Consider the following 72,089-nt stretch of genomic DNA (forward strand, 5'->3'; position numbering starts at 1 on the left):
TAAAAAGTATTAAAATGCTTAGTAGGTTCATTGATACATAGTCCAGAAGATTTGACATACAAGCAAAGTTCACTAACTGGCCAGTGAGACCTTAAATATTTCTCTGTTGCTTCCAGAGGCCTTCAAATTGTTATCATATCTCACATGCTATACTCTCTATCAAGAAAAAGTGATTTCATATACTCATTCCGTTTCATATTAAGAGTCTTAGTTTGACTGGGCACGAAGTTTAAAAAAGTAAAGAAGACTTTTGATCTTGTCTTAAACTAAGGATATGTATAATGTACCAGAATGCCCTTTAATCTTGTGGTATTAAACTTGCCATGTGGGATGTTGGAATTAAAGAATTGTCAAATTAGGAAAGAGGCTTTCTCTTTGAAACAGATCAAAAAGGAAAGTAATACAAACAAATTGAAATGGAGGGAGTATTAGCTTGGTATATTGGTCTTTTCAGTGATTTGAGTATTTTCCTTGTAGCAAGAAAGTCCATTTAGTTGATTTGCTGCTTCATTTGACATACATTAGACCTTAGAATGTCTAGCATCAGTCTGTTGGTGCTACTCTAAAATGCCAAGCTGTGCTGTGCTCTAGGCACTGCTTGTAGCCATTTTGCTCTATTTGAAACTAGTATTACTTACCTAATTCTTTCCTTAGAGATCTTACCCTTTTCCTCTTCATTCATTTTATATAGATAAGGGGCATTGTGGAACTTCTTGAAGGTCTTATTCCTTATACTCAGAGGCATTTTAATAGACTAGATAGGTTAGAAAGAAGCACATTCATGTTGGACTATACTTTAACTAGAATGTTGGTTATTGAGCCAGAAGGTAATGAGGGAAAATTGGAGGACAAGGATCCCAAACTATCTAACGCTGCAGATAGCGAGCAGTTAAGTGATATTGCTTCAACGGAGCAAGAGCAGCACCATAAAGAACTGAAAGAAAAGAGAGCTTCAAAAAAGCGGAAAAACAAATCGAAAGACATCTCTAGTAAGAAGGTGAAGGGGGTGTAACTTACACGTTTGATTCGGTTGTAGCTTGAGTGGCGTAAGATGTTGCAGTTCCTATCAATTGAGTGAGCTTGGTGTTGCTGATCTTCATTGGAATTGCACCAAAAAATTTTGTTTAATAGCCGTGGAATACATCAGTAAACTTTAACTACTGTAAAGATTTTGGGTTGCAAAGGAAATTTTGGAGGGGGAAAAGTGCGCCCCCCCCCCCCCCCCCCCCCACACACACACACACACACAACCCCCCAATCCCTCAGCTTTTCTGTATTACAAGGTGTAATTTTTATTGATATTTCAATTTTAATCAAGTTTCCAATTTTTAATATTATCTTAAGAGTACCTTCTCAAAAAAATATTATCTTAAGAGTGTACTCTGTTCTATTAACATTGAATTTGTTACTCTAAATGAGCCTCATTAGGCCCATCAGTTTTATTCCATTCTGATGGGCACAATATCTGCATAATTGTGATTGCTGGTAGATTCTTCCATGCACACTGACTGAAATTATGTCCTGAATGTGGATCTCAATAGTTAAAAGTCAAACATCCATTTGCTAAAAAGGTAGGATCTGAATTTTCTTACTGCATGTGATAATTTTAATGTCTCATGTAGTTCCTTTACGTTGTGTCAAATAGAATCTTCTTAAGTTTCTGCTCTAATTATCAACGTGAACGCTGAAAAAAAAAGAGATTTTATCTGTAGTTTGAAGGGACCTCCAAAGGTTTGAATTGTTGATTTCGATGGTTGAGCGCTAAATGTGGATCTCATCATATGCTTATATTATCTGCAGTTGCTCTTTACGAAAAATTGCGGAGTTAAAAGGTTACAGAAAGATCCTAAACTGGATATATTTTCCTCTTAGCGCAAATCCCAGATCTATAAAACGACTAAAGGCATTTAGCTGACGATGTAATTGATTTTACCTTATTAGTGGACACTAATTTGTTATAGCAGGTTAGTTTCTTTAATATCAACTAAGATTTATTATTGGGATTTTGATTACAGAGTAAAAAATTTATTACACTGTTAGTGGCTAATAGTTAAAACGGAAAAGGGCCAAAATTACCCCTGAACTTTGAAAAATAGTTTATCCATACCCTTCGTTATACTTTAGGGCCAATTATACCCTTACAGTTATACTATGGGGTCAATTATACCCTTCTGTCTAACTGTTGCCACGTGGCATCATCCTAACCCTTCAAAATTATTTTACCCTCAAATAATTTTTTACTCACTAAAATAACTCAATCCGATCCGAATTTTTTTTTTTCAGCAAAAATAATACGGATAATTTTTATATTTTTTTCTGGAAAAATTATCCGTATTATTTTTGCTGAAAAAAAAAAATCGGGTCGGATTGAGTTATTTTAGTGAGTAAAAAATTATTTGAGGGTAAAATAATTTTGAAGGGCTGAGATGATGCCACGTGACAACAGTTAGACAGAAGGGTATAATTGACCCCATAGTATAACTGTAAGGGTATAATTGGCCCTAAAGTATAACGAAGGGTATGGATAAACTATTTTTCAAAGTTCAGGGGTAATTTTGACCCTTTTCCGTAGTTAAAATATAGTGAGACCTAATCTTTGAGGGTAGTGAGACCTAATCTTTGAGGGTATTCAAATTGACCTGTTAAAAATAGTTTATAAGCTAAACGCTAAAAGTCATAAGTTGGGAATAAAAATAATTTGTTTTTAGCTTATTTTTCTAAAATTTTTTGCCTAAAAATAAATGTTTAAAAATAATTTTTATCTTTCTCAAATACCATAAAAAAGCAAAAACCTTTTAAGTCAATCCAAACACCCTTTTATCTTTTTTCTCCGTTCCCTTTTCTTTGGCTTTCCCGACTGTGAAAAGCCGTAAAGTCTCTTTGCGTGAGGCATGTTCTCAGCTTTATTATACTTTGGAGAGTCGTGCACATTCTCTACCTGAATATGGACTATTAAAAAAAAGGTGGAAAGATCAAATACATGTATGTTATGAGTATTATTTTAGGAGCAAAAATACCATTTCTTTACGGGTGTGTTTGGTAGGCAAGGAAAGGAAAGGAATGAAAAAATGAGAGACTTTCTTACTTATTTTTTGATGTTTGGTAAGTTAAAGAAACTGATAGGCTTATCTAGTACGAAATTGATCACTTTAAATAGGTACATTGCTCCGGCCCAGAAAACGAGTCATTCGCACAAATGCCTTATTTTGGGGGTGGTCTTTCATTTTTGCCCCTCAAATTGCTGGTCTTTAATTTTTGCTCTTCGGCACTTTAAGTGTCCGAAAATACCACTGAGATTCTGGGTTCGAATACCAGCATAGTGTAAAAACAAAAAATCACAATGCAGAATTTCATAGCAAATTATGCTTACTCGGGCAGAAATCTAGTATAGTAAAAAAAGAAAAATTCGTAAGGCAAGATTTCATATCAAACTATGTCTATTTGGGGTAAAGTTATGTCTTAAGGTATAGTTCTCTAGAAATTAAGTCTTTTTTTTTTGCGCGGATTGTCCTTCATTTGGGGTGGTCTTTAATTTTTGCCCTTCAAATTGGTGGTCTTTAAGTTTTGCCCTTCGCCTAATATCCCGTGGTTGTGGGTTGGAACCCCACCTCAGTAAAAAAAAATAAAAATTGCAAGGCAGAATTTTGTAAATCTAGCCATGCAAGACAGAATTTGCATGGGCTGAAATTCTGCCTGTGCCCATGCAAATTCTGCCTCAAGGATAAAATTTAAAGACCACCATTTTGAGGGGTAAAAATTAAAGACCACCCCCAGCGAAGGACATTCCTGCAAATTGCTTACGGCCCAAATTCTGCCTTGAAATTTTATTTTATTTTTAGTGAGCTGGGGTTCGAACCTACAACGTCGGGTATTAGGCGAAGGGCAAAACTTAAAGACCACCAATTTGAAGGGGAAAAATTAAAAACCACGCCAAATGAAGAGCAATCCGTGCAAAAAAATAATAATAAAAAAAAATTAAGTTATCCTACAGAACTATGCCTTGAGGCATAGTTTCTATATAAAAGTTATGCCTTGAGGCATAGTTTCTATATAGAAGTTATGTCTTGAAGCATAACTTTACCCGTTGTCCGACATAGTTCTGTAGGATTCCACAGAAGTTAGGCCTTAAGACATAACTTTTGCCCGAATAGACGCTACGAAATTATGCCTTGCGAAATTATTATTTTCTTGCCTCTGCGGAGTTCGAACCCGAATATTTGGTTTCATAGACCAGTGAATAAGGATACTTTGACCCACAAATTTTGTTAAATGAGAAGTAGGGACAGAAATTAAAGACCAGTACATATGAAGGCAGTCCGTACAATTTTTTTGCCAGAAAACAATTATTCCAGTAGGGGCTACATGAGCCCCTAGTAGTTTACCGGATAAAATGATAAGCCAGGCATTCTCGGCCCAACAATTGGTTTGCCAGGGGCGAATAAAAGCTCGGCGAACAATCATTCTTTACTTCCAAGATCAATCAATCGGTAGTCCTCCAATTTCTTCTCGAATGTTTGTAAGAAATAGTTTATTGTGCCAAGAACATTTATATAATCTAGGTAAATATTATGGGATGAGGATGAAGGTGGCGGGGATCAGGGTTATGGGCGTTTGGATGGTGGAGATGAGACAATGATCTTGGAATGTTGCTTATGAAATTTGTTTTTCTTACTCTAGGGAAGTCATTTTTCCTTTTTCCCTGATAAAATGTACTAATCAAATATTGAAAAATTCTACAATGTTTTCCACAAAATATTTTCCTCCGTGCCAAACACCTCATATGTCATAATTTTATGTTGGGAGACTAGAAAAAACTCTCATATAAATGACGTTTCTATTCACCACAATAAAGTTTGGGACCAGTGTTGAGAATCTCAGAAAACACAATTTACACGAGTGATGAACAAGAATAAGTCTCTGTGTAGTTGCCAAGGGTGGCCAGCATTAATCCACAACCATATCCTAGTTCAAATTTTAATAACTATTTACAACTTTGACATATTTAAAACAGGCTTTTTGACTAAATTTATATTTTTATCCCAAGTTTATGCCAGCTCGCATAGTCCTTGAGATCATTCAATAGTGCCACAAAATTAAAGAGGCCGGACAACAACACTCAATTAATTTTTTGAGAAATCCACAAGTTGTAATGTTCGTTTTGACTAAAATGCCAACCGCATTTAAAGTTTTGCGTATGAACAGCAAAGACTTCAAAATTCTGAATTCTGAATTTAGCATTGAGGAATTCTGATCCACATGATAAAAAAAGGACCCCAGCTTATTTCCCATTTCTCAGTGTGTCTTTCTGTCTTCTGCTCATTGACAGTTAGCTAGGTTCTTGAAGAACCCACAAAAAGTGAAAGAATTTAATACAGATTTATAACCGCTCTGGCCGAACTTTCAAAAAATGTTTATTTTGAATAGCGTTTATCAAAAAAAAAAAAAAAAATTTAAATAGTAACAATTTGTGTGTGACTAATCAATTTGAAAAACGCTTCTGCCAATATTATAAACAGTAATTTGTGATTGACTAAGATTTCAAAAGTGCTTCTAGAAAAAAGCTAGTATTATTTCTTAGCTTGTGCTACTATTAAAAAACACTTATTTTCCTCCAAAAACTTAGCCAAATACCTGAATTTTCTAAAATAAACACTTTTGGCTCTCCTCAATCTTGGCCTTACAGTATTTATTAAAGAACCTTTTATTTCTCTAAGTGGTTTGGTATAGGCTGTAGCTAACTACTTGTATTTGTTTGCCAACCATCTACTTAACCACACACTCTTTTAATGTTCTTCTCCTTTTCTTCTTTAAATAGCATCACTTTTTCTTATCCTACTTGCATAACTTGTGCTTCTTGTTTTTGCCCAGCTGAACTAGTCCTCTTCATTAGTTAGCATTTTAAAGGAGCAAAGTGGTAGCTCAAATTCTCATTCTCAGTTGATTCTCTCTGTTAGTCATGACTATTGCACAGGACTTATATGATGAGCAGGATTCAGTGTTTTGTTCAAAGAGAGTTTGTGTAATGGATGCTGCTGGCCACGTTGGATCCGCACTTGTCCATCGTCTCTTGCTCAGAGGTTACACTGTACACGCCGCTTTTCAAAACCATGGTTCGTTTTTCTTGTCTTAATACTAATAAGATATAGCAGCTTTGAAGTTGTATGCACTAACAGTTTAAAGAATGTTTATACTGCCTGTGTGATTTAATCGGCTATAGCAGGTCATTACTCTATTTTTTAATGTTATTGTATCTGACTCGTTATGAAGAATTATCTAGTTTTATAGATAAATTTAACCTCACGCTGTACATTGGGAAATTGAGCAATGAGGTTCACTTAAAATAAACCCAGGACCTATGTTGTCCGGACCTCCAAAAATGTTGATGCCCCGTGTTGGATCCTCCTAAAATGCATAGCTTTTGGAGAATTCACTACATAGCCTATGACTATTGAATCAGTAGAAACAACTGTGGTTTTTGCTCATACTTGGTCTTAATTAGTAGGCCTTTATTTCGTAGCTTAAGGTCTACCACAGTACGACCCTGTATATTTAAAATTTTTGAAAAGGTTATAAATTATATTGAAGTAGAATAGGACACCACACAAAATAGGTGTAGGCGTTTTCAATTTAAGTTGAGACCCTTATTTTATTTTCTTGGATGGGATGAGCTGTGTGATTGGAGAGAGAAAGGTAAACAAAGAAAAAAGCTGTCAATGGTAGTTGAGGGTGGAGAGCAAACTATTAGGCAAACTATTTTCCTTGTCAATTTTTGTACCATCATTGTTGTCAATTCTTGATTGCATACTTTATGATGTTATTGGTGGTAATATTTGTGATCTTTCTTCTTTTTCTAAACCTGTCCAAGACAATCTGACCTGTTGAAAGTTTATAAGCTGAATCTTTAAGTTGAAAAAATAATCCTAAAATTTTGATGGTACAGATGAAATGCAACGTTTTAAGAGAAAATATGGTTGTGGCAATGTGGATGATAGCAAAAGCAAGAAGTTGATATGTTTCCATGCTGATCCCTTGGATTATCACAGCATAGTTGATGCTCTAAAAGACTGCTGTGGTTTGTTTTACTCATTCGAGACCCCCTCTGACTATCCTACCTATGACGTGAGTAATTCAACCACCTGCTTGATTTTTTTATGTTTTATTTTTGGTTTTCCACCCAGTGTTCATACCTGCTTTGTGGCCCGACTAATCTAGGCCGGGAAGTACCATTTTTGGGGGTAAAACACTCGCCACCAAAGGCTACTCCATTCACAAGGCTCGAAGTCGAGACCTCTGGTTAAGGATGAAGGAGTAGTTATCACTCCACCAATCCTTGGTAGTCCACAACTTGCTTGATTGCCATCATTGTAATCGGAACAATATCTGTTATACAATTATTCTTCATCTAGAAATATAGTGAAATAAAACATGAACTGGTAAGCTCCCAAGCAAAGGGAGGATCCAGGATTCTAATCGCGTGCTTGTGAAGAGCCATCAACTCATAGGGAATGACTTATTTTCCCCATAATTTTACTCCATAGTCCATCCGTTGTCTGGCCGTTTGATTTCGGCTTCTGATTTTCATGTGTGGCATTTTCACAGAAGCTTCTCTAAATTGAAGTCAATGAGTAAAGTATCAAGAGTTGTTCATTAACTAAGTCTTTGGATTATATTGCAGGAATTAATGGGAGAAATGGAGGTGAGAGCAGCTCACAATGTGATGGAAGCGTGTGCACAAACAGACACCTTAAACAAGGTAGTTTTTACATCCTCTGCAACAGCTGTGTTATGGGGCTCAAGGAAGAGAGAACAACATGACTCTTCTATGGCTTCCCACTCTCATTCTTACGTCGATGAAAGAGACTGGACCGACATCAACTTATGCAAAAAATATAAGGTAATTACCTACTCAATCCTCCACAATTCGGCAACAACAAGAAACAAGCTATGAAATAACCAAGTTGATTAGCATCAAGGGTTGAAACTGATTGAATAGAAACACTAAAGGTGATAATTGAAAAAAGATGGATAGCACAAGTGGAATGGAGAGGGTAGTAAGAGTTTCGTTTTAAGAAGGGTACTTCAGAGATTGCACAAAATGTTAGGGGTAAAATAGTTTAAAAGCTTGGTCAAGCAAAAATGCTTATAAGTTGAAAAGTCATAAGTTGAGATTGACCAACTTGTGACTTTTGGTTGATTTTGGCATGCATACTTGATTTATAGGTAATTTTTAATGTTCACCAAACACATAAATAAGCTAAAGTATAAGCTTACACAAATAGCCCCGAAATCTAACATGAATTCGGCATGACAGTTGTGGCACGGGCTATCAAAGACGCAAGCGGAGAAAGCAGCATGGGCATTGGCAATGGACAGAGAAGTGAGCATGGTGTCTATAAATGGAGGATTATTAATTCATCCAGACCTCAATATAAGAGAACCTTACTTGAAGGGAGCAGCTGAAATGTATGTAGATGGTGTGTTTGTTGCAGTGGACCTCAAGTTCTTGGTAGATGCCCATTTGTGTGTGTTTGAGGATGTTTCGTCTTACGGACGATACTTATGCTTCAATAGAGTCATAAACTCCAGTAAAGATGCTACCACACTAGCCAATATGCTCTTGCCTACTTCAGCTTCATCAGAAACACAAAGGTAAATTCTATAATCTTTATATTGTTCATTGTTGGCCTCCCTCGGTTTCGTTCTACTCTGGGCTTATCATTTACGTGTGAACTGCAGTTTGGAGGACGATATTGTATACGAGCAAAGGATTAGTAACAAGAAATTAAACAAGCTGATGTTGGGATTTGAATCATTTGATACTGAATTGGAAGTCCAAGTCAATTGATTGATGCCACAAACTATTCAAATTTGTTATAAACTATTCTTTTGTTTTTTTGGCTGAAAATTTTTGTTACACATTCCACTTACAAGAAAGTTGCATATAAAGAAAGCATAACAGAAATGTTAAATGACCAACAGAAGCATTTTGCATAGAGCCAAGCCTTGATATATGTAACAATAGCTAGTAGTACCTTTTCACTTGCAAATTATTACTATAGAGTGAAATCAATGAGAATGGATGCTTTGTCCTAAATGTCAATTTTTTATTACCTTTTCACTTACTACTAAACATTGCTCGATTGTATGCCTCTGTAGTGTGACATCGCTAAGTTGATATTTAGCTAAAAGCATCACACTCAATCTGATTTTGAGTATCTTTTGCGGATTAGGACAATTCAAATAATCAACCAGACAAGAATTATGTCTCACCTAATATTAAATTATGTCTTACCTAATATTAAAGGCGAATCTAAAATTTTAAAGACCGATAATATGTGGCATATTTGGTGGTTCAATCTATTATGAGTTAATAATTCAGTTCCATATACTTAAATTTTTGGTTTATAAATATCCCGAGAAATTAGTTTGATTCAAATAATCTGTTTCTCATTCATTTTCACTAGGGAAAAAAAATGGAAAAGAAAATGCCAAAAAACTAACCTATTTCAATTAGATAAGTTGGTGATAAAGACAATGTTAAAATATTTTTTCTTTGATTAAATAATTTACTTTTGTAATAATTTCATTTTATGAGATTAAAATTTCTTAATGTAAGTATTCAATTACATAAACATTAAGAAATTAGTTACAAATACCCAAAAGCAAATTATCAAGTTACCATAACTTTAGAGCTTAATCAAATTTTAAGCAAATAAATGCACATATGGCATTTACATTAACTAGCTCAAAGGCTAAATATGGCATTTAAACATGAGTTTAACTTCAATATCCACTCACCTAAAGATAACTTTTTTTTTTTTTTTTTACTCTTTTTGTTGTGATTCAAAATATGGTACTGCCCCAATCTTCTAATCGTTTCTTCAGTCTTAAGTTTCTGATAAGATTGTAACAAGTTTGCTGAATTGAGCAAGTGCCTCCACAATCTTGATAAATAATGAAGGGTAGTATTGTCAATTTGATTTGGTGCAATTAGCGGGATAACTATGTTATAACTGTTAGGTATGATTTCCTAGATATACTAAATTAGGACCATAATTACCATAACTAATAATATTATTTTATTTTCAAAACATAGCCAGCGAAAAGTAGTAGTATCATAGGAATAGGAAGAAATTGCACGTTTTTCCCTTCAAATGGGTTGGTCTTTAATTTTTTCCGTTTAGGATTCGAACTCATGCCTAGCGGGGCATAAGTTCTTTAACGGCAATAGTCATGTGGCACGTAACTTGTGAGATATTATAATGCGAAAATGTAAACTTATGTCCCGCAGAAAAGTTATTTATTATAAGAAGCAAAAATTAAAGTAAAATTTACTTGACATAGCTTACATTATTACCTATTTATGGAACATAACTAAACTTTACAAAAATTATATTTAGTAGCTAAAATATAACATATTTACTTTCTATAGCTATCACTTTTTTACCACTCATCTGATAACTTTCCACATCCCTAAATTTAAGCAAAAAAAAACGTCCATCTCTCCTATCCCCCTAAATACACGCCATTATGCCCAATATCCCTTAATTTCCTCCAATTTCAAATCAGTTTTACAATAGTTTAACTTCCTTGTTTATCTCTAATTAACTACTCATTAATTTCACTCATAATTCAAATCTAATTCCCAAAAAAGGTAAGATTCTATACTGATTTTTACGTTTCACTGTGTATTTAACCTATATTTTCGTTTTTTTTTTTGTTACTTCCCGAATTTTCAATTCCTAATGTTTTGGATTGATATTTTAATAGTTGTTTTTTCATATATATTTTGGCTATATTTTAATTGTATTTTGATTTTTATGTTCAATATTACTTATTCTGGTTTCTGTTGACTATATTTAAGATATATTTTTCATATATTTTGACTATATTTAGAAAAATTTCAGAAAAAAAAAAAAAAAAAAAAGCTGCAGTGAAAACGTTGTTACTATGACTATATTTTAATTGTATTTTGATTATTATGTTCAATATTACTTATTCTGGTTTCTGTTGACTATATTTCAGATATATTTTGACTATATTTTTCAAAATTTCAAAAAAATCAAAAAAAATAAAAAAGTTGCAGTGAAAACGTTGTTACCTCAATTATGAACTCAACTTGAATTCAATATTTAAACAGATGGATTCAAGTATATATTCGTCGTTTAAAACGAGCTCTGTTCACTAGTTTGATATTGTTATTTTTTAAAGTTTTTTGATGAACTAGTTTTTGATTTTTTTTTTTTTTGGTTAAAATATGAATGTACTTTTTGAATTCATTTTTTTTTTTTTTGAATTTGTTAGATGTTTGAATGCGATATGAGATTAGATATGGAATGAGAGGATATTTGCGCGAATCAGGGAATATTAAAAATTGATTTTAATTTAAATTGGAATAGATTTTGTTTCCATAAATATAACACTTTCAGTTTTCTCAGCGTGTGTATTTTCGTTATATTCATCCTATATTTAAGTCGATGCGTCTACTAGCTAAATATAGATCCTCCAGCTACGAATTGCAAATGTAGAACATGTAGTTATAGGTTGTTAGAAGGAGCTAAAATGTAGCTGTTTGTGAAAATTTTATAAAATTAAAGACCAGCACAAAATAGGGACATAAGTGCCAATGACCCATCCCTGGACTCCAATAAAACATTTTTGCGTGGATTGTCCTTCTTTTGGGATGGTCTTTAATTTTTGTCCCTCAAATTGCTGGTCTTTAATTTTTTTCCTTTAGCTTAAAAAGGTGGCAGAAAATACCCCGAGGTTCTGGGTTCGAACTCCCGCTCAGTCAAAAGAAAAAATTCGCAAGCAAGACTTTGTCTTAAAGCATAACTAAAAGTCTGCCGTCTCCGGCATAGGTTTTATGTAACTTTGCCCGAATAGGCATAGATGGGTTTCGAACCCAAAACCTCGGAATATTTTTAACAACTTTTTTAAGTGAAGGACAAAAATTAAAGACTAGCAATTTTTTTTGAGGGACTAAATTAAAGACCCGTCCGTATAAAGGCCAATCGTGCAAATTGCCTCAAATAAAAAAAAAGGCAGCCCATTATAGTTGAGTCCATATATAGCTGGGTTTGTTCAGATGAAAAAACGACTTACAAAAAGGAGTCCAGGCCCGTACCCTAACTGAAAACTGAATTTGCTATTCTCCCACATCATCTAGAGAAAGAAGCTTTGCTGCGTTTATATAACGGAACATGACACCCTCGTATGTCCCTTCGGGGACATCCGATAAAATTAGAACGATACAGAGAAGATTAGCATGGCCCCTGCGCAAGGATGACACGCACAAATCGAGAAATGGTCCAAATTTTTTTTGCTGAATCGCCATTTTTGCAGCTCCATCGGGTTTTCTCCATTTGAGAGCTGTATTTTCTTTGGTTTTGCTTTTTTCCTCCCACAGTCCTGTGACTTGGTTAAAGCTTCTTGCTTTGATAATATTTCATTGAAGTGTCATGAGAGGTTAGTTCCTATAGTGGATTGTGGAGATTCAACTGAGCTTATTGTTTGTTTCGCTATTTTCGACTTTGTAATAGTAAGAAAATTATCTTTTTAGATTATATGTCAGTTTACAGGTCAAAGGCCATCTGAAATGGGTAAATGAGTATTGCGTTGATATTATTCAACATTTTATGAGAAGAAAGTGTTAATTTTTGGAAGCAGATTTGTGCATTTGGAAATTAACTAATGAAGGATAACTTCTGTTTATAGTTTCTCCTCCTTATGTAAATTGGGTTAATTGCTTCGAAATGGGCAAGAGGAAGTGAATGCAAAGGGCAAATTAGTATGTCGATATAATTTCCATTTTTGACCCTTTACAAGTTTTTTTTTAATTTTATGACTTTTTTATAAGAAATCTTCATTTTTTACACATAAGAGGTCTGAAAAAGATATTTTCTTCTATTCCAATTGTAAAAAACCAAGAGATCTTATTTCCTGGCTAGGATTTGAAGGATCCTCAGAAAAACTATTTTATTGGACGATCTGATACAGATGTGGCAACTATTTTCAGAGCGGGCAACATAGCATGATCGCATATGGTTCTTTAAACTCTACTAGAAGTGACTGTTCGTCACCGTTTTCAGCAATTTTCGTCATTTGAGCCAAAAGAATTAATAAAAATAAAAATATCTCTTTTACTTTGCCGGTATTATAGGTAAATATCATTATGTTATGGATGTCTATCTTATCATAGATAAACACCATTATGTCTATCTCTAGGAGAGAAATTAGGCTTAGTTTTTCCTCATAAATAGAGAGGTCCCTCCATTATAAATCATCCCTCAAGAGAAATAAAGAATCTCCTCTCTTCTTTACAATATTTTTCTTCTTGCTTTATTAATTATAACACGTTATCAGCACGAGGCTCAATGATTAAAGGTAAGAATATCATTCGCGAAGTTGTTTGAGGAGAAAGTTTGAATGGGTACGTAATTCTCCATATCTCACATTCAAGATATATATGAAATACTTTCAGTACTGTTCATAATTAGTACACTAATACGTGAGAAGTCCTTTATCTTGAAAGATGTATCAAATTTCTCTCACTGTGAAAGTTATTATTGCAATATTATTATTTGTCTTTTGGCAGTGAAATAAATGTTCATTATAAAAGTAGTAATTTTACTTAGAAAAGTGGAAGTGCTTTCTGTCTAACAACCATATGGTAACATCCACGAAGTCTTCTGATGACTTAATTATTCACGCATATACTCATTAAGAATAATTATGTTATAGTATATGTCTGTTAGTGATCTATAATGGCTTGCATGTTACTCCTTATAAAGATTGGTATGTATTTACTTTGAATTTGACTTACGCATAACGCATATGGATGAAAAGCGTATCCTGACCAGAGTAAGATTTTTTTTTTTCTATGTTTAATTACCTGTAATAAAAATGGTATTTGCTCAATGTTGGATAACGATTTTGCGTCCTGGTATGATTTTTCTGCTGGTGGCTATCTGCAAAACTAGTGTCAGTGGCGGAGCCACACCCATTGAAGGGTGTTCATATGAACACCCTTCGTCGGAAAAAATTATCGAATGCCTATGATAAATATAGAATTTTGTAGATATATACTAGTAATGAACAACCTTGACATAGAAACGAAGGATAGCCTAGCGGCTAAGGGTGTGCAAACTATCGCTCACACATCCCCTGTCCTAAAATATGAACACCCTTCGTCGGAATCCTGGCTCCGCCCCTGACTAGTATGCTAATAAAAGTAGTTATTCTAGTTGTCTTAAATATATATACACAAACACACTATACATGTGCAATGGACTTTTGGAGTGTTTTCCCCTGATAAACAGCAGGGCAGATACAAATTCAATTATGTATCCAGTATGAATTTACATATGATTTCGTTCTCAATGTCCAACACATATGGAGTCTTAATTGACTTAAAATAATACTTTGTGAGGTAGCTAATCCTCGTCTCTTAGAGTGCAAACTTGTAGTATTATGACAAAATCCCTTAACATATTTGTGTAATACTATTCTGAAAAATAATTCTAACCATTGATATTGCTTAAGTTATACTGAGGTCTACACACGAAGCTGCCCATGGCATAAGATGATGGTTGAGTACCAATCAGGAGGTATGTTATTGTCTTTAATTAATGGTTACGTTTTCCTGCTATTTTACTATCACCTAAAGGTTGGCCATCAAGACTCTTTTACTTTATCGCTGTTAAGCAGGGTGTAAAAGAAATATAAGGCCACCCGAAGTGACAATATTTTTTAATGTCTTGTTACGATTAATTCATTTATGCCGATAACCATCAGAAGTGGTAATATTTTCACACGTTTATTGTGGAGAAATGGCCAAATAATCCCCCAACATTTGATCAAAATCCCAACGATACACTTTACCTTTACGGGAGTCTTATTACCCCCTGAACTAATTTAAAATGGAACATATTACTCCCTAAATACTGAGGTGGCAAAGAAAGTGTATTTCACTCGCTCAAAGAGAGTGAGAGGCAAAAATAAATTATTAAATTTATAACTTTTTGATTTTTTTAAAAATCTTTCCTTTCTTTTTCATTTTCTTTTTATCCAATATTAAATTTTTATCACTATTCACACAAAAATGCCTTCTTCGTTAAAGCACTTCCTCCTTCTCCCATTTTCATAGCCGCCGCCGCCACCCTCCACTACCGGAGCTTCGGCGAAACCACCCAAGCTCGTTATGCAGCCCCCTTTTCTCCTCCTCTTCTCTCTCGCCCTCCCTTTCTCCATCACGAACGGCGAACCCATAGCTCCGGCGAAACTCCGCTACCACACTACTGCTCCCTCCGTTCTCCTCCCCTGCTGCTCCGGCGAGGAGCTCCAGCTCCGGTGAACCGGAGCAATCGCCAAACAACCCAAACCTACTGCAACCACCAGCGAACTCCACTCCCTCACCTCTCTCTCGTCTTCTTTCCCCCCGACCAACAAAATGACCCCAAACTCCGGCGAAGTACCACAACCCCCAACACCACAGCAGCACCACCAGCCCCCTATCTTCACGAACCCTTGTTTCCCCACTGTTATCCCATCACGGCAACATCCTTAAAAGGCTAAATCTGGCTGGAATCGTTAAATGCCGATGAATCGTACTGGTCCACCAGTGGAGTGTCCACCGGTGCTGTGTCGGTTAGGGGGTGGGGATTGTTAGTTGGGTTTAGTTTAAAGAGAAAGGAGGAAGAGAGAGAAAATTATGAAAAAGAATAAGAAAAAAATATAAATAATTAATTTTTATCATGTATACATGTGGCAGGCGAGCGATAAGTCTGTGCACAAATCGGTTCAACTCGAATTTTCGAACCGATTCAAAACAATTCGGATAATTCAATTTGGATAATACAATTCGATTTCGATTTACAAATGCAATTGTAAAATATTATGGTTTAACGGTTCGGATACGGTTGACTTCAATTATCAACCGAACCGACCCGAACAAATCGAATATATATATGCCACTAATGACTAATATGACTAATACTCTAATAGTCTAACAATATATACGCTTAATACTTAATAGTGAAGTAATATTTATTTAACTTCAAAAGTGGTGCAAATGAATGTCTGCATGCACACCTTGCATTGGATATTCATGGTCTTTTTGTTGGCCTTAAGCTGACTTCCCTTTTGGTCTTTCATCTTTTCAGCGTTCTTCTCACGAGCCATCTTTTCCTTTTGGCCATTGCATCCACCCATGGCTTTGTTTGTTCTTTGATCTTAGCCTGTACAAATTAGAGTTTTTTTTTCCGATTTTTTTGAGGATGCAAACTAAGTTATTATGCTTGTCTGCTTGCAAGTTGCAAGATGCTAGATTATTAATTTGGTATATATAATGTGGTGTTGGCGGATTTGTATGTTTGCACAAGTTGTCAAGCTCTTGTTTTGCTATTTATATTCTATTATGCTTGCAAGGTTATGATTTTTTCTTGGTTAATGTCTTGGTTATAAGGCTGCAAATTTAGGATCTCGTTATTTTTGGTTATGTTTACTCTAAAACTAAAATGAAAATAGTTGCTTGTTTAAATTTCGAACAAATCGATTTGTGTAACCGAATCGAAATAATAAAAAATGAATCGAATTGAACCTAGAATGTATCGAGTTTGGTTGAGAATTTTAGAAAGTCGAAATTCGAAATTTCAACTCGATGACGGCCAAAATCGAACTGAACCGATTCGTGCACAGGCCTAGCGAGCGCACTTCACTCTCTAATACATAGCTGGGATTGACATTTTAGGGAGCAATATATTCCATTTTAAATTAGTCTATGAGGGTAATAGGACTCCCACAAAGGTATAGTGTGTGGTTGGGATTTCGGTCAAACGTTGGGGGCTTATTTGGCCGTTTTCTCTTTGTTGTGATTACAATTAAAGATGTGCTAGAGAAAAATTCTGCACATCATATGTGCTCCTCGATTTGCTCCTGAAGTAGCAATATCTTAAAAAGGTTCACAAATATAGATTCATTCCCAAAAGTGAATGTGATGATATTTAATAAGGATTATAAATACGGACGTGCGATTGATTATGAAGTTATAACGAGTCACCTCCAGAAGAGGTAGAATAATTAAGAAAAAAAATATTTTAAATATTCTATGATTTACTTCCGAAGTAGTAACCTCAGAAATCTTCTCCCGAAGTAGCAAACTTAAAAACCGACTCCCGAAGTAGCAAATTTTGAACTCTACTATTGTCTTTACATGTCGATTTTTTTTCATGACACCAACAGTGTCTAACTAAAATTTCTTTTATGATACCCGCAATATCTAAAATATATTTGAAAGTACAAAATCAATTAAGGGCTCCAGAAGAGCTGACTATTTATCTAGAAGATCATGGCACTAATAGTGTCCAAACAATATGTGATTATGGAGAATAAATTAAAGGCTCTTGAAGAGCTTATATAGTACAGTTTCATTCATTCTAGATTGTAATATACGAAATTGTTATGATTGAAATACAAGTTGTAGTAAATTCGAAGTTTACTAAAATAAATGACTATCATATTGAAGATATAAATGATTGGAGGATTAAATATCTTCAAAATCATAGTGGGTAAGAAAATATGTATATGAATGGTTACCCTCTTTATTCTCAAAATTGTACTACATAAATATAAGCATGATGAAATCACATGTTACGATAAACCAGAAGTTTATCGGTACAAAAAAATAATTCATGTCATAATAAACCAGACGTTTACTAAAATAAATAGCACATGGCATGGTAAGCTTGAAGTTTACTAGTATAAATAATTTTATTAGTCGGCATGAGCGGTTTGACCATCCCGATTCAATTATGATGTGCAGATTGAGTATTTGACATATATTGAAGAACTAGAAGACTCTTCAAGAATTTATATTTATTGCTTGTTCTCATGATAAGTTGATTATACTGGCTAATGTTGGGATTGAATTCCCTAAATTATGGAAAAATATAAAAGGTGAATATGGGCCCGTTCACCTGTTATGTGATGTCTTAAATAGATGCATCGATAAGACGGTCACATGTGTGTTTATTGTTAACTTACAGTTTGACATTTGCAAAGTTACTTGCTCAAAATAATCGAGCTGAGAGAAGAATTTTCAGATTATGTAATCAAGATAATTCATATTGTTAATGTTGGTTTATATCCAAGCTGGTTTGGTGTTGAATACCTCCGATAAATAGCTAAACCATTGCTTATGAGAACAAAGCTTCACGTGTTGGTCTGAAATATGATATATTGCATACAACAACACTTGTATGCTTCAGATCAATAAATTATGATAAATTCTCCCCTCACAATTGGCTCAGGATCAGGAACCATATATTTTCATCTAACAATTTTTTGTGTGTGGTATATGATTAATTAACCTATCTACCATGATGCACAAAGATGGATTCCCCAAAGAAGATAAGATAATATGCTAGTTTTTCTAGCATAAGGAGGAGGAATAAGCAGTTATGAAATATGTTGTAAATTATCATTCGTATAATCCTCATTCAAAGATAAATCAAGTCAAGTGCTAGAAGCATTTGCTGACCCAAAATTAATTTTTAATTTCAACTGCAAAATGCTCCTATTAAATTAATGTCCTTGAAGGACAGAGTCTATAACATGCATGAAGCGTGTTAGATCAATCGGTTCCAAATAAAATAATCCTTGAAAGGGGAAAGGAGAAAATGATCAAATTGATTATTATAAGGAGACAATGTGCTCTTGAAGAGCCTACGACATAACACTTTATGAAACCTCATGAGAGGTTTAGGTAACTAAAACTAATGAAAGTGATGAAATCTCAATAAGTTATGTCACATTGCGAACCAATACAAATTATATATTGTCGACGATATCTTTGGTACAATATAGCGCAATATTGTAAAAGATTGTGAGGATCTGAATTCTACATATATAAAGCATGCTAACGTAGACATCATTACCAAGTGAAATGATTCATTTTGGTAAGCTTCAAGCTTATTGGACCTGCAGTCCACACAACAAAAAATGTCCCTCATTTAAATATTAATGGATATTGTCACTTGACAAAATTTATATGAAAATTCTTGAAGAATTTTAAATGCCTGAAGCATACACAAATTCTAGAAGTTTGTTCATATTCTTATATGAATTAAATCAAGCAAGGTGAATGCGATTTAATCACCTTAGTGAATATTTAATGACTAAGGGTCTATTTATCCTTACGTCTTTATGGAAATCAAAATCTGTCATATTGTTAGTGCAAATTGATGACCTGAGTATTATTGATACTCTTAAAGAGTTTTCAAAAGAAATAGATTATCCGCTGAAAGAAGTTGAAATGAGAAACTTGCAGAACTTTTTGATCCTGAAGTGCCATATCTTTATGTAATTAATGCATTTATATGTTTTGCTATGACTATGAGGGATCACAGTCGATGTTGTTTTACATGATAGTCAAATCATATAAAGATAACATCTATTAATAAAAAAAGTCAGGAATGCACTTGGAGTGCTTTCAACAATATTATATGCCGATGTAACTCCATCCAAAAATTGAAGATGCAGCAACATACATAGCCCAACTAAAGAGAGGATTCATAAAAGAACAAGACATATTTCACCAAAGTTATTCTTCACACATATCTCCAAAAGAATAGTGATAACAACGTGCAACAGATTGGTTCAACTGATAATATGGTTGATTTGTTCACCAAGTCTCTACCAACTACAACTTTCAAGAAGATAGTGCACAAGATTGGAATGCGGAGATTCAAGTTTTGGAGTGATGTACCCAACAGGGGGAGTTATACGCGCTATACTCTTTTTCCCTCAGCCAAGGTTTTGTCCCAATTGGATTTTCCTGGTAAGGTTTTTAATGAGTCAGCCAAAATGCGTACTGTTAGAAATGTGTACTCTTTTTCCTTGACTAGAATTTTTCTCATTGGGTTTTTTCTAGTTAGATTTAAATGAGGCACATTATCTATCAAATAGGCATTCAAGGGGGAGTGTTATAGATAAATATCATTATGTTATGGATGTCTATCATATCATAGATAAACACCATTATGTTTATCTCTAGGAGAAAAATTAGGCTTAGTTGTCCCCGATAAATAGAGGATCTCCTCTATTGTAAATTATCCCTCAAGAGAAATAAAGAATTCTCCTCTCTGCTCTACAATATTTCCTCTCTACTCTACAATATTTTTCTTCTTGCTTTATTATTTTATTTTATAACAGTCAGATTGTTCTCTCTAAACATTTGTTCTACTCTTTGTATTACTTCGCTCTCGTCTATTCACTTAATTAAGAGGATTGACATAATTTGAATTAATTATATTACTTGTGACCTTAATCTAAACAGATTCAACTGGTTAACCTAATAACCAAATTTTAAGCTAAATAGGTTAGCGCCACCGTTGGGACAAGCAATCAGCAATTTATAACCATCCATACAATGTTGTTCGAAAAATAAGTAAACTACCTATTATAACATGACAATACTGTAAAAATATTTTGCACTCAGTGTATACATGGTAAAACCTTATGGGTCATTCAGTTTGTGGGAGAAGGAACTATACTTCCGACAAATTGCGGAATCCCTACTATGCTCTGTGTCAGCAATGTTTAATCAAGGGAAATAGCTAAGGGAACCTTTCTGCATTACACTGATCCGGAATTGCTGCTCATGATGGGATATACGCAACGAAATAGGTACATGCATCAACTTAGAACTTCTAAAGGAAAAACGAGGTTCAGCCTAGTTTTAACATTTTTATTAAACCATTTCCATCTCAACTATCAAACGCCTATATGGTACTTCACGCCGACACGTCAGGCACTCAATGTCATGGAAACAATTGATGATAACTTGTATTTGCGTACTTTGGTTGAATCTTTAGGCTGAATTTTAACCTCCGTCCTGGAATGGACAGTGACTTCTTTCCAGTCAGAAGCTGAAGCCCCTTCACCACGATAATCTCGAGGACAGTAGAGAACTTGGAGCTTGGACTTAGCTGCAACTCCCAAAGCAACAAAAGATTTCTTAGATTCAAGGAAAATATAGCACGTACTATCCGGTAGACATGTATAACAAATGTAAAAAAATTATCACAATGTTATCTTCAAGTACAATCGGGTCAATGCATTTGCCAGCTACACAGTTATTATTTTCCTTACCCACGCCAAGCATGCTTGTTTTCTGGATTGTCACTCTACTAACTTTTGATCTTCTGATTTCTCCCAATGCCTGAACATCTTCTTGGTCCCCTTTGAACTCCAGAAACTCTCCAATGACAAATTTATTACCTTTGAGCTCTAACCTGCATGCATCAGAACAATTTGAGTAAAATTTCGGAGTTGGTAAAGCTTTACTTTTAATTTAAATTGCAACTCTGCAAGGCTATGTGCAAATTTCTTCCATTAGAAACAGAAGGAATGTTTATTAACTCTTTTTTTAATCAAGGATCCAAACCACCTTAATGCCCCACTTGGTTACATACAAGCCCACGTTACCTGGCTCACCTAATTAACATCTGCCTTATAGCTTTGATCTCCTTGATCCCCCATTCCTCCCCCCCTCCCTCTTCTTTCTCTCTCTCCTCCCCCACAACCACAAAACAAAAAAAGAGGGAAGCACTCTCTCTTCGAACAAATGCTTCTCACTTCTGGGTCATAATGGAGAAACCAACTGTTTCCATTGAATTCAGGAAAAAAATAGTGTCATAAAACATAAAGAAAACGCAATGCAACAGACCTGTCCCACATTGGAACTGTGCTGAGTACAAGATTAAGCTTCTCATGTATTGATTCCTGCATTTCCTTCTTCCCACCATGAAATGCTCCTTTAATCCAACCAGAAAGCATGCTCGATTCTGGTTTTAGTTGTATCCACTGGTCATATGTTATGACCTCTGGGGGAAAAGAGTCTGAGACAATGGTACTGCAAGACAGAAGTAATGAGCAGTATTCACAAGCTGCAAGTTTAATGATCACAAGAGAAACATAACACTGGAAAAGCATAAATGATCTAATTCGAAAGTTAATTTTGAATAGTTTATATTTATTGTTTATTTTGTTTACATGGAATAATCTTCCATCAAGTGTTTATTTTGAATTGTTTGCTTATTTTGTTTCATTTTCTAGAGTTATATACAAACTCTCATAGGCTTTATCTTATCAAGATTTATGCAACTCAAATTCTTTTGGAGTACGCAACTCTATTCTACCATCAATACTCTTATTCAAATGATTTCACCGGTTGAACCGATGATATAAAAGGGAAAACAAGAATCCCGTACATTTTTTCTTTTTATAAAGGTAAGAGCAATTTGTCTATGAGATACCTCATAGTTGCTCAAAAAATTTAGAAAGAATATATTATCCCTTTAATTTGCATAGAAGTGCTTTCTATCCCTTCAAAAGCTCGTCAGTTTCTTTCTCGCTCAATTGTCATAAAAGTGCCAATAGAACTCCTTCCCATGCTCTAGCTCTCATGGTTGATAACGTCTACTATTGAAAATAAGCATCTTCCTTGTGGCACTTCTCTTACTTCAATAAACATCCTCCTTGTGGCACTTCTCTTACTTCAATGTTGGAATTTTTTATTTTTGACGTCACAAGATACTATTGTTTCCAAGTAACAAGTAAAAGGAAAGTGATTACATGCAAACTAAGATGTTACCATTAAATTACTACAATGAACCATTTCTTCTTTTGACTTCACATAATTCTTTTGTGATTATTTAAATACCAAAGGGATTTCTAGAGAACATAGCAGTATTTTCTACTCTATACTAAACATGTAAACAATATTCTTATTGAGGTTTATCCTAATAATTAAATTATCTTTCCTGAATCACGTCACTTATATCCAAGTGCCTCAAAGTATATTTTCGCTCTGGTGGGATCAGGTCGAGATGCCCACAGTGGGTGGGGCCAATCTCTCAGCGAGTTACTTGCTTAAAACATGATATTCTAAAGTTCCCCAAGCTATTCAATGTTACACACTTACACTAAGGCGTGAAAAAATATAGTTGAGCGGACAAGCAGTATCCTGATTACAACACATAACAAAAGAGATATCCAACGTTGTGAGATCTATAAAATTTATGAGTCGTTACAGCTAAACTTTGAGAAAAATACTATAGAACATAGACTTGAGAGTACTACAACGGTGACAGAGAACCAATTTGGATTTATTTCTAAGAATATGCAACAAAGGTTTTAATTTGCTAAGTAGATGATGGAAATTTCTAGGTTATCGAAAAGGTTGTCTAGACACGAATAGAGCGTCAAAAACATCCTTTAGAGGGTCCAGGAGAAAAAGGAATTCATATCAAATATAAAGACGTCGTAGAGGATAAGAACACCGGAAGAAGGAGCCTTCACAAATGTGTAAATAGTGGTTGAAGATGTAGAAGTAGTTGTTTAGCCTTTGGATTCTATGTCTCTGTACGTGCAACTCAATCACGTGGAAACGCTCTCCAATGGACTTTCAGCCTTAATTGGTTGATGCCAGGAAGGCTAGTAATGTCCCTCTGTCATCCTCAGCCCCTCTACCACCTTTTCTATCATTAGAAGTAGGGTAGGTGAATTACCTCACTAAGCTATTGATTACAAAGCTATCGCCTGGTTAACCAACTGTAATAGTTAGCTATGGAGCTGGGATGGATCTTTAATGCCTTAAGCACCTAGGAACAACTAGTTACATTTAGTTCGACTTATAAAATCTCACATCTCAAGAGTTCCCTTCCAAAAATGCTCCTCAAGCTTCAAATAGGTGTTGGTTAGAAACAAGTACATAGAAAGCATCATTATGCTGTCTGTTAACCAGCCCTAAGATTAGAAGAATAACTTGAAGAAATAATGTGCAATACATGCTTAATCTCAACATTTACTATGATAAATAACCAGAAGATGATACCGGAAATCGGGGTTTGAGCATATGACTTTGCAAGACAAATATCCTTCGGGAAGAGTGACGCCCCTTTGTTCAAGGTAGGATTCAAGAATAGGAACTAATTGTTTTGCTTCTGCTACCTGAAATACAGAACTTATAATCACAATGCACAAAACTAAAATCTTGATATAAGAAGAAGAGAAGCAAATTCCAATAATCAGTTATAAATCATAGAAGATGACAAGTTGGTTTATAAGATGATACATTAAGGATTCATATCCCGACCTCAAGTCCTCAATGTGCTTGGTATTGAAGCATTCTTGCTGTATACACTTGCAAAGAACTAATGTAATAATCAACCAAGCAATAGGTGGCATCTGAAGGAACTGTTTAAGAGGGATATCTTTTACATAATGGTGGTGGATGGACCAGCTTGCCGCATTTCGACTATTCCATTGGGTACTTGCTACCTCCCACTAGCACAGGTACCGGGTAACTCTGTCCACCAGGGCTTAGGAAAATGGGAAGAGATCACTTAGAATCTATTGCCTCCACTGGATTTGAACTTGAGACCTCATGATTTTCAGAATCTATTAATTGACCACTAGGTCACACCCTTGGGTGCAATTCTCAACTGAATACTGTAAAGCAGAATTTCGATGCAGAACATATTAAAATCTCACTTCACAACCTTTTTTTTTTATAAGATGAGTAAAATTTATTAGTGCTAGTACCCAATAGGTCTTACAAAACACCAAACAATCTCACTTCACAACTTTATGAGCACTTGATCTCAGATGTATCCTCAAATAAAGATGACATGAAATAGATTCTTTCTACATCAGGACTGTTTAAAGCCCAACTATTGCACAAGGTTGAGTGCTCCTACATTATGCTCCAGGGAAACTATACTACAGTGATACACTTCGAAGCACACATATCACCTCTGTAAAGTCAGGCGGTGTTCTTTGCTCATAGCATCATCCCTTCTTTGGAAGACCATCACTAAAGAAATCCTTGACAGCTCATGTCATACTACTAGGAAAAACTAAAAAAGGGGCAATACCACTTAAAGAAAACTATTATCGCATGGGCATAATAAAATAAAATAAAAGTTAATTATTGAATGAGCGTGTCGGCCTGGCCATATTCACTTCGGAATTTCTCGTAATATAACAAGAACATGGCAGAGTTGGCATTCTAAGCAGTCGTCCAAGTGCAGCAAAAGCAAGAGTTTTACGGAACCTATGAGATTTAAGGCAATGTTTGACCAGACAAATCATAGAAAAAGCTATGATAGAGAACTAAGTTTTTCCATGTCAAGTAATCAAACAAGCATCAAGCAGTTTTAGCATCATCAGATCCAGTAACACCTAAAAAAAAATAAAAAAATAAAAATAAGGACAGATTTGCAACTAACAGGATCTGGAAGACGCTCTGTCTTATGGCCTCCAGTACAAACCCATCTCCCATCCTTATCAACAGATACAAACCCTGATATATTCTTAACACAAACTACCACTGCTTCCCTGTAGGAAAAAAGATGCTAATATTATGAACTGGTTTTTCTTCCATCTGTTTGAAGGAAGTAAGATTCTTCAAACCATAGATACAGTAAAAACAGACAAACATATACTTGTGCTACCTTATACATATACAATGAAATGAGCTTGAATAAACAAACATAAACGTTTGTACTCTAGAACTTTTGAAGGGAGGAGGTGTAGCGCAAGACGTTTTACCTATCATGGAGGGAAGGTGTTAAGCCCAAGGCATGGGGCATAATCCCTCACATTTTATTTTTAATATTTTAAACATAAAATATTTAAACTAATTGAAAAAATTATTGAAATGCATTAACATGTTATAAACTCAAAAGCAAAGATGTCAGAAAATCGATTTTAACTGTCTAGGGATATCATATATGTATTTAATAATATTTCAAGTCACCAAACATTCCAACTAAAGAAGAAAATATCATAAAGTTAAAGTCATACAGCTCAAATTGCCAACCATGGCTTAAAGCATCAATGGGTGTCCTTGGGGAGTATGACACACACTTGTCCAAAACGTAAAGCTACACATGGGGCAAACAACCCGCATGTTAGTCTCATGACACTTTAGCCCCATGACTGCCTTGGAACCTTTAGAGGTGCCTCGACCAGGAGCAAGACCCAATAAAGTCACAAATTAGCCTTTTATTAATGCTTGAGAACAATGGCGTGGAGGGGGATTCAAAATATAGCAAATAAACACACGAAAAAGCTAAGGGATTCAACATCTACTATATATACCTAAGAAATAATCTTGACCTTGCATGTACAGTGTAATTTTTTGGCAAATGGGATCAGGATAAAAAAAAAAAAAAAAAAAACGCGCCCCTTAGCTCAGCACCTGCCTGAGAATGCTAAATTTTTTATGCATACGTGAAGACCAAAATTACGGCAACAAGCAAGGAAATAGGTAAAGTTTCTAAGAGCACATAACTTGCACAGATACACCTTATTCAATTGATGTACTACATTGGTAATGTGGGTTGACGAAACGCACCGTTTAGTGACGAGAACTATATCAATACTCTGTCGAGAACCTGAGTCTTGATCAGGGATTTGAAGCCCAACATGAGCTTTACCACCATAAAGCTTCTCAAGTCTAAATTAACATAAAAAGGAACAAAGGATCATTATAAATTAATTGAAAGGAAAAAGGAGCTAAACCCCCCAAATATAAAGGATATACTAGTAATAATACCTTTGGGCAACGGTAAAAAGAGCGTTGAAATCGGAGGTACCAATATCGACAACATCGTCGTCGTAAAAGAAGTACATAAGTAGTATTATAACGAAAAGGAAACAAATCAGCTCCACCAACATGATTTATGATAACTCCGCCTAAACAAGTGTTGTGTTTTGGTACCCAATTTTTCTGAGAGGAAAGTGTCTTCTTAGGACGAGAACATGAAAATAGAAGTGAGTTAACTTGCTTTGCTTGTGACGCGGGTCAATGTGGTTACTTGGTTTGGCAGTTTAGGATTGGAGCTCCCAAATTACGCGCTACTTTTTTTTTTTTTTTTGGATTTTTCACAGTGTATTAGCCTAGCTAGGGCAACCAAGCCGAAAATTTAACCAAATTGAATAAAAAACTGACATTTGATTTGGTTTTACATTTTAAAAATCAATAATATTTAATTTGGTTATGGTTCTATTAAAAAATAACCGAACCAAACTGATAAATTATATACATAAATTTTATAATTATTTATATTTATAATATTAGTTTTTCATAAATAATTATAAATATTTTATACCTTTTAAGTATTAATTTAATTTTTGGTCTACTTATTTCACATGATTGTTTAAGACTCATATTTTTAAGAATATATCCAAGCCCATATCTTTAAGTCTTTGGGCAATTCTCAGAATTGCCCTTCTTTTGGGGTGGTCTTTAAATTTTGTCCTTCATATTTGAAATCTTTAAATTTTGCCCTTTGCTAAATCCCGTGGGTTTCAGGTTCGAACCCCCACACAGTCAAAATTTTAAAAAAAAATCGCAAGGCAAAGTTTAAATTTCGCTATGCCCCTATCGGCATACACTTGTGAAAGAATTAGCAAAGTTATGCCGGACCCGGCATACTTATGCCTTATGGCAGACTTGGCATAAGTATGCCGGTTCCGGCATAACTTTGATAATTCCTTCATAAGTTTATGCCGGATCCGGCATAAAAGTTTGCCCATTAAAAGTATGCCCCCATCGGCATAAACTTGTTAAGGATTTACCAAACTTATGCCGATGGGGGCATACTGATGCCTTATGGGCAAACTTTGCCTTGAAGCATATATATGTATTTTTTCAAGCATATATACCAAAGTTACATGGAAAAGTATTATGCTGCAACCAAATGTCCATCCCAGATACAAATTCACACTTTGGCTGGCAATACAAGGTAGATTAGCAACTGTTGATAGACTTCACAAATTTGGCATTCAAGTGCCACCTGATTGCATCTTCTGTGGGCAGACCCAAGAAACATTTTTCCATCTTTATTTTGAATGCTCCATCACAAAAGGGTTGTGGTACAGATTGTTGGTATGGCTGGGGTACACTAGAAGAATAGGGGGCTGGCAAGATGAAATCAAATGGATCTCACACATTGCTAGACACAAATCAGGCCACTGCTCCATTACTTGCTGCATTTTTGGTATGCTAGTGGCATTGGTTTGGAGAGAAAGGAACCTACTCAGATTTCAAAACACTCAGTTTCTTCCTGATAGACTCTGCAGAGAGATTGCACAACATATTCACATCCAAGGCAGGAACAACTTCAAATGGCAGAGAGCTCTTGCTGCTATGAATTGCTATCCCTAGCTAAGTGTAGTTGATTGAAATTGGCTGTTGTTTTTTTAATGTAATAGTTGCTCCTAGTTTGACTTATACAAGTTAGTGAGTAGGAATTTTACCATGTACAGTTGAAGGTCAGCTTCAACTTTGTGCTGTACAAGTTTTTTGGATGGAATAAAATAGACTTTCAACCAAAAAAAAAAGAAAAAAGTTTGCCTTATAAGGCAAAGTTTAAATTTTGTATGCCCCCTCCGGCAGACTTTTAGTTATGTTTAACTAAAAGTCTGCCGGAGGGGGCAGACTTTGCCTTGAGGACAGACTTTTAGTTATGCCGGATCCGGCATAACTTTAACTTTTTCTTAAAGATTGTATGTTGGATCCGGCATACACTCCCCCAGTCCTGCCTTGCGATTTTTTTTTTTTTATTTTATGCCTGAGCGGGGGTTCGAACCCAGAACTTCATATATTCGCTCATCTTTCCAAGCAAAGGGCAAAATTTAAAGACCACAAATATGAGGGGCAAAATTTAAAGACCACAAATTTAAGGGGCAAAATTTAAAGACCACCCCAAACGAAGGGCAATCCGTGCAAAAAAATGTAAGTCTTTTAACTCTTTTAAGTGTTAAGTGTAAACCTACTAACAGAAGCTCACGTTAAAGTCTAATGTCTTTAACTTAAATTTTTAGCCTTTCTTTGTCAGCCATTTGATTTTAGGTTTTTTTTTTTTTTTTTTCGAATTTATACCTTTCTTTTTTCTTATCTGAATGGTCCTAAACTTCTAATATTTTTCATATGAAAAGGACAAAGGTTGTAGATTTGGAGGTTCCTATAAAAAATACTTCAGTAACATCAACATTTGCTGCAACTCAAGCACATGGTAATGTCCTAATACTTCTTCCGTGAGTAATCCTCCTAAAAAGCATAAAAGAACACCTCCTAATAGTCGAGACCCTAGCCTTGGGGATAGTGATAGAAAAACATCTGAAGTTTGGGATCATTACACAATTATTTTTTAAAAAAATGGGAGAATTGAGGGCAAAATGCAAGTATTGCCCCAAAGTTTGGGATCATTATACAAAGTTTTTTTATTTTTATTTTAGGTAGTATTTATGTTTAATTAATATGTATGTTTGTAACAACAACTAAAAGCTCCTATGCTCTACTTTATTTCCAGGTATGTGTATTAAGATGACAAAAATGGTGCAGCCACTACTAAGTTTTTAGCTCTATATGTAATAGTTTAGCAACTTTGGGTAACTTGAGTACTACACTATCACTAATAGTGAAAATGTTTCTATGATGTATTTTCCACCTTAAAATATAAATAAAAGTTATCGTTTGAACAAAAAAAAAAGACATGTCTTTTTCAACTTTTTAATGTTTTACTGATAAGTCTCACGGCTGCTCGTCATAAACTGAAAAACCGAATCAAACCGGACCAAACCGACAATAACCAAACTGATGGTTATTATTTTATTTGGTTTAGTTATGGTTTTATACATTTAAAAACCGACTAAATTTGTTTGGTTATGGTTTTACCGACCCAAACCGAATCATGAACACCCCTAAGCCTAGTCGTTCATTATTAAAATTATTAGTCGACAAATGTATATTTTTTGTATGTAAAAATTAATATATAAAGTTTTTTTTTGGAACCCTTAGAAACCTGCAGCCGCTACTCTTCGGGTGTTCACTGGATAACTTATTCACTGTGCAATAGCTTGCAAACCACACAGGAAATGTAAACCGCACTAGGCAGGCTCGGTGCGACGAGCTCTGACTGAGAAGGTTGCTGGTGAGGGGAATCAATCCCAGGTCTCACGTGTGGGAAACCACTCACCCAGCCAACTCAGCCAACCCTTGCGGGTAATTATATATAAAGTTATACGTTTTTTATATGAAATAGTTTGTAAGTTATATATAATTGGTTAACGAAGGTAATTATTTATGACCGTCCGATCAACTGTGTAATTTTTCCTCCCTTTTTTGTACTGATTGTTTTTCCAACCTAAGGTGTGTTTGGTACAAAGAAAAATATATTTCATCAAAATATGTTCCCGGAATAAATTCTTGTGTTTGGTGAGTCAGTAAAAAGATTATGCCAAAAATATTTATATAAAATTAAGAAATTTCAGTAAACTTAGTTACTAACCCTTGATATCACTATCCTAAAATTTAGAACTATAAAGTTCAAATCCTAACTTCCCCTTTGGAGACAATCAACCTAAAATGTTACTTATGAAACTTGTTTTCCCCTACTTTTAACAGAGAAATCGTTGTCCTATTTTTGGAACTTGTTTTCGTAGAAAAAATATTTTTCTAAACTTTCCTATTTTTTTTTCCTTAACCACAACGTCAAATTTCCTAAGCCGTAATACTTGCCCACACAAGTATTTTTGTCCAAAGGCTAGTTAGGTTACATCGCTATAACTGCATATCGTAGAATTGGAGGACGATCGCATGAACAATATTTGCTCATACTTGAAGATTCGGTCGCGGTCACGCTTCAAGGGATAAGTATTGATTTTATGCTTCATTAAAATCTGTGTTTATATGGTGTATATATTACAATGTGCAAGTTCGATCTTGGTTATTTGCTTCTGTTGTTTATATTTGTATTCCATCAAATTCTTGGCTTCGAATGTTCATAACTTCATATAATGGAACAATGACAATTCTCAAGTTTTATCCGGATAACAAGCAAAAAAATCTTATGAAAATTCAATAATTTCGGGCTTCTCTGTATGTATACATTGAGAAGTAGAACAAAACATGGGTTACCAATCGGTAGAGTGCTAGACAATCCGAAGAAACTCGAATCATTTATTCAGACTCTTTATTGGTTATATTAATTCTAGCAAAATACCCCCAGTGTCATTGTTAATAATTGACTGTTAAGGTGTATTTTTATAAGAAGAAAAATTTATAGTTAAAGATCGAAACTAAGAACTCATTCATGGGACAAGATACCATAAAATTTCAATAATCTATGAATTAGCCACGTCGAACAATTCTTAATCTTTGCCACATCGGAAAAAATAAAGCAAGTAGCATGCCATGATAGGCTAAAATGCAACGATAGTCTAAAAAAAATTGACGTTGTCAATGTATGTCTCTTCTATAACTATATATAGGATAACATGATCAAAATTCTCCTTATTGTAAGTGAGCATCCTTTGGCCAGAATATATGTACACATAAGCTTCTTCATTCATTGCTTAAGTATGGTTCAGTAACATGTATTGTCACCTTAAGTTTTAACTGCTGCGGCTAAATTGCTTAGTTTAGTGATAACACCATCAGGTGCAGACAAGTATTTACCGTGAACAGACCTATAAAATGCTCCGTCATACTCGTCATTCTTAATTTTATAATTGGTGCTTCCTCGGTCGTTTCAAAAAGATTGTGTTAGTTACTATTTGGATAGTTAAAGGATATTTTCTTTGATCATAATTTTTCCAAATATTTTCAAAAGACTTTGAATTGTTAGTTCATTTAAGAACATATATAGTTGGAAACAGTTGGAAACTTTATCTTGAATTCCTAAATGACACTTATTTTGGGACATGTTTTTTAAGCTAAAACAACACTTAATTTTGGGACGGAGGAAATAATTGAAAAGGAATAAGATATTAGTGCATATTAATTCGAATCTTTATTGGACTCAATTAGGGAATCTTTACTGTGAAAACAGAAGCTTCTAATTTTGTGAAAGAGAGGAATTGTTTAGTTTTTTTATCCAAATATTGGAAGAACCAAAAAAAATTAATCTTTTAGTTAGCATATATAAATTTTTTTAAAAAAAACTTTGTTAAGTAATTCCTTAATTGTTATTATCACTCTTTTCTTTACAACACACAGAAAAAGTAAGAAAAAAAAGACTAAATTTCTTATGAGAAAGGCAGATTTTACTTTAGATATACTTAATTACTTTGAAATATTTTTTTTACCATTATACTTAATTAATATGAACTATTTCTTTTTACCATTATACTTAATTAATTTGAACTAATTAAATATGTTATAAGGAAATATTTCACAATCCGAATCCTGTTATAATTGGGAGGGAAAACATTTCCTAATTTTCATGATCCAAATTTCACTTGGACTCGGATTAGGGAATTACTATCTCTATATAATTTCCCCTAATTTCTAGAGTTTCACATCACCTCTTTACTTGTTTCAATTTAATACATTAATCAGAGAATTGTAAGAAGATTCATGAGATGAATTTCCAATCAATGTCCACCAATATGAAGCTATCAAAGAAGCAATTCATGTGTTTTCAACCAAGTTTCTCATTAGTGATGGATTCTTTCTCGGCTGCAATTGAAGCTTTCTCTGAACCCCACTAACCATTTTTTCAGTTTTCTTCAATCTTGAAGTTAAGCTCTACTTGTTTCCATAATGGGTTACGAGTTATACAGAGTTGTAGAGAAATCTCCATGTGGTAGGTTTATTGGATACGATCAACTGTTAGGTGGAGGTGCATGCAAAGAAGTGTATATAGGCTACGATCGTGTTGAACAAATAGAAGTTGCATGGAACCAAATCGTTTATTACGGAGAAGATAAAGCATTAAAAAACCCCGAAAAGTTGTTTGCTGAAGCTACTATGTTGAAGTCTTTAAACCATGAAAGGATTATGAAGTGTTTCAAATATTGGTTCGATTCAAAGTCCAAAACCCTAAACATGATCACAGAGTTATTCCCCTCAGGCAGCTTGAAAAAATATCTGTCCAAGTGTGATGATGATAATGGAGATGGCGTTGATTTGGCGAGTATCAAGAATTGGGGTAAGCAGATTCTTGAAGGTTTGAGCTTTCTACATAGCCAGAGCCCGAAGATTATTCATAGAGACATCAAGTGTGACAATGTGTTTGTTGATAGTGATGGGAAGCAAGTTAAGCTTGGAGATTTTGGGTTGGCAGTTCGTCTTACGGAGGGTAATTTCGTGAAAGAGAAAGAGGCTAAGGGTACGCCTGAATTCATGGCTCCAGAGTGCTACGACGGGCAGTACAACGAGCTGGTGGATGTATATGCATTCGGGATGTGTCTTCTTGAGATGGTTACTGGTGAATATCCGTATATGGAATGCAGCACTCAGATTCAAATATTTAAGAAAGTGTACACTGGTGTAAAGCCTAAATCTCTCGGGAAGGTAAAGGACTCCAGAGTGAAAGATATCATCGAAAAGTGTATGCTTCCCATGTCTGATAGGCCGTCTGCGGAAGAGTTGCTGAAAGATCCGTTCTTTCTATACAATGGTACTGGATCATCAGCATTGGAGGCTTGTGCTCCCGCTGCCAGTTTTCTTAGTAGTCATCCTTTCAGGGGACTACAATGTTGTGCTAGGGATATTAGGAATTTGTATTTGGTGTGATGATAGCAATAGGATTAATCACACACATTCTATTTTTGGATTAAGGTGTAATTGATTCATTGATTGTTTGTATTTCAGTACACATTGTCTCTTGGATAAGTTTTGGAATAGCGAAGAGCCTTTTCTTTTCCAGAATTTGTTGTTAAAGTTAGAATTTAGTTGATTCTCTATTGAGAAAATAAATAATATATCTTTGGGGGGGAACCGATCAGTTATTAAGCTCATTCCAAATTTATACTAATAGTGTATCATTTCTCTTCAAATGACTTGAGATATTTGGAATTACAATCCTTTAAATTTAACATCGACATATACTGGCGTATTAAGTCTTTTTTCCCAAACCAAGAAGACTCTTGTCAAATACAGTTAGCAAAACAACTACTAAATTAAATTTTAATTCCTACCAGTTACATATGTACCATTTTATTTATTTCGTATGTTCTATTTTAGCTAGTTTTACAGTGATACACGTATTAAGACGCCAAAAGAATTTCATTGTCAAAAATAATGCTCATGGAGGGCAGTTCAATTGGTTGTATTACTGATTGTTAACCATTAAGAAAAGGCACAATACATAAACAGACACTTAAACTTGGCTTCAGCTGACAAGTATGCCCCCAACTTTGGGTGTGCACAAGTAGACACCTCAACTTGTATAAAGTTGGACGCGTTAACACAAATGTTGACATGGCACTGAGGTGGCACATAAATTTTGGAGGGCCATGTCCATGTCATGTCAACATTTGTGTTTACGTGTTCAACTTTATACAAGTTGAGGTGCCTACTTGTGCACACCCAAAGTTGGAGGGCATACTTGTCAGCTGAGGCCAGGTTTAAGGGCCTGTTTATGTGTTATGCCTTAAGAAAATTATGGTATAGTTGGCCACTGAACAGCGATATTCTAAGTTTACAACAAGCTAAATTATGCTGGGGTGAAACTTTGTCGTCAATATCTTTTAATATGATTTAAGTATAAAAGAATATGCATATATCTAATTTATTTTTTACGTGATGAATGAAATTATAAGATTTCATATCCTCCGGGGGCAAATGTTTTAACTTGTGCACGTTGAGCTGCTAATTATGAATGTTTCTACTTTTGATTACTGATTAGATATACAAGATGAAGAGTCAAATAGCACGGTGAGTGTTTGATCCAACGGAAAAATTGTTATCTAGAAAATGACTTATTTCGTAGAAATTCTTTTTATGGTGTTCGATTGGAGAGCAATAGAGCATACAATAGTTTCCGGAAAGAAACATTGTTTATAGATTATATTAACGTTACCAAATAAATGTGTTTTGATGATAGTTTCACTCATACCAAAAAACGAATGATTCTAAATTTCCAACCCATTTGGCTTATTTGTTATCTAGAAAATGACTTATTTCGTAGAAATTCTTTTTATGGTGTTCGATTGGAGAGCAATAGAGCATACAATAGTTTCCGGAAAGAAACATTGTTTATAGATTATATTAACGTTACCAAATAAATGTGTTTTGATGATAGTTTCACTCATACCAAAAAACGAATGATTCTAAATTTCCAACCCATTTGGCTTATTTGTACCTTATTTTCACCATGACACTAGTAGGTTAATGGATTTTAGATTATTACCTGCTAGAGAGAGCTTCAGTCTTTACACCACACAGGAGAAAATGATATCCTATGACTAGTTAACTTATAAATTGAATAGAAGAAAATTACGCTATCTCCTATGCTATAGTTCACTGATTTATGTGAAAATGATCATATAGCTAAAATAGGTAATATCGAGCTCCCGAGCAGCAGCTTGACTGCTTGAGTAACAATTGTTCAAGAACACTAATGAATTTGACATCACAGGTTAGCTAGGATATAGACGATATATCAAAGTACACTTGGAAAAGCATCTCTTCTCCTGATGGAAATTGGATACTAAAAGAGTATAGAAAAAGAACAGAAGCTAAAAAGAATAATACAAAGTAAAGGATACTAACCCAACATGATAAAACCACATTGAGAAACTGAATCCCAGAACTAATAAGAATGGAACACTACTGATGATACAATCTTTTTCTTATGTAAACACCTATTTGAAATAGAAACAAATAACCAAAAAAGAAGAGAAAAGAAAATAAAAGCAAAGATTTTGAGCAAACACATTTAAGTCCAACATTTACTCTTGAATTTAGTATACCTCTCTACATGTCCGGCACAGGATCTATTACTTCTGGCTGCTGGTGCCCTTCTTCTTCAGTAGGCTTCCGAATTTATGAAGCAAAGGCTTCTTCTTCTTCTGACTTTGCGGCTTTGTAGGAGATGCCCCGCCATTCTCAGGATTTTCCGCTGAAGGTAATCCGTTTACCTGGTCAAAGCTCTCTGCTTTCAACTCTGTTTCGTCCTCTTGTACTGTCTCTCTTTCGGGAGAGAAGTCTTTGTCGCCAATCTTGCAGCTCTCCCACATTTTAAACTCACCTTCCGCTGAATCATCATCTTCCTTTTCTTTGTTCTTGTTTTCAGTCAGTTCTCCATTTGGCTTCTCAACTTCAGCTAGGGTCTCGACAGCTTTATCATGCGAGGTGATGTTGACTTCTTCAGATTTTACTTCAGTGGATTGCTCAGATTGTTGAGTCACAGCTTCAATCTTAGGCTTCTCCACTCTTCCTCCTCCATTTTGTTCAGAGAACTCCACCACCTTAGGAAGCATATCATAGTCTTTTTCACTTTCAGAGAGCTCTCCATTTTCTTCAGATTCCTTTTTGGCTACAGCTTCTTTGAGGGACTTGGACAACTCTTCAACTTTCTTTGCAGATTCGGCCTCTCTACTTCGAAGCTCCTCATTCTCCTGAAGAATATTCTGCACTTCATTTTCCTTGTCCATTAAAGACTCCTTCAACTTCATGCTCTCACCCTTTGCTTCGCCGAGAACCTCCTTTAGATAGGTTACCTCAGATTCAGCTTCCTTTAGGAAATTCTTCAACTGAGCTGCTTCCTCTTTGAAAGAAGCATCTTTTTCAGCCTCTTTTAGCAGACTTACCAATCGGTTTATTTCCTTCTCCATTGAAGAAGTTTCTTCTTCAGTTTTCTTTACGCAATTCATCAGATGAAGCTCCTTGTCCTCCCACTCAGCCTTCAAAATCTGGTGCTCATTCTTAGATTGTTCAACTGAAGTAGTGAGATCATCAATTTTCTCTTTTGCTTCATCAAGCAGGCTTTCATACTTTTCATTGGTAGCTTTCAGTACTAACTTCAAATCTTCTATTTGTGTTTCATAATGTTCCTGTTCAGCTTGGCTAGACAGAAACCTCTCTTTGGCTTCTCTTGCTTCTGAAGAAACTTCATGCAGTGCTGATGCCAGACTTTCCATCGCCTTCTTACTTTTCTCTTCCTCCTCCCTGGAACTTTCCAACTCATTTATAACTTTGTTTTTTTCTTCCAACAGGGACTGAACACTTTCTGCTGCTAGTTTTTCATGCTCCATAGCCTGAGTTTTCTCCTCCTTCACGGTTTCAAGCTCAGAAGTAAGAGATTCGACCTTCTTTGCCAATTCAGAAGATTCTGAAATAGCAATCTGAGCACGACGTTCTGATTCCTCAAGATCCCCTTTTTGTCTCCCCATTGACATCTCCAATAGGCCGACCTTCTCCTTGAGAGAAGCAATCTCGGATTCCGCGTCATGCAACAAATCGTTACTTCCTTCCAGCTGTTTCATAACCGACTCCAGTGATTCAGAAGCAGATCTTTCCAAATGACGGGCTTCCTTAGACTGAGCCTCTAATTCCTCGACCTTCTGCTGACACTCCTCCACTAGATTATGTGCATAAGATTCAGCCATCCTAGCAGCCTCCAGATCGACATTAAGTTGCTCCAACAGAGCTTCTTTCTCCACCAATTTCTCTTTGTAACTTTTTGCCTCCTCGAGTTCTTCCGTCAGTGCCTCTATCTCAAGTTTCAGGTCTTTCAACAACTTATTCTTCTCACTATCTTCTTTTCTCAATGCCTCAATCTCAATTTTGAGATTTTCCAACAACTTATTCTTCTCACCGTCATCTTTTTTCAATACCTCATTCGCAAGTTTCAGATTTTCTAACAACATATTCTTCTCAACATCTCCTTTTCTCAGTGCCTCTTTCTCACGTTCCAGATTTTCTAACAACTTATTCTTCTCACCATCTTCTTTCCTCAGAACCTCTGTCTCAAGTTTCAGATTTTCCAACAACTTCTTCTTCTCACAGTTTTCTGTTGTCTGTGCCTCTATCTCAAGTTTCAGGTTTGCCAACAACTTGTTCTTCTCACTATGCTCTTCTCTCAGCGCTGCAATCTCACGGTTCAGATCTTCCACCAACTTATTCTGCTCACTAGAATCGCTTTCATTCCTCGATTCAAGCAAAGATTTCACTCTCGCTAACTCGGCAGAGAGAATTTCCACCTTTTCAGCCTGAATTTCAGCTATCTTTGTGGCATCATCAGCATGACTGAGTGCCTGATTTTTGGCATCAGAAGTCATGGATAATTCTTGCTTTACCCGTTGAAGTTCCTCTGTGGCGGAAAGGAGAGCAGAAACATCCGAAGCATGTTGATTCTTCACAGCTTCGAGCTCTTTCTGCCATTCCTCTTCTTTCTTCTGAGATGATTCAATCCCCGCTTGTTCCATCTCAACAGCACGGAACTTTTCAATTTCAGAGTTCTCTTCAGCTCGCTTTTGAGCCACCGTAGCTTCTCTCAGCTTCTCATTGGCTTCTTCAGCAAGTTTCTGAGATTCCTTCACTTCTTCAAGAGCTTTCTCCTTCTCCTTCTCAGCCAACGCTAATTTCTCCTTTGCCTTCTTAAGATCTTCATGAACAACATTCAGTTCAGCTTGCAACTCCGATGGCTTCAGGATCCGTGTTGGCTTCTTCTGAAAACAATTAAATCATGCAATAATGCAGATCAGAATGTATAAATTTTGAGGCAAAATATATCAAGTAAGTATCATTATAGCAATTACTGTTAAAGAGTCTACATAATTCACTCATCACCACCACTGCTAGTGCATTTAATAAAGGGGTATTTGCACTGTGTAGCCGCAAGTAAAAAAATGTTTGATGACATGAGAACCCGCAGCCGCTACCCTTCGGGTGCGCACAGGGTAAACCAGCTCCTGTGCAATAGCTCGCAAACCACACAAGAGAGGTAACCCGCACTAGGCAAGCCCGGTGCGACGAGCTCGACCCAAAAGGCAAAATCCCCTGCTGTCGTAGGCAGGGGGTTTCGAACTTGAGACCTCCATTATGAAAGCCCCATGCTCAACCAACAGAGCCACCCTTGCGGGTAACCACAAGTAAAACAATAGCCAGCAAATGTATATATTTTGTATATTAATTGTAACATACAAAAAATATACATATTTTATACGTAGCTAATGTATATTTTTGTATATTGGCTAGTGGCTGTAATTATTTTTGGCCGAGCGTCCAAATGTGTAAAAATCCCTTTAATCAAACCAATGGTGAATCAAAACTGAGATTTTCAACTTATTAGACACATATCACAGCAAGACATTGCAACTTCAGTTTCACCCTAGCATTCAAATGGTTGAATTTTCCATCGGTACAATCCAACGCCACCCCCCACCCCGGAAAAAATGCTAGCCAAATCAAGTATAAGTTAGTCAAGGAATTATTTTAAACTTACATCAGGTGGGGTACTGATCTTAGGGGACCGCCGTTCGACGGAAGGCTTGGAAGTAACAGATCTCGGAGACTTCTCAACTGGAATGCGTGAATTTTGCACTGGCGAGTGTGAATCAGCATCAGATTTTGATAGCCCCCTGCTCAGTTTACTTGCTCGGTCCCGAGGAGTTGCTGGTGTTGACTTGTTAGGATTTTCCCCCAGAGTGGATCTGATAGAAGCTCAAATAAGCAACAATTTAGGCAATTCCCAAAATGCAATATTTGTACCAGAGACCTAGCATCCTTTTAATGAAATGCAAACAAATTGTGGCGAATCCAAGCAAAAAGGTGGAAACTTTGTGTAGAATTATAGCCAAAACCTTCCCTTTTTTAGTTTTTCTCTAACAACATTTTTAACATACAGTTGCAGTAAACGAGACAACATCAAAAGCACAAAAAGATTACACCCGAAAAATAGGGCAAATAGGTGTACAAGTTTAGATCCAGAGATCAAGTCAAAAGTACATAAGAATCCTCAAAGAATTATGATCCACAAAAAAAAAAAAAAAAAAGCAACAACACAAGCAAGCAAATCTAGGTACTATCTAAGTACAAAATGCATAAAATCAAGAATAGAGGCATCATTAAAAAAAAGTACTTTCTAGGAAGCAGCACAAAAGACAAATACAGTAACCACAAAGCACCTCAAAATGAATAACAAATGCAGATACAACCCACAATTTAGGATCAAATGAAAATCTTGAAAATACACAAATCAGATCCAGTGTGACTTACTTTGATTTGGTAGCCATGGTGTTTGTGGGAAGCAGATTCTTGCAGAAAACAACAAACAAGTTCCTATTTCACAACTTAAAAAGGGAAAAAAGATTGGAACTTTATCAAGAAATGGGAAGTTTTGCTGCTATAGTGCTGACATGGTCTTGGTTTAGAGAGAGAAAACTTTAAAGAAAGAGATAGAAGAAACAAAGAGTTTTTGAGTCTCTATATCAAGATAGAGTAAAATTCCAGTAGTAGTAGTACTAGTACTAGTATATCAGTAGAACTGAGGGAAGTGAAGAATTTACAGAGAAAATCATTTGGGAGTTGGCGTTCTTCTGTCTCCAGAGTGGCTACACCATTACATTAGTAACACTACTTTGTCTATGTCTCTTTCTCTCTCACACATTCACACACTTCTTTCTCTTTCTATGTACTGTTTGTGCTTGTATTACAAGGACGAAATTACAAAGAAACCCCTCTTCACTGAGTCAAAAAATGGAAAGAAAAAAAAGTCTATGCATTATTAGTAGCTTGGAGGGTAACTTTTTCAGAACTAGAGGAAGACCTGTGAACCCAAATATCTACTTCTCAATGCTTTTTTCAGCATAAAGATAAGGAAATGGGGCAAGGTTGTCTATTGTATAAAGCTGCCCTTTCTTTTACAAAAAAAAAAAAAAAAAAAAGGAATTTGACAAAATTAAAGATTCTTTTTCTTAACTAGTCCTGATCTCTCTTCGAGATTTGCTTATATTACACTGACCCATTTTCTTAGGAAATCTACATTATCAATAATTAGATAGTAATCCTTTCGTCTCAAAATATTTATCGTCTTTACTAAAAATATTTATCTTAAAATATTTATCATTTTATTTAATTAAGACAAATTGAGTAACCTTTTCTCATTTTTACCTTTGTATTAATTAGAAACATTTAAGAGGTTCTCATCATTGATGGAGTAAATATTTACGGAAAAGGGTCAAAATTATCCCTGAACTTTGAAAAATAATTCATTTATACCCTTCGTTATACTTTAGGGCCAATTATACCCTTACAGTTATACTATGGGGTCAATTATACCCTTATGACTAACGGCTGCCACGTGGCATCATCCCAACCCTTCAAAATTATTTTACCCTCAAATAATTTTTTACCCACTAAAATAACTCAACCCGATCCGATTTTTTTTTTCGAGCAAAAATAATACGAATATTTTTTCCAGGAAAAAAAATAAAAATAATTTCGTATTATTTTTGCTGGAAAAAAAATTGTTGAGTTATTTTAGTGGGTAAAAAATTATTTGAGGGTAAAATAATTTTGAAGGGTTGGGATGATGCCACGTGGCAACCGTTAGTCATAAGGGTATAATTGACCTCGTAGTATAACTGTAAGGGTATAATTGGCCCTAAAGTATAACGAAGGGTATAAATGAACTATTTTTCAAAGTTCAGGGGTAATTTTGACCCTTTTCCGAAATATTTATTGAGGAGAGATTACATGAAATATGTTAAGAGGGTAAAATATTTATAATGCTATCATTATAAATGTTTTCTTAAGAGGCGTGTAAATGAAAAATGCGATAAATATTTTAAGACGGAGGAAGTAGTAGTAGATTAAACAAAAATTGTTACGTTAAAAAATGTTTTAAAAAAATTGAAATATTCTGGTCACAGAATAAATTATTTGACTTCTCAATTTGAAGTAGTGTTGTGCAAAATGGTCGGAAGCCACGAGCTGAGCATTAAGAAATACAAAATATATATTTTATAAACCTGTAACTAAAATAAGTTATAAGTTTAATGAAAAATTCAGAACGTACAAACTTTAAATCCTGATTATAATTACTTCACTGTATTAACTCCTGGTCCTACAATAACTAAATAGTGCATCCACCGACTAGACCACCCACATTACCCCCCGCAAATACCCTTTTTTTTGGTTGAAAACTTGAAATTGAGTGTTTTTTCTTTTTCTTTTCTTTTACAGTACCTTTTATCTTTGACTGGGGGTCCATTAATTTAGGAAGGTTGAAGGGGAATGTGCAAGTTCAATTTTTGAGTTTCTCCCCCAAAACATTCAAATTCCAGGGAATATCCACTTCCATATAAAAGGGAAAAATTAAGTTTCCTAGAATAGAGAGGAATAAAAGAAGGGCTATGTGTTGTGCATGTTATTTGATCACATGTACATGGAATTAATCATGAAGGATGTGACTAAATTCATTCACTATAATACTGTACATCGAAAATATCATTGCTTGCTTAATATGAATAATGAGACAAAATTAGATTTGAATCTTTGTGGAGAAGGTATTACCTTATCACAGAGACAATTAGAGATCTAGCTTAAAAGATAACCATTTCAAGGCCTCGGAATGTACCCAAAAGAAATTAAAAATCAAGTCGCTTTTGGGAAAACTATTTTTACATCTACGTATTCATTTCATTATTTTATTTTATCTTATCTTGATATGATCAAAACTAGCTGATATAATATTATTTATCAAACTAGCTAGTACATATTTATTAGAGAATTGTTCTGTTTATTAATTTTTTACTTCCTCCGTTCACTTTTACTTGTCCACTATGAACTTTGCACATCCTTTAAGAAAAAATAAATGAAGTGCATATTTTACCATGATGTCAATATTAATTGGTGTATAATTGTATTGGATTTGAAAAAATGATTTGGAACGAGTAATTAATGCTAAGGGCAAAACGGGAAAAATAAATTATTTTTCTCTTATGTGCGAAAGTGGACAAGTAAAAGTGAACGAGGAATATTAGTCGTTGGTTATTAAAATCCTCATTTGTCGTTAATCCACTACCTATATAAATATGGCATTTTGAGAGTTAAACACAAAAAAAATAGCTCGTTCTTCTTTCTTTTCTAAGCTGGATTGTTTTTCTTGAAATTTCATTGTTGTTACTCCAGTATATTATTGGACGAATTTGTTGAATATTGAGAGATACGAGAAATTATGTTACAATACATTGTATGGGCGCGAAACTCCTCAAAAGATACATATTTTAGAACACCTCAAACTAAATATTAGTTCTCTAGCAATTTCTTAGCGGTATTATTAATGAATCGAATTCTTTGAAGTCTCATAAACTTGTGCACTGCTTTGGGAAATTTGGGTCATGAGAAACAAGTTTATATGTAACGATCAGTTACGTTCTTCCTTCTACTTACGTACTATCCGAAGGATTTAATTATCTGAGAGAGTTAGAACTTGCTATGATCAGGGCGGCTCAACTATTTTTGTGGTCTAAAGTCAAACTTTGATAAAAGGCTTTAAAAAATATTTTTAAGAAAAATTGCATATATATATTTTTTGTATCCTATTTCCTAACTTTTTGAGATGTAAAGCTATTAATGATGTTTTTCTAATCGGTTTCTTCTAATAATTATAATACAAATGATAATATAGCTAATCAAATCAATATATCTTCAGACATTGTTATATTATGTAAGATTTTTTCAATTTTAATTTTGAAGAAACTACGCTCCACATAGATTATTGTTGTAGAAACTGTTAACATTATTCTATAAGCATTTGGAAAAGAATCAGATCTTTTTATTTGATTGTGTGTATCAATTAAAGTACTATCTTTTATTTATTATTTCCCTTAGCACTTTTAATCCGAAAAATAAGTCCAAATCATCAATATCAAGATGGCTATTACGTTTTCAAGCTCATATTTGCTAAATATTAGCTTCTTTTAAAGTTTTTGGATCCTCACTAACTTCTATTAATTTCAAATAAAGCATTTCTTATGTGGAGTAAATTAAATTTATTATTTTAATACTTTCAATACGATTTTCCGACGTGCTTATGACAATGATTTAAGAGTTGGAAGAGATATATTATTTTTAAAACTCTACGTCGACTAGTAGAAGAAGAAAACAATGAATATATCCATAGTACCACTCCAAGAATGATATAACTTTCGTACAAGAATTAGTTATGTCATAAAAGTATCAAATTTTAAATTATGACAATCATATAATGTGTAAAATAATTTAAAATTTATATCAAGTAGTTTTTTTGATACTCCTTGGTACTTTTTCTTCATATTAGATCTTCGAAAAGTACTTTTTCGCATCCAAAAAGACTATTCCTATTTCCAAAAATACGCAATCGTTGAAACCATCATTAAAACAATTGTGTTTCCCTTTTTATGAAAATATATACGTAGTTTTGTAGTACTTTTCCATCCAAAGTATTTTTAATTTGAAAAAGTTAATGCATTGCTACTATAAAATGAGGCCTTCACAATTGAGGGGCCTTGCTTTAGCCGCTTTATGCTAAAGCCCGCCCTGGCTATGATTAGGTCAATTTGTAGCCTCGGCTTCATTATTTTTTGAGATTGTGTCGATGTTATGCATGCTGAAATTACACGTTTGTGTTTTGCTCTCATTTGGCCGGTTCAACATTTTAATGACGCAAGTTATAATGTCCAAACAATTATGCTTTCTCGTAACTTGTCAAGTGAAGATTTTACAGAGTTTGGAGTATTTTAGATGATTGTCGTTTCTTGTTAAAAAAATCCTAATATTTCTCTTATTTGGGTTAGGGAGGCCGCAGCAAATGTAGTTGCTCGTTGCTTCGCAAGAAAGTCTATAAATTATAATACTAGTCTTTCCTATTGAGAGTATGTTCATAATTCTATTGTGTAAGCTCATTGTTGGTTTAGTTTAATAATTGTCTGAGTTCCTTTCTTTAAAAAGCTTTTTATCAACACCCAAACTCAAACTTTTATAGTGAGTAACCAAGTATGAACTATGAAGCATCGTGAAAGATTATGTATTAATGATAAATTAAAATTCTATGCATTAATAGTGTTAACTTTTTTTTGCACAATCAATCATGTTATTTAAAAGATACTTCTAGATAATCTGATTTAGTAGTACTTCTTGATAACTTAAAGTAGATAATAAGCAACCTGTTATAAAAAGCCGAATTACATTAATAGTATAAAAACATTCATTTACACTATCTGTATATAATTTAAATCTAGTAATAACTAATAATTGAAAATTGTCCAGATGTTTTGTTGTCTATCAATTGAATGGACGTTTTTTTATACTCTGTTAGAATATTATGTAAATATTTAGTTACCATCTTTATTGATGTAAATATATTAGAAGAATATTCTAGGCCACCATGTAAATATATTAGAAGAATATTTAGTTACCATTATGGTTAGGTGTATATTTAGTTACCTTCATTATAGCCTAGGATCTTTGTATATAAACATGTTGACAAAGATTAAGGCAAGCAGATTAGTACCTTCTTACATGGTATCAAACTAGGGCACGATTCTGCTCCTCTCTCTTCCTCCATCTCTGCGTCAACATCATCATCTTTCTCCTACAATCAGCCACCATGACTGATTCATCCTCATCTGACTCCACCAAGTCCTTCTTTCACCCAGCTTTGGCTGTCTCCAAAATTAAAAATCACATCTCCATTACTCTTGAGATGGAAAACGTCCAATATGGGACATGGGCGGAACTCTTCAAAATCCATGCCAAGTCCCACAGAGTCCTCCACCATATCATTCCACCGGAGTCCGGGAAAGAAAAGGTGCCCAAAACCGATGCTGAAAAAGAGTTTTGGTCGACTCTTGATGCCACGATTCTTCAATGGATTTATGCTACCATCTCTACTGACCTATTGCATACTATCCTTGAACCCGACTCCATGGCCGTGGAAGCTTGGAATAGGCTGCGTGACATATTCCAAGACAACAAAAATTCTCGAGTCGTCACTCTTGAGCATGAATTTTCTCACACTAATATAGAGGATTTTCCTAATGCTTCCGTGTATTGCCAACGACTCAAGATTCTATTCGATCAACTCAAGAACGTCGGTGCTCCAGTCTCCAACAACCGTTTCGTCCTTCAAATGGTAGCCGGACTCACTGACGCCTATAAGGGGGTGGGTACACTCATCCGTCAAAGCAATCCTCTTCCTCTCTTCTATCAAGCCCGTTCCATGCTCATTCTTGAAGAAACAGGCTTCACTAAACAACTTGCCACGGGATCCGCTAATGCCATGATTGCTCGGGATTGCGACGATAATCCCTCTTCCGGAAATAACCACCCAAACCGTCAGAATAACAGTAGTAAAAGGCATCAAAACCGCAGCAACAATGGTGGAAAGAACCGTGGCAGAGGCGGTGGCGATAGAGGCAGCAACAACCGAAACAGTGGTGGTTTCGGTGGTGGACGCGGCAGCTGGCAGTAGCACCACGACCAGTAGCAACAGTGGCAGCAGCCTTGGATGAGGAATGCACAGCAATGGCAGTGGCCCTACATGTCGTGGTCTATGCCTCCTTGTCCGTATCCAACTACTCCACGGCCACGGACCAACACTCAACAGAGGTAGGCTGGCATACTTGGGCCACGTCCACCACAAGCTTACTCTACCGACGTTCAGCCCACTCCAACCGATATCGAGGCAGCGATGCACACACTTGGGCTCACTCCTCTGGATGCAAATTGGTACATGGATACCTGTCACACCCTAATCTCCCGTGGGTGTGATGGGCACCCGACCCCATATTCGGAGCCGAGCGAACCGTCTGACTCTTATTACATACATAATCCCTTTGGACTTTTAAATCAAATAAGGATGAAACACATAGTAAAGCTCTCAAAAATATTCTTTCTCGTTGTTTTCAAATCAAACAAAATCTGTAGTCATATAGAATTTGTCACATAACACAGAATGACATGTCGGCTGATGGAGCCGCTTACAGAACTGACATCCTATACCCACGACTCTGTCTGCAAAGTCTCTAACATCAATCAGAAATCATAGCACATATACTCTGACTCGGCAACACTCCAGGACCAAATGGAGCTTGCCATCTTCGCTGGAACATCTTTTATAATAGCTTCAACTCATATGGGTGTACCTGCGTGGCATGAAACGCAGCCTCCGAAGAAAGGGGGTCAGTACGGAAAATGTACTGAGCATGTAAGGCATGGAATACAGAAAATAAAATCATAACTGAAACAGTGAATTATCAGAATCAAGTATGACCTTTTAGAACATCAAAGTACTTGCCTTTTTAAATGAAAATCATGCATATCCATGTCATATATCATATGTACAGATAACGTGTCCCGGCCCTCCAGTGAGGGACTGGGTGGATAAAATCATACATGTCCACATCATATATCACATATGCGTAACGTGTCCCGGCCCTCCAGTGAGGGACTCGGTGGATAGAATCATGCATGTCAACATCATATATCATGTATACATATAACGTGTCCCGGCCCTCCTTTGCGGGTCTCGATGAATAAAATCATCATATGCCATCCTGGCCGCCATCCCCATATCATCATATCATCATATACATATAACGTGTCCCGGCCCGCAAGTGAGAGGGACTCGGTGAACAATGCAGTGGAATACGCACGAGAACATGTCCTGGCCCGGGCTCAGTGAAATCCAAACTGAGGCTTGCACGAACAGAATAATGCGAAACCATATGCACATAAATCAAGACTCGATAGACAAGTATACTTACTGACTCCTGAAGGCTCAGAAACAAGTTTCGGGTCAATCCGATTTAGTATGAGAAAGTTATGGACGTTTGAAGTACAGAACCTTCTACGAGCATTTCAGAAGCCATTTTTGGAAAATCGAAGCAATAATCATATCAAGTATCTTTCGGATATCGTATAGATCAAATCAAATATAACTTTTGGAATCATATGTACATATCAAAATATATCAGAGACTCAATGGAATAGTCAAACGTGCTAGCATTTGAAAACCAAAACTTTAGTCATATAAATTATCTTTCGAATGCCATTTGGAAACATATCAACAAACTTCGGACATCATAGATTTGCATCAAAGCCATATGGAACACTTATGGAAGCCAAGAATATTAGCCATCTTAGTGGCTCTAAGAATAGGAGATTCCTTTGAATTCATACATATATGTCATTTGCTCGTTTCATAAAGATCATGCCAAAAGAAAGAAAAGTAAGCCTTACATACCTGTGCCACGCCTTATTAGCTACGCTTATTTATCCAAGCTTGCTATTCTACATTCAAGAAGATTTTACATAATCATTAGATTCATTGTCATTCACTTGCCTTAGTTTCTCAAACAAATTCACTTATAATCTGCCGAAATTTCGGCAGCATTTCCCCTGTAAATACAACAACCCCGAGAATTCAACTCGGCCAAAAATACAACAACAAATCCGAGAATTTAACTCGGCCAAAATATCAACAACAATACCAACAATTATTCTAACAATATCCACGATCAATTCGAAACGCATACTAACATTAGCAACTTCTTTCTACAAACTTCAACGACGTTTCACTTATATTCAATTCATATTTGCTCACACATTCGAGTACTAATCCGAAGCCATTCAAACAATATTCAAGAACGCTTCAAACAATCCGCATAATATTCACAATAATCCAACCAGTATGCCATTCCATCAGAAACCTTCCAAATTCAACAAGAACAATAACAACACATTTCTTCCTTTCAAATTCATGAACTACACCAACAATTTACATATTAACAACGTGATCTTTACAAGAAGACTATATTCAAATCACATTAACTTCCAAAACAACTCTCCAACCATTACAACTTCTCTAGGATCATTAAACTTTCATTATCAACATAGAATCCATTACAACAACAACCAAAACACTAGATAAAATTTGTTCATCATCCCTACACCATACAACACATACACGACACACATAGCATATACACGGCCAAACTCCAACACACCAAATTTCATGAATTTCATTCATTTCCACATACTACAACATACACAACCATCCATAACATATAAAAAAAGATTAAATCTTACCTTTTTCCTTCAACTTCTCACTTGGCTAGGGTTGTGAATTTGCAACAATAAGTGGTTTAATCACTCCAACAATTATCCCACGTTAAAGAGGACCTCAAATTAGTAAGAATGCTAGAAGAAAATGATTTTTGATCAAATCTTTCAAGGGGGTCAATTTTGATGGTCATGGCCGAATGGCCTTTTTATTTTTGCCTTCTCCAAATTTCTTGAATCTTCTAAGGAATAAGATGAAAAATATGGCCTATAAGTCATCTTTTTATTTACTCATGTTAAGCCTCCATATGGGCCTTGGCCCATACCATATTACACGGCCCACTTGGCCAATTTGTTCAAGACCATTATTTTTTTTTCTTGCTTGCAATTCATGAAAAATTACTTTCCTAATTCCAAATTTGCCCTTAGCCTTCCTCGATATTTCCATGAGCCATCTTGTGAATTTCCCTTTTTACCCTTAGCCTTTCTCAATATTTCCATACTAATAAACAACTTGTTCATTAAAATAATTTTTGAAAAATAGTCTTGCCCTTAACTCTTCGCAATTATCTCGAATTATCCGAACGTATAAAATACGGGCTATAACATTACCGCAGCCACCTCTCATATGACATCCGCGCAAGGTAACCTCTCGTCTTATTTTAATTTGAGCAATAATCGTGGTATAATTGTCGGAAATGGTCATTCAATTCCAATTCGTGGTTATGGTCATACCAACTTAGCTCCCCCCCCCCCCCCAACCCACCTTTAGCCTTAAAAAATGTTCTTCATGCTCCTAATCTTATCAAGAACCTAGTCTCAATTTGAAAATTCACCATAGATAACTCAGTTTTTGTTGAATTTGATCCTTTTGGTTTTTCTGTGAAGGATTACCAGACGGGGATACGTCTAATGAGATGTGATAGTCGGGGCGAGCTTTATCCCATCACCACCACACCACCATCGTCTTTTGCAGCTTTAACTTCATCTATGTGGCAGGATCGCTTGGGTCATCCGGGAGCACCTGTTTTAGACTCCCTTAGGTAAAATGAATTTATTAAATGTAATGGACCGATTAAGTCTCATGTTTGTCATTCCTGCACTCTTGGAAAACATATTAAATTGCTATTTGTTGCATCCCATTCACAAACATGTATGTCATTTGATATTATCCATAGTGATCTTTGGACATCTCCCGTTTTAAACTCTTCGGGCCACAAATATTATGTTTTGTTCTTGGATGATTACTCTAATTTTTTGTGGACATTTCCCTTATCAACTAAGTCTCAAACGTTACCCACTTTCTTAGTCTTTCGAAATTTCATTCGCACTCAATTTGAACGAGAAGTAAAGAACATTCAATGTAATAATGGTAGGGAATTTGATAACGGTCCATTCTGGGAGTTTTGTAAATCTAATGGCTTGTCTTTTCGCCTCTCCTGTCCTCATACCTCATCACAAAATGGAAAGGCCGAAAGAAAAATTCGAACAATAAACAACATGGTTCGTACTTTACTCACTTATGCGTTTTTACCTGCTTCTTTTTGGCATCATGCATTACAAATGGCCACTTACCTCCTCAACATTCTTCCTCATAAAGGATTATCCTATCAATCTCCTTTCAAAGTACTCTATCACAAAGACCCTTCTTATTCTCATCTTCAGGTGTTTGGTTGCCTATGTTACCCCCTATTCCCATCTAATACCATTAACAAGCTTCAAGCCTGTTCCACCCCATATGTGTTCTTAGGCTATCCATCCCATCATCATGGTTACAAATGTTATGATTTATCAACCAAGAAAATCATCATATGTCGTCATGTCGTGTTCGATGAAACCCAATTTCCTTTTGCTAAGCTACATACTCCGTTGGATCGTCACCATTATGATTTTCTGGATGATGGACCCTCTCCTTACGTAATCCACCATTTAGCCTCGCAAAACAACCCATCTTCCAGCGACCATACCCCGCTGCCCACTGGTCCTAGCAGCCCACCACCCACGACCACATCTACCTTACCCTCAGCTGCTACCGCCAGCCTCACTGTACAGCCCCCGTCCGCCGCAGTCCACTGTCCTCTCCCAGTCTAAAAATCGATCACTAGAGTCAACATGGTATTGTCAAGCCTAACCCAAAATACAGCTTCATCACTCATGCGTCCAAATCTCCCCTTCCTCGTAACCCCGTGTCTGCCTTACGTGACCCGAATTGGAAAATGGCTATGGAAGATGAATATAAGGCTCTTATTAAAAATAAGACGTGGGAGTTTGTGCCTCGCCCACCTAATGTGCATGTTATTCGGTCTATGTGGATTTTTAGACATAAAGAACACACTGACGGTTCCTTTGAGAGGCATAAAGCCCGACTTGTAGGTGATGGCAAAACTCAACAAGTTGGCGTGGATTGTGGTGATACTTTTAGCCCAGTGGTGAAATCGGCGACCATCCGCGTTGTTCTCAGTCTAGCTCTCTCTAATGCTTGGCCTATTCACCAACTTGATGTGAAAAATTCATTCTTACATGGTGAACTCGAGGAAACTGCTACATGCATCAACCTGTGGGTTTCCGAGACCCTACACATCCTGACTATGTCTGCTTACTAAAGAAGTCCTTATATGGCCTCAAGCAAGCTCCCTGGGCCTGGTACAAACGATTTGCTGACTATGTTTCTAGTATTGGTTTCACCCACAGCAAGTCTGATCATTCTCTGTTCATCTACCAAAAAGGTATTGATATGGCGTATCTTCTTTTGTATGTGGATGACATCGTCTTAACTACCTCCTTTGGTGATCTTCCTAAGTCTATCATGACACTTCTCAACTCTGAATTTGCTATGAAGGATTTGGGACCACTCAGTTATTTCTTAGGAATAGCAATTACTCGTCATGCAGGTGGTTTATTTTTATCTCAAAAGAAGTACACCGAAGAGATCATAAAACGAGCTAGCATGTCGTCTTGTAGGCCAAGTGCCACGCCAGTTGACACCAAACCGAAGTTAAGTGCCACCTCTACCTCACCATTTAAGGATCCTTCACTTTATCGCAGCCTGGCAGGTGCACTGAAATATCTCACGTTCACGAGATCACTCATTTCGTATGTTGTGCAACAGATTTGTCTACTCATGCATAACCCGATGGAGGTCCATATGAATGCTCTCAAACGTATTGTGCGCTATATTAAGGGCACCCTTGATCATGGCTTGCATCTTTATCCATCTAAACCCACCACTCTCATTTCGTATACGGATGCAGATTGGGGTGGTTGTCCGGATACCAAGCGTTCGACTTCTGGTTATTGTATATTTCTTGGTGATAATCTCATTTCTTGGTGCACCAAGCGGCAGGCCACCACGTCTCGATCTAGTGCGGAGGCCGAATATCGAGGGGTAGCCAATGTTGTTGCTGAGTCTTGTTGGCTACGCAATCTGCTTCTAAAACTTCATTGTCCAATACGAAAGGCTACGTTGGTGTACTGTGATAATGTTAGTGCCATATATCTATTTGGAAATCCTGTTCAACATCAACGCACTAAGCATATCGAGATGGATATTCACTTAATCCGTGAACAAGTTGCTCGTGGTCATGTACCTGTCCTACATGTCCCATCGCACTATCAGATCACGGACATATTTACTAAAGGTCTTCCCTTGGTTTTATTTGAAGATTTTCGCAACAGCCTAAGCGTCCGTAAACCTCCCGCTTCGACTGCGGGGGTGTGTTAGAATATTATGTAAATATTTAGTTACCATCTTTATTGATGTAAATATATTATAAGAATATTCTAGACCACCATGTAAATATATTAGAAGAATATTTAGTTACCATTATGGTTAGGTGTATATTTAGTTACCTTCATTATAGCCTAGGATCTTTGTATATATACACATGTTGACAAAGATTAAGGCAAGTAGATTATTACCTTCTTACATTCTCATCTCTAATGTTTTTAACGTAAAATAATTTCCTTCTGAGCGTTTCAATTGGCTACTGTATACGGGTAAAACCGAGGATACAGGCACGCTCGGTTTTCCGTTATTATGATCATGCTCGGTCACGGTACGATTGTCTTACCGGGAACGAGGCTTCGAGTTCGGGCCGGGATGAGGCGATGAAGGAAGGGCAATTGACTGCCATCAGCGTGAGATCGAAATATCCGTCCTCAACCGGATTTACTTGCTTTATTTAGAATTTTCACCTGATTTACTTGTTTTATTTAGAATTGTACTAGAGTTGAAACTCTTATACTATAAAGAGGAGGTTATCATTCATGAAAGGGTTTGGCAATAGCAAGGAGAGAAATAGTTTACATTAACAATTATAAGAATCCTATTAAATCCATTCCCATCTGTTCTTTAATTCATTTTTACTATACCTCGTGTAAGCTCGTAACAAAGGGTATCAACCTTGGTTTCTATACCCGAGGCCAGACGCACTTAACAGTTGGTCAGATCTGCTTCTCTGTTCATTTATTGATATATCTCGCCATCTAATCTTGAGTTGAATTTAGCCACATATCTTTGGCATCACGCATAAATTTAATTGTTCTCCGTTTTAAGGTTAAACAGTTTGGCGCCCACCGTGGGGCCCTAGATAGTAGTGGTGGTTCAATCAACATTTTGATCACTCTCGATATTTTACACTTGTTGTTTTCTAAGGTTTGATTTCAGGTACACCGGAAATGTCGAATTCCCATTCTGTCAACTTCCAAGTGGAACCAAGCCATCATGAGCATGACGACGGGGGCGTACCAAACAACAACGCTCCCCTCGTTAATCCTGTTCAAGTTGGAACTTCGGTGGGCTACGTACCGACCGGCGAGAATAACGGGGTCATGCTGCAACAGCTCCAAAACCAGTTAGACATGGCTATGGCTCAGTTGCAGGCCCCGCAAGAGATCATAGCACAATTGCAAAATCGGGGCCAGCCACCCGATATTACCCCATCAGAATAGACCCAGGATACAGAGGAAAGACATACCCCACGGGGTAACGAGAACCACCCCGGACAAAGTACCGAATTGATAAGAATGCTCGAAGAATTGACCAAACGGGTCGAGTACGGTGAAAAGAAGATAGAGGCGAACGACAAGAAGATGGAGAACTACAACTCAAGGGTCAATCAGATTCCGGGGGCTCCACCAGTGTTGAAGGGACCGGATTCGAAAAAGTTTGTTCAAATGTCGTTTTCGCCGAATGCGACACCGATGAAAATCCCCAAGAGATTTCGCATACCCGATATCCCCAAGTACAATGGGACAACCGACCCAAATGAGCATGTGACTTCGTATACGTGCGCCATTAAGGGCAATGATCTCGCCGATGATGAAAGGGAATCAGTGCTACTTAAGAAATTTGGGGAAACTCTGTCAAAGGGGGCTATGATTTTGTATCATAACTTTCCCGAGCACTCGATTGATTCGTTTGTCATGCTTGCTGATGCTTTCGTTAAGGCACATGTCGGGGCCATTAAGGTCGAAACTCGAAAATCGGACTTATTCAACGTTAAGCAACGAGATGACGAGACCCTTTGCAAGTTTTTGGCTCGATTCCAAATAGAGTGTATGGACTTACCTCCAGTTACTGACGATTGGGCCGTTCAGGCTTTCACCCAAGAGCTCAACTCGAGGAGCTCGATCACATCTATGGAACTAAAACAAAACCTGATAGAATACCTGGCAATCGCCTGGGCTGATGTACACAACAGGTATCAGTCGAAGATTGGGATTGAAGATGATAAGATTCTGATGAACGCTTCAGTATCATGGCATTCTGATAAAGGAGGTGATCACTCGAGGAGGATGATAGATCGAGATTCTAGATCGTCATATGACAGATACCATCCTTACCCGCCTGGTCGAAGAGGGAACAGGCGTAACAGCGAATTGGGCAAGAATGATAGAAGAAACGATCGAAGGAATGATCGAGGCCAAAATAGTCGTGGCTTGGTAAACAAAATGTTATCGATAGAGCTCCAGGAAACAGAGAAACTCTAAGATTATCCGAGTACAACTTTTGCGTCGATGTAGCAACCATAGAGGTAGCCGTTATCCGAAACAAAGAAACAAGGCATCCGAGGCAAATCCAATATGACCCGGAGAAGCGGGAAAAAGTCTTATTTGTAAGTGCCATCATACTCAAGGCCATCGAACCGAGGATTGTCGACAGCTGAGAGAGGAGGTCGCCTGTCTGTTCAATTTGGGACATCTTCAAAAATTCCTAAGTGAACGAGAAAATTTCTAAGTGAACGAGCAAAAACTCATTTTAAAAACCTGGATTCTAACAAGCAGGATAGGGCCGGTTATGAAGCATATAAAAATTTTCATAACGAGGAAAAAATGTATCCGAAACGATGACCCCTATGGCCCCATCACGTTCGATGACGAGGACATGGAAGGCATCGCCCAGCCGCATCATGACGTACTGGTAATAACTGTCCTTGTCAATAAGTTTAGAATTAAACATGTGCTGATTGATCCAGGTAGCTCGGCTAATATCATCCGATGGAGAGTCATCGAACAACTGGGACTACAAGATCAGATCGTACCAGCCATACGGGTCCTCAATGGATTCAACATGGCATGCGAAACGACGAAGGGTGAGATCACTATACCGATCAGTATGGCAGGAACTACGCAGCAGACAAAATTTTATGTGACAGGGGAGATATGGGATACAATGCATTGTTGGGCAGACCGTGGATTCACCTCGTAAGAGCGGTTCTCTCGACTATGCATCAGGTATTGAAATTTCCGACTCCAGAAGGTATCAAAACCGTCCGTGGTGAACAACAGGCCGCAAAAGAAATGTTCGCGGTGGAAGAGTCTGTTAAGACCATAAAGGCGCCAGAACGGAGTGAAGGGAAGAATGCCAAATAGCAATCACAGATCCCGATCCCGAAATCTTCCGAAGATCGGAACGGAGACACACTAGACGAAGAGTTAAAATTCGAAATACCGAGAACCTTTGTGGTGCCCGATGATTCTGATGCCACTAAGTCCACCGTTGAAGAACTCAAGAAAGTCACATTGTTCGTCCATCTACTGGAAAAAAAGGTATACATGGGCACGGGGTTAACCCCCGAGCTCAGGAAAGAATTTATTGATTTTCTTAAAATTAACTCAGATTGCTTTACTTAGTCCCATTTAGACATGACAGGTATTCCACCAGACGTGACGACACACAAGTTGAGCCTGGATCCAAGTTTTCCCTCGGTCAAACAGAAGAGAGGCCACAACCCGAGGTAAAACACGCATTCGTTAAGGACGAGGTAACCAAGATCCTTAATATAGGATCCATTCGAGAGGTAAAATACCTAAATTGGTTAGTTAACGTTGTAGTAGTACCAAACAGGGGGAATAAGTTTAGAATGTGCGCAGATTATAAAGATTTAAACAAAGCTTGCCCGAAGGATTCATTTTCTTTACCCAGCATCGATCGCATGATCAACGCTATAGCGGGTCACGACACGCTGAGTTTGCTCGATGCCTATTCCGGGTACAACCAAATACAAATGGACCCGGAGGATCGCGAAAAAACCTCTTTTATAACTAGATCTGGCACATATTGTTATAATGTAATGCCCTTCAGCTTAAAAAATTCCTGCCACCTATCAACGCTTAGTCAACCGCAAGTTTGAACACCAAATAAGTAAATCCATGGAAGTTTATATAGATGACATGGTCGTTAAGTCCCTGCGAGTAGAGGACCACTTGAAATTTTTGCAGGAAACTTTCAGCATATTAAGAAAGTACAACATGAAGCTGAACCCGAAAAAATGTGCCTTCGGAGTCGGATCGGGGAAGTTTCTTGGATTCATGGTATCAAACCGGGGAATCGAAATAAACCCGGATACGACAAAGACAATTGAAGATATCACCGTGATCAACAACATCAAAGGGGTACAAAGATTGACAGGACGGATAGCTGCCCTAGCCGATTCATCTCCAAATCCTCGGACATGAGTCATCGGTTCTTCTCATTACTAAAGAAAAAGATCGACTTTGCATGGACCCCCGAATGTCAGATGGCCTTGGCAGAACTCAAAAGATACTTGTCAAACCCGCCTCTACTCCACACGCCAAAAGCGAACGAGCAGTTATATCTATACTTGGCGGTGTCCAAGATAGCGGTGAGCGGTGTCCTGGTTCGAGAGGAGAAATGTTACACCTCGGAAAATCTTCCGTTGGTACGCAAGTGAATGAACTAGTAAGGAGTATGAGTATACAATGTTTTCATGGGTGAGATGGCATTCGATGATTCTAGGTGAGAGTTCAAAGATGTTAGAGATGGGGGGAAGAGGATTGCCAAGAGAAGGCAAGGTATTTGATAAGTAACGGAAAGGAAATACGGATTACGAGTTAGTAAGGGCTTAATGATATCTTGGAGAAGAGTGGCAACGTCCCTTGGATTGGTATTGAAGTGTTGAACAAGTGTTAAGAAGGTTCCATAAGGTTTGGAGATCAAACGAAGTGACGAGAACAAGTGCAGTGGACTGATGGGTTATACGGCTCATTATACGGACCGTATAATGGACCGTAGAACCATCACAGAAAATGTTGCTCGCTGGTGGAGTTATACGATCAGTTATACGGACCGTACAAATTTATACGGCCCGTATAATGGACCGTATAACGTTCAGTGAAGGGTGAAGGAAAGACACATTTTACGGTCAATTATACGGACCGTATAATGGACCGTATAATAAACCCGACAGATCAGTGATGGGTTATTAAATAAGGGGCCAAGTTCATGAAATCATTTCCACATTTCATCCTTCTTTCTAAAACATCTCTCTATATTTATTACACAAGTTTTCAAGAGTTTTTAGTGATCAACAACACAAAATAAGTGAATCAAGTGTAAGCAAACCCATTAAAGATCATTCAAGTTAAGAAATCCAAATGGAGAAAAACTAGGGTTTTTGCTCAAGTGGAGTATTACCAACTAAGGCTTGTTCCTACAACATCTAAGGTAAGATTTATGGTATTTATATGTTGTTTAAGGTATTTGGAAGTTGATATGCTTGGATTTTAGAAGAGTATAGCAAAATGGGTCATGAAAGATGAATAGTGACGTTTGGAGAGATAGTTTGAATTGAATCATGATTGTTGTTGTGTTGTGACATGAATGGGTTATAAATGACGTTAAGATCATGAAATAGGAAATATATGTGAATGGACGAAATCGTGTGTTATGGTCTTGAATATGGAAAATTGGGAGTGAATTGAGAATATGGATAATGTAGATGACTAAAGGCTATTGTTATGATATTGTAAATGTATTATTGACGTTTGGGAGTTGAATTACGATATGAAGGAATGTTGTATAAATAAAGGAGATGCTGTCCGATTTTCTCTAGCTTTAGCCATTTATGCTAGTTGTCGATTCTAACGATGGTATGACCTTAATGAAGGTATAAACGCGAGTATTGAAAGAGAACGTGCAAGTGCTATATAGTCGAACGAAAAGGTATGTAAGGCTAACCCTTCTTTCATAAGGCATGGTTCTTTGGCCTAACGTCTAAATCTTCTATGAGTCTATGATTTCTTCCAATGATTGACATTCCGAGCTAATAAGCTCACGATGCTTGCTGTGCTACGATAGTACTAAGTTCCTCGTATGACGAGTAGGCCTATAAGATAGATGTAATGATAACAATGAAGATAGTAATAATGATGAGGATAATGTGATGATTAAGATGCCTATGGGGTATTGTATGTATGTGTGCCTATGAAGGGCTATGATAAGACCCCGAACTTATGATGCCGGTAGAACGTATGTATATGAATATGTATAGAGTATGTATATGACTACGTAACGCGTGCGCACTTCTGCAGAAGGAACGGATAACCCTGAAGCCTTGGTAGGGCCAGGTATGTATGACATTGAGCCTTGGTTGGCCAAGTATGTATGAAACACCGATCCTTTATGGTCGGGTACGCTATACAAAAGTTATATAAAGGCTATAAGTATATATATGTGTGTGTGTATATGACATCAATATGAGTATGAATATGTTGTAGAAATGAATGTGAAGGTAAATAAGTACGAATGTGGATGTATGTACACATATACACAATATAAATGGAATGTCCTTGTGGAAAGCGAGTAAGTGCTATGACGACGATATTATTATCTCCCATGTTATGCTATCTCATATGTTGACTCTTAAGCTTTCATATTGATATTGATCATGCTTTACAAACTCAGTACATTCTTCGTACTGACGTCCTTTTGTTTGTGGACGCTGCGTCATGCCCGCAGGTGCACAGGGAGACAGGCTTGATCCATAGCTATATTTTCAGGGACTACATAGCGGAGCTCCATTTCATTCGGAGCTATAGCTTTTGGGGTACTTATTCTTTTGTGTACATAATTATGGGCATAGAGGGGTCTTGTCCCGCTCATGTGATATGCTATAACCTTCTTGGAGGCTCGTAGACATGTGTATGTGGTTAGATGTGTTTGTCCTTGTCGGCCTATATTTTTGTGTATGTCATTTTGTTGGCCTTGTCGGCCCATGTACATTGATGTGGCATAGATGCCTGCGATGATATAAGAAATGTTGTCGTCCAATTGGGACTAGTATGATTGATGGCTAGAATGCATGATTTGATTTATGGCTCAGCTAGACGTTATGTGAAAGTATGCTAAAGGGGTGCCCGGGCGTGGTAGCGCCGGGTGCTCGTCGCGGCCGTAGTCGGGTCGTGACAAGAAAGGTACGCTATACTCGATTTACTATGTAAGTAGAACCCTCTGTGACGCCGAAACCAGGTACCCACGCTTGGAAAAACTCGCTTTGGCTTTATTGAGTGCATCTAGAAAATTGAAACCTTACTTTCAGTGTCATCCCATATGCGTCGTAACGTCGTACCCCCTAAGGAACGTCATGCATAAACCCGAACTCTCAGGCCGGCTAGCAAAGTGGGTTGTGGAGATCAGCGGGTACGATATTGAATACAAACCCCGAACTACAATCAAATCCCAAATACTGGCAGATTTCGTGGCTGATTTTGAACCGGCCATGATCTCCGGGGTCGACAAGGAGATGTTTCTTACCTCGGGGACTAGCACGGGAGTCTGGACCCTTTACACGGATGGTGCGTCTAATGTAAAAGGGTCCGGGTTAGGGATCGTTCTCAAACCTCCCTCGGGTGACATAATAAGACAATCTATTAGATCGGCTGATTTAACTAACAACGAAGCCGAGTATGAGGTTATGATTGCAGGTTTAGAACTGGCTAAAAGCTTGGGAGCCGGGATCATCGAGGCCAAATGCGATTCTGTCCTGGTAGTCAACCAAACGAACGGAACCTTCGAAATCAAGGATGATCCAATGCGGAGATATCAGGAAAAATTACAGGTTATCCTTCGCCGGTTCAAGGAGTGGACGTTGGAACACCTACCCCGGGATCAGAATAATGAGGCGGATGCCCTGGAAAATCTGAGATCCTCAGTAGAACTAGATGAATTCAATTCGGGAGCTGTGGTCCAGTTGACAAAATCCGTCATAGAGACCGGCCACGCCTCACTTGGGATTGGAGGAACAAATACATAGACTATCTCCAAACAGGAAAGCTACCATCCAATGCCAAGGAATCAAGGGCCCTCCGAACCAAGGCAACTAGATTTTGTTTGGTCTATGGCCAGTTGTACCGAAGGTCATTCCACGGCCCCTTAGCGAGATGCCTAGGACTAGGGGAAACCGACTATGTTCTGAGGGAATTTCACGAGGGCACTTGTGGAAACCATTCGGGAGCCTATTCATTGGTCCGCAAGCTGATCCGAGCAGGATACTACTGGAACGAGATGGAGGAGGACGTCAAAACCTTCTTTCGAAAATGTAACGAATGCCAAAGGCACGCCCCGTCAATACATCAACCCGGGGAGAGCTCCATCCGGTCCTCTCCCCATGGCCATTCATGAAATGGGGCAAGGATACAGTGGGACTTTTGCCATGGGCCCCAGGTAAGACGCAATTTATTTTACTTATGACTGATTATTTCTTTAAATGGGTCGAGCCACAAGCACTCGAGAAAGTCAGGGAAAAATAGGTCATTGATTTCATTTACGACCATATAATCTGTCGATTCGGGGTACCAGCGGAGATCGCGTGTGATAACGGGAAGCAGTTCATAGGTAGCCAGGTTAGCAAGTTTTTCGAAGAATACAAAATCAAGAAAATCTTATCAACCCCGTATCATCCAAGTGCGAATGGCCAGGCCGAGTCTACCAATAAAACCATACTGCAGAATTTTTAAAAAAAAGATAGGCCGGCTCTAAGCACCGATGGAAGGAGGTTCTGCCCGAGGTTTTATGGGCCTACCGCACAACGGTAAGATCAAGCACCGGGGAGACTCCAGTTTCCCTTGTATACGGAGCCGAGGCCCTGATACCAATCGAGGTTGGTGAGCCAACCTTAAGATTCTGTTATGCCACTGAGAACTCGAACCATGAAGCAATGTCCGTCAATTTGAATCTCGTGGACGAAAGAAGGGAAGCTGCGCATATCCGGATAGCCGCACAAAAACAGAGGATGCAAAGGTATTATAATCGGAGGACCAACCTCAGACATTTTCAGATTGGGGACTTGGTACTGAGGAAGGTCACACTTCATACGAAGAACCCTCACGAAGGGAAATTAGCCCCGAACAGGGAAGGACCGTACCGAGTCACTCGAATAACCGCAAAAGGTTCTTATCATCTCGAGAATGAAGACGGACAACAACTGAAAAATAACTGGAATGTAGCACACCTAAAACTATATTACTGCTAAAGATACGAATAACTTTTCTTTTGCTTTCTTCTCTCTAGATCTAACCACGTAGGGAGACAGCCCCAGGGACAACGAAACAGCACAACGGATACTCGAAAGTCATAAACTTAGGACTGAAAGCACGTGCTGCACACTTTTTCCCTTCGACCGTTTTGTCCCGAAGTTGGTTTTCGGCAAGGTTTTTAATGAGGCAGCGCCGAACAGCGTGCTACGCATATAGAGCATACCGATCAAAGACTGGAGATGGGGGACTGCACATACCGGGCTAATAGTACCCAAGCCCTCATACTTTGGACTCGAATACTAGGGGACTATTATACCATGAGTTAAGTGAGAACTATGTAAAAGCTAAGGCCTGAATGATAGGATTATATGTAAGGACCAAACGATCGATTGAATCGTGTCCACTTAGTTTGTTCTTGCCGCGGCAACAATTGCGAATGCATCTCTGGCCAGTTTTTTCAATAAAAAACTTACTTCGATCAAAAGGATCCGATGTTGCCAAATACCGAAAAACTATGGCATAACAGTTAAAAGACTACGGTCTAAACTATGGCGTAAACGGTTAAATACCACGGTCTAAAAGTTACGATTAAAAACATATGCAAGCTCGAAAGCTGCGACCTAAAACGGTTAAAGACCACGGTCTAAAAACGCAAAATTATCATGATCGGGTCTGCCTTGAAAATTATGAATAAAGCAACGACTAACGAAAACACGGACTAAAACCCAATCATGAGCCGTTACCATTTGAATTTTATCCTGGCCGAAACAAAATGGAAAATTATAATGAAGGCATAAACCGAACAAACATTAAACCGAGGAGAACTTTGCAAATATCAAATACAAATTTTGATTCATACATACACAAAGTAGATTTACAAAGGCTCGGAATAGTGGCCTCAAAACAAAGGTGTAAAAACGAAAGAAGGGACACAAGGCCCCGAACCTGATCTTCATCCGACCCCTCGGCCTCTTCATCGGCTGACTCGAGGTCGATATCCGAATCATCGGGGTCAAACGCGGCCTTTGCCTCCGCTTCAAGCTTCTTAACTTCCTCGATCAGATCTGATAAGTCCATTCCAGTGGCTTGAACTTCTTCGAGGGTTTTCCTTCGGGACAAGCACCGCTCATACTCAGCTCGAAGATTACTGGCCTTTTCGGCAGTAGTCACATCTTCCTTGTACTGCTCTAACATGTCGTCATAGCTCGAGATCTGGTCAAGAGCCTTTACATTTTCAGTTTGCAGGTCGGTGATAACCCGGCTCAGTCTGCCTCGTTCTGCTTCGGCCGCAGAACATCCCGCTCAGCCACAGCACCGATCGTCATATCATGGAGGGCATTAAATTCGGGCTTGATCCTATCAAGCTCTGCCCGGAGTTGATCAATCTGGCTAACATAAGCCCGGGCCTGAGAAGCAAGGGCATTAGCATCGGCTATTAAAGATTTATTGTAAACTTCCAAAGCCTTTACCTTCTCCGCCAACTGATCACGTTCCCGTTTGGCCTTGACAGCTTCGTTTCGAGCCGCTACTAAATTCGATTTAAAGATAGAAAGATCGGGGAGAGACGAGATATATTGCAACATCTGCTCATATAGATTCATGAGCTCGTCCACCTCCTGACTCTTACTTTTGAGCTCCTCCTTGAGTCGGCCCACTTCATGCCTAGGCCGATGGAAGCTTGCATGGTGAAGCACGGAGGCCTATAAGGGAAAAGGGAACGTTTATTAAAACGAGGCATGAAATTAAAAGCTAAGAAAAAAGAACACAAGGATGAGACTTACCCGGTTCAATGCCTGCTGAGCCTCGTTGAAAAGGCACTATTTGCCGACTTCGTCCATTTTCTTACAGTCCTCTTGGGACACCAGAGGGTACAAATAGCTAGACACCCCAACAGGACCCGATAACATGTTCATATCGGTCGGCACCTTAAAAGTGATTTGCCTCTTCCGATTCGGGTCGATACTAGGGGCAAGAAACGATTTCTCCAACCTGGGACCGGAATTAACCCCGAAATGGTTGGCTACGGGGATGGGCAAATGATCGAAGCCCGACATACCCAGAGCGGGTATTTCACAACCTTCATAACCGGTTACCTTTTGCTCTGTCACCTTGATTTTGGATTTTTCGTCATCGGCAGGAATATCCACCAATGGTTGCGGAGAATCCTGTATGCAAATTATCATTTCAGATGAGGCCACAACTTGTATCGGAAGGACGGAACCAATACCATACAAAGGCGGAATAGTAGGTACCTTAAAGCCTGATACCGATGAAGTTGCCTTCGATCCAGCGGTTACGGCTGGCAGTTCTTCAGTATTTTGAGTGGAAGTGTGATCGGAGGCCTCGACTTTCGACCCGATGATCCCTGCGTCCATCGACCTCGAGATGCCACTCGACCCAGCTGGAATTCGACTTGAGCTTTTCACCAATAGTGGAGTGATTGCAACAGAATCGGTCAAATCATACTCGAGGAGCTCGTCAATAAGACGATGCCCACCCAACGCCTGATCATCATCGTCAGAATGGTCCAATAATTCACCAACAACCTCAGCGTCCAAAGCACGGGCCGAGATATCTTCTGATTAGGTCTCTCGAATAACGACCCTCGATCTTTTCCTAGACTGGGAAGGAGCTCGAGATGATTCAGAGGATTTTCTTTTCCTCCTTTCAACTACATCTTCCAGACCGGGAGCTTCGATATCTTGCTCGTCAGCTGAGGCCTCGACAGTTTCCTGGCCCCGAATTCTGGTGGCCGTTGACAAACCTATGAAGCAAAAAGAAGAACAGTCATTACCTAACTAACGTGGCGTATTGCATAGAATAGAAATGACAATGTTCTAAGGGAAAGACTTACCATGGGTCCCGGCCTCCCAACGGGACCGGGACAAACCACCTCCAGGTACGTTCGGCATAAGTAAGTTGGGAACAGATTTTCCCAATCCACTGGTCGAGGTTAGGAACCGCACCGAGGGTTCGGATAAGCGCTGTATACACACGAATAAAAAAAGGTTCAATGCAGGTGTAGGCACGTGACCGAATCATATCAACATAAAGTTACTTACGGTTTGGGTTCCATTTCTTGGGAAATGGCAATTTATCAGCGGGAATCAGATCCGCTGTCCTGATTCGGACAAACCTGCCCTGCCAGCCTCGGTCTCTATCTTCATCCAGACCGAAGAAGGGCGCTTTTCCAGCTCGTTTTGAGAGTTTTATATTTCCCCCTCTGAAGACACGGGGGCTATACAGCCGAAGTAGGTGATGCACCATGAACAGAATGTTCACGTTTGTAGCAAAATAACGGAGGAGCACAACAATCCTCCAAAATGACGGGTGAATTTGGCCGAGGGTAATCTCGTATCGCTTGTAGAAATCGACCACCACAGGGTCGAGTGTACTGAATGAGAAAGGGTAAGTATAAACACTTAAGTACCCTTCCACGTAAGTCGATATGGCTTCATCCTGATCGGGAATAACGACCTCTTTACCTTTCCACCCACAATCTTCCTTGACTTGCTCGAGCTTATTCGGGGGTATCGTGCACAAATAGGCTGATATTTCGTCGCCTCGATCCCCTTGTTGAGAAGGTTTATCGACTTTGAAGTCCTGAATGTTCGAACAGTCTTGAGGAATGAAGTCAGTCAGCAGTGGCTCAAGTTTAGGAACCGAAGACGTCTCACCGGCCTTAGCCTCTGAGGATTTTCTTGTCATTTTAAGATTATGAAGATAAGAAGGTTTTGGATGAAGGTTTGAAGATTGAACAGGAAATTAAGAAGAAGATGTGGAGATATGGAGGTATGAAGGTTTGAAGATATGAAGATCAACGTATTCAGAGCACACGAAGGTAAAATTCCCTTTGGTAAAAGTCGAAAAGTGAAAAAAGAAAGGGAAAACTTGCTTTATAGAGTGGGACCGAGACGCTTTACCTTCCGCAACCGTCTTCAGAGCCAAAGGGGCTTCGACACCTGTCGATGTCAGACGGATGTGATGGATGTGACCTTGATCCTATCTAATCATGGGAAGCGTACGCGAGAAGGAACCGGGGCGTCCACTCAACTAACAGATCATGTTTAAACGGGTCGACCTTCCGAAGAGACCTAGATCGGAACCTCGTACGAACACCTCAATGATCGGGTAAAACTTTAGAATATTTCACAAAGGATATGGTTTCGAACCAGTCGTGGCCGAGTTTAATGAAAAGATGCTCGATTATGGTGGCCGGTAGCAAAACATGTCAGGTTTTTTCGGATTATGGAATAAGTGATTACTGATCGAATATAACAAGGGCATATACGAAGGTTCAGGTACAAACAATACACATGGAATGCTCAATGAAGTCCAACAACAACCAATTTGCAAAATTCCATTAAAGATTTTTTCCATTTCATAAAATTCCGACTATGCCGGATACATCAGTACATCAGAAAAAACAGAAGCAACCCTGCTCTACGACCAGTAATTGGAAAACAAAAGTAAGGCAGCCACACCCTTACTCAACCAAACAAGTCGGAAGATAAGATCTTCGAGTCTATCCACGAGATGCGGCAATGACGGGTGATACCAATTAGATGTCCCCATGACTTGCACCAGAGGTGGATGACCCGGGAATGTCCAATCCCGGTGAATCTTCCTCATTGAGCACGATCACTAGTGTAGTTTCACCCGAAGGCATTTCCCGACGGGTCCCTATAATATGGCGACTTCGAACTTGAGATCCAACCCCCGAATGCACAACGGGGAAACTTTCAGCCTCCCTGCGTCTAGGTGGCCTCGATGGAGCGGGTGTCCTTCTTCCTCGAACTGCGTCCTCAGCAACCGACTTTCCCTTGGAAGCCCTCCTCGACCGAAGTCCTGGAAACCAAAGGTATTGAGTTAGGATATAATACAGGGAAAGGGGGGACGAAATGATCAGATTAAAGAAGTTACCATGGTCTTTACCTTTCCACCCTTCAGGTGCCATTCTTCTCCAAGAATGGCCTAAGCTACGAGAAGCCCGGAGAAGGGCAATCACCCATTTGAAAATAGCAGTTTCAAGCGTGGGCTCGACCGGATCCGGCGAAAGGTTCCACACTTCGGGAAACTCGACAGACGATGGATGGTGAAGTTGAACCGTGCGTATCATCATGAACCGGTGAAGCCATCCTCGATCATAATCGTCTTTGGGATCGATTAGGCTTCGGCTTCCCCTGGGAAGCAACTAAATAATTCCCCCTCGGATCACCGAGGTATATATAAATGAAGCATATGATCGAGGGTAAAAGCGACTCCGGCCGCATTGGCCAACTTCTCAATACAAAACACGAGCCTCCAAATTTGCAGGGCGATATGCCCGATACATACTCGATATCGACGGCAGAAGTCTTCGATTATTCTATGAACAGGGAGGGTGAACCCTATGGCAAAAGGATAAGTGTACGATAACGAATAACCGGCAACGTGATGGTTTATTTTCACACCCTCCCCGTTGGGGAGGAGGTCGACGTCTGCGCCTAGATAGAAATCTTCCCTGACCGTAGTAATAGCGCTATCCCCGATACAAGATTCGAAATTTTCTACCGGGTCGAGATGACGAAGGACTTTATAGTCGTTCGTATAAATAAAACCCGACGGAACAATACCAGCAGCAATAGATTCTAACTCCCTATCAGAGCCAGCAGCTCCAGCTGATGGCATGAACGAATGCTGATCTTCACCCTGAGCCAATAACGGTACGTAGGCCATGATCGTGGAAGGTCCTCCTTAACTAAAGTATTCACACCCTGGAACAAGAAGACTGAAGATCTGAAGAGTATTATGGGCCCAATGAAGGAATATTAGTAGGTTTTGAGGTGAAACAAAGTGAGATTTGAAGAAGTGCAGATGCATGGAAAAGAAAGAAGACATGGGCTTTATATAGAAAGAGATTTAAGAGATCTTGTAGCGTATCAAGGATTCTGATACAAGAAGGATTCCCCAAAAAGATTTAGCGGCTGGGTAATAATGACCTAGCATCGGGAAGAGTGAGATTTGACTTAAAGGTCCCGTCCTAGGTAATTGGAGGTGGCTGCTCGGTTTATTTGGGTCCATTCCCCGCCATCAGTAATTGTACCTCGGGAAATTGGGGGACTATCTGTATACGGGTAAAACCGAGGATACAGGCACGCTCGGTTTCCCGTTATTATGGTCATGCTCGGTCACGGTACGACCGTCTCACCGGGAACGAGGCTTCGAGTTCGGGCCGGGATGAGGCGATGAAGGAAGGGCAATTGACTGCCATCAGCGGGAGACCGAAATATCCGTCCTCAACCGAATATTTCGGCGTCGATCTCGGCAATACAGTTGTCACCTGATTTACTTGTTTTATTTAGAATTGTACTAGGGTTGAAACTCCTTTACTATATAAAGAGGAGGTTATCATTCATGAAAGGGGTTGGCAATAGCAAGGAGAGAAATAGTTTACATTAACAATTATAAGAATCCTATTAAATCCATTCCCATCTGTTCTTTAATTCATTTTTACTATACCTCGTGTAAGCTCGTAACAAAGGGTGTCGACCTTGGTTTCTATACCCAAGGCCAGACGCACTTAACAGTTGGTCAGATCTACTTCTCTGTTCATTTATTGATATATCTCGCCATCTAATCTTGAATTGAATTTAGCCACATATCTTTGACATTATGCATAAATTTAATTGTTCTCCGTTTTAAGGTTAAACAGCTACCTTCTGTAATGGACCATTTGGGTTTAAGAAAACGTATGAAATGTATACTCCGAACTTGAAATTAATTTAATACGGTCCCTAACTTTATAGCAGGAAAATTCATCAACCTCTCATCAAGAGTACTGCCAGCGGTACCTACTCTAGCAGTAGCATATTTGTACAGCAAAAATCAAATGATCAATGGGGACGTGACATTGGAGCTAATATTTTTAATTTCCACCCGGTGTTGAATGCCATTTTGAGGTCTTAATCAATTTGGATTGACACTGCGTAAGACCTGTTAAAGAGAAAAATGGTGGAGTTAGATTTTTTATCAATGAATGTTAAATTATAATAAGTAAATATACAAAGAAGTGAAGAGGCCAGGATTTAACATATAGTATATATACATAAGAAAAAAAAATGTTAGCTATCTATACACAGTGTAATTTTTTGAAATTTACCTCCTCTGAATAATGGTGGCTCGACCACTAATGGAGAAAGCGTTGTACCTGGATTTTTTCTGTTTTAAGAACTTAAAACCAAAACATCAGAATTTCATTTATTGCAACAATAACCCTTGACAGTAGACCCAAAAAAAATAAAAATTGACAGTAACATTTAACTCTCATTGGACGTGATGAATGATTGTAAGAGAACAACTAGGTAGGAAGTTGACAAGCAAACAAACCAGCAGATAAGATTGGTTACTACTATAAGTAATTACTCCAAAACAACTAAAAATATACTTATATGCTAGCAGGCAGAAGTCACTTCAACATGAAATTGCAATTATTATTACGTTAGCTAGCTTGCATTGCTTGCTAGCTGGGATATATTATATATATGGACTATAATATTTAGGTGGGAAAAGTGAGTTTCCTCTCTAGTCCCTACACGGATCCATAAATTTCCTGTCTCTCTCATGCCTAAGCCACACATCCAATTAACTCATCTTCCTTATGTAGTAATCTTTGATTTAGCTTAATTTTCATTGCAAGAACTTCTACAATATCAGTGTATCCTAACAGTATGTTATTTACTGTAATTTTATCAAAGTTTAAGTTACACTGTATTTTTATCAAAGTTTACACGATTAGTACAATTTAATCGATTACAGCAGGTTGTTCTATTACCTGGATTACCAAATCAAGTTTGATATACATGATTATAAGTTAGAAGTCAACTTAACATGATACAACAACAACATACCCAGTTGGATCCCACAACGTGAGGTCTGGGGAGGGTAAAGTGTACGCAGACCTTACCCCCACCTTGGAAGGTAGGGAGGTTGTTTCCAAAAGACCCTCGGCTCAAAAGAGAAGAAGGAAAACAAGGGAAAAGAGTCATATACGGATAAGCAAATCAAAACCATGTGAAAATGAGAAATAGCAACGAAGTCATGATAAAATAACAAAGATAGACAAGACCAACACATAGAAGCAGGATAAAAATACTCCTAATACGAGAAAGGAAACCTCGCGGCCTCCCACTAGCCCTCTACCCTAATACTCGACCTCCACCCCCTCCTATCACTGGTTATGTCCTCGGTAAGCTGGAGTAACGTCAAGTCCTGCCGAATCACCTCTCCCCAGGCCTTCTTTGGCCTACCCCTCCCTCTCTTCAGGCCCACCACTGCCATCCTCTCACACCTCCTCACTGGCGCATCAGTGCATCTCCGCTGCACGTGGCCAAACTACCTCAACCTCCCTTCCCGCTTCTTATCCACCACAGGGGCCACACCCACGTTATCCCAAATCACTTCATTCCGAATCCTATCTCTCCTGGTATGCCCGCACATCCATCTCAGCATCCGCACCTCAGCTACCTTCATCTTCTGGACATGCGCTTTCTTAACTGGCCAGCATTCTGTCCCATACAACGTAGCCGGTCTAACCACCGCTTTGTAGAACTTTCCCTTTAGAATAGGCGGAACCTTCTTATCACACAACACCCTTGATGCGAGCTTCCATTTCATCCATCCCGCTCTAATACGATGTGTGACATCGTCGTCAATCTCGCCAGTCCCTTGGATGATCGACCCCAGGTAGTTGAAACTTTCTTTCTTCTGGATGACCTGAGTATCCAGCTGCACGTCCTCGTCCTCTACTTGACTCCCATTACTGAACTTACACTCTAAGTACTCTGTCTGAGTCCTGCTCAACTTGAAACTCTTCGACTCCAGAGTCTGTCGCCAAACCTCCAGTCTCGCGTTAACACCGCTCCGCAACTCGTCAATAAGCACAATGTCATCTACAAACAACATGCACCACGGTACCTCTCCTTGAATGTGGCTTGTCAAAGCGTCCATTGCCACAGCAAACAGAAACGGGCTAAGCGTGGACCCCTGGTGCAGGCCCATCGTGACTGGAAAGTGTTCCGAGTCACCTCCAACCGTCCTCACCCGGGTTTTGGCTCCATCATACATGTCCTTAATCGCTCTAATGTATGCTACAGGAACACCTCTAGCTTCCAGACATCTCCACAACACCTCTCTTGGGACTTTGTCGTAAGCCTTCTCAAGGTCGACAAACACCATGTGCAAGTCAGTCTTCATATCCCTATACTGCTCCACCAACCTCCTCACCAGGTGAATGACTTTTGTAGTCGAACGCCCCGGCATGAATCCGAACTGGTTCTCCAAAATAGAAACTAACTTCCTCATCTTATACAAAAAATGTACAAAATTTTTTTTACACTTTTCGTGCACAGAACATAAACTCAAGAAAAATTATTATAGACAATTAATAGATTATCTAATTAGTCGGATGGTGTAAAAAATGCACTGTCATTAATAGAAGTTAAACTTAATAATTTTTATTTCTCTCTTTTTGTTTGATACACTGGATAAAACTAAATAGGACAGCTAATATCTTTTCAAAATCTACACTGCTTACTCTTATAAGAGAAATATAATAGCAAAAACTGATATCCTTCAACACGTCTGCCCAAACTAACAGCTCTTGTTCATGCTTGTTAATTATGTGTTTTGCATATTGGTTAGCCTCTTTCCAAATGTGGAAGATATTTGTCGTGGTGGTTTAATTTCTAACAATTATATGCAATCTTCAATAATAGGGCTTAAAATGTTGATAGTATATGACTTTTCTTTTTTTTAAGTTTGAAACCATAAGGCCGCAGTCCGGTTTCATTTCCAATTCTTCATATCCTAGTTGTTTTGCTAATCCACAACCTTGTTTGATGCTCCATAATTTTGTAATGACGTTTGAAATATGTGTCTATCTTACCTTAATATCTCAATAACCATTCTCCGTAATCATCTCTAAATATATATGTCCTTCTCAACGTCAATTGAAAATTGCATAAGCAATTAAGCATGTAGTAATTAAACAACAAATTATCCTGTGATATGTCTGATAAATTTACTTGTAATTGGTGGAGTAATTCTTTTTGCGAGATAGCTGATAATTTGGCTACCATTTTCATTCATCTGATTCTCACTAGAAATATTACACGTCATGGTCAATGAGTAACTTGTGGATTAATCTATTAGAGATGAGAATGTCATTAATTCGAAGGTACGAACTTACCTTTCACCTTAATCTATGTAAGGAAGTTCTATATATAGCACAAGCTAGAAAGAGACATATATGGTAGAAAATGAGAAGGGGGTTTTAATAATGATGATTTAGCAGTATCAATCAAGGAATAAGGATACAAAGCTCAATAATTTGCATTGAAATTAGTGCCTTATTAGATTCTCATTAATGATATAGATGCCAACTAATTCATCATGTGCCAAAGGCGAAAAACAACCTCAACAA

At 37.7% G+C, this 72,089-nt stretch overlaps 7 protein-coding genes and 1 non-coding gene across 8 annotated transcripts in view; 5 read left to right on the top strand and 3 right to left on the bottom strand.

Moving 5' to 3' along the window:
* LOC132632257 (protein TORMOZ EMBRYO DEFECTIVE) overlaps positions 1 to 1,343 on the top strand; it is an 11,795-nt gene extending 10,452 nt beyond the window's left edge. The window contains exon 14 of the mRNA XM_060348115.1: positions 692 to 1,343. Coding sequence (XP_060204098.1) covers positions 692 to 1,012 — 321 coding nt within the window. The 3' untranslated portion in view covers positions 1,013 to 1,343. The remainder of the gene's footprint in view (positions 1 to 691) is intronic.
* A 4,405-nt stretch (positions 1,344 to 5,748) lies between these two features.
* LOC132632258 (cinnamoyl-CoA reductase-like SNL6) lies at positions 5,749 to 9,094 on the top strand. Its single transcript, XM_060348116.1, has 5 exons — positions 5,749 to 6,110; positions 6,941 to 7,119; positions 7,676 to 7,894; positions 8,312 to 8,649; positions 8,737 to 9,094. The coding sequence occupies exons 1-5, from the start codon at positions 5,957 to 5,959 to the stop codon at positions 8,843 to 8,845; spliced, it is 999 nt and encodes a 332-aa protein (XP_060204099.1). The 5' UTR covers positions 5,749 to 5,956; the 3' UTR covers positions 8,846 to 9,094.
* A 3,124-nt stretch (positions 9,095 to 12,218) lies between these two features.
* On the top strand, positions 12,219 to 12,321 carry LOC132634583 (U6 spliceosomal RNA). The gene has a single exon (XR_009580283.1). It is a non-coding gene; the product is annotated as a U6 spliceosomal RNA (small nuclear RNA).
* Positions 12,322 to 20,374: 8,053 nt separating this feature from the next.
* Positions 20,375 to 26,882, bottom strand: LOC132632259 (uncharacterized). Its single transcript, XM_060348118.1, has 7 exons — positions 26,624 to 26,882; positions 26,423 to 26,524; positions 25,293 to 25,401; positions 23,897 to 24,012; positions 21,728 to 21,913; positions 21,151 to 21,293; positions 20,375 to 20,987 (listed from the first exon to the last, which is right to left on the bottom strand). The coding sequence occupies exons 1-7, from the start codon at positions 26,743 to 26,745 to the stop codon at positions 20,806 to 20,808; spliced, it is 960 nt and encodes a 319-aa protein (XP_060204101.1). The 5' UTR covers positions 26,746 to 26,882; the 3' UTR covers positions 20,375 to 20,805.
* A 5,735-nt stretch (positions 26,883 to 32,617) lies between these two features.
* Positions 32,618 to 33,592, top strand: LOC132631276 (serine/threonine-protein kinase WNK8-like). The gene has a single exon (XM_060346869.1). The coding sequence runs from the start codon at positions 32,618 to 32,620 to the stop codon at positions 33,590 to 33,592; it is 975 nt and encodes a 324-aa protein (XP_060202852.1).
* Positions 33,593 to 35,425: 1,833 nt separating this feature from the next.
* On the bottom strand, positions 35,426 to 40,509 carry LOC132632260 (WEB family protein At3g02930, chloroplastic). The gene is made up of 3 exons (XM_060348119.1): positions 40,022 to 40,509; positions 39,249 to 39,456; positions 35,426 to 38,472 (listed from the first exon to the last, which is right to left on the bottom strand). Exons 1-3 carry the CDS (start codon positions 40,036 to 40,038, stop codon positions 35,800 to 35,802), a joined length of 2,898 nt encoding a protein of 965 aa, XP_060204102.1. The 5' UTR covers positions 40,039 to 40,509; the 3' UTR covers positions 35,426 to 35,799.
* A 4,886-nt stretch (positions 40,510 to 45,395) lies between these two features.
* Positions 45,396 to 46,259, top strand: LOC132631277 (uncharacterized). The gene has a single exon (XM_060346870.1). It carries the CDS (start codon positions 45,396 to 45,398, stop codon positions 46,257 to 46,259), a length of 864 nt encoding a protein of 287 aa, XP_060202853.1.
* Positions 46,260 to 69,233: 22,974 nt separating this feature from the next.
* Positions 69,234 to 70,969, bottom strand: LOC132631279 (uncharacterized). Its single transcript, XM_060346872.1, has 2 exons — positions 70,382 to 70,969; positions 69,234 to 69,374 (listed from the first exon to the last, which is right to left on the bottom strand). Exons 1-2 carry the CDS (start codon positions 70,967 to 70,969, stop codon positions 69,234 to 69,236), a joined length of 729 nt encoding a protein of 242 aa, XP_060202855.1.
* Positions 70,970 to 72,089: the final 1,120 nt, after the last annotated feature.

This window comes from Lycium barbarum, chromosome 3 (genome assembly GCF_019175385.1).
Source record: "Lycium barbarum isolate Lr01 chromosome 3, ASM1917538v2, whole genome shotgun sequence".
Classification (NCBI taxonomy): Eukaryota; Viridiplantae; Streptophyta; class Magnoliopsida; order Solanales; family Solanaceae; genus Lycium; species Lycium barbarum.

Excerpts from the sequence above, each read along its gene's own strand:
- LOC132632258 (XM_060348116.1), top strand. The coding sequence starts at position 5,957 with ATGACTATTGCACAGGACTTATATGATGAGCAGGATTCAGTGTTTTGT. Across the intron at positions 6,111-6,940 it reads CGCCGCTTTTCAAAACCATG|ATGAAATGCAACGTTTTAAG; the intron begins GTTCGTTTTTCT and ends TTGATGGTACAG. Across the intron at positions 8,650-8,736 it reads GCTTCATCAGAAACACAAAG|TTTGGAGGACGATATTGTAT; the intron begins GTAAATTCTATA and ends TGTGAACTGCAG.
- LOC132632259 (XM_060348118.1), bottom strand. The coding sequence starts at position 26,745 with ATGTTGGTGGAGCTGATTTGTTTCCTTTTCGTTATAATACTACTTATG. Across the intron at positions 26,525-26,623 it reads CTTTTTACCGTTGCCCAAAG|ACTTGAGAAGCTTTATGGTG; the intron begins GTATTATTACTA and ends ATGTTAATTTAG. Across the intron at positions 21,294-21,727 it reads ACAGTTCCAATGTGGGACAG|GTTAGAGCTCAAAGGTAATA; the intron begins GTCTGTTGCATT and ends TGATGCATGCAG.
- LOC132631276 (XM_060346869.1), top strand. The coding sequence starts at position 32,618 with ATGGGTTACGAGTTATACAGAGTTGTAGAGAAATCTCCATGTGGTAGG.
- LOC132632260 (XM_060348119.1), bottom strand. Across the intron at positions 38,473-39,248 it reads AGATCAGTACCCCACCTGAT|AAGAAGCCAACACGGATCCT; the intron begins GTAAGTTTAAAA and ends AATTGTTTTCAG.
- LOC132631277 (XM_060346870.1), top strand. The coding sequence starts at position 45,396 with ATGACTGATTCATCCTCATCTGACTCCACCAAGTCCTTCTTTCACCCA.
- LOC132631279 (XM_060346872.1), bottom strand. The coding sequence starts at position 70,969 with ATGAGGAAGTTAGTTTCTATTTTGGAGAACCAGTTCGGATTCATGCCG. Across the intron at positions 69,375-70,381 it reads ACGTGCAGCTGGATACTCAG|TGTAACTTAAACTTTGATAA; the intron begins GTCATCCAGAAG and ends ATAAAAATACAG.